Here is a 72,089-nt window from a genome sequence, read left to right on the forward strand (position 1 = left end):
GTTACCACTGCACTTGACTACTAACACCTTACTGTACCATCAACAGAACAGTATATGCACTATGACACTAAATAATACTCAAGTGGTGTGTGTACACAATACATGTATAGCAAGAAAAATATAACGTTTCCGGTAAAAGTCACATTTGTTAGAGAAAACTCCATTTGTTTCTTATTGGTAGAAAACGCGTCTTTTCTCACGTAAACTGTTATATTACTGTAAAATAATGTTTACCTAATGGCCATCCTACCTAAAGTGACCACGTCAGAGGAATGAGGCTAGTGGACTGTGTAAGTAATTTCTCCCCTTCATTTCGATTTGGTATTTAAATTTTATAACTTTACAAATAACTTATATATATATATATATATATATATATATATATATATATATATATATATATATATATATATATATATATATATATATATATATATATATATATATATATATATATATATATATATATATATATATATATATATATATATATATATTTTTTTTTTTTATTTTTTTTTTTTTTTTTTTTTTCCAATAAACTACTGTTGTATATAAATATGTCACCCAGCATAAAAAACCAGCCAACGTAAGTAGACACTTCGCGCACAAAGCCACCAAGGGTAAAAAAAAGACACCCAGTATAAAAACCCAGTGTATAAAGGTATGTAGTTTATAAAGCCACTGTGTAAAAAAGCCACTTAGCATATAAAGCCACCCATTGTATAAAGCCGTCTAGCATAAAAGCCACCTAGCCTATCACATACTAACCATCTAACTCACACGTGCCATCGGAGATGATCACGTGCGGAGGGACGTCATCAACCAACTACACGTACCTGGTTAGCCCCAACTATCCCAGCACGTACAGCGACGCCAGCACGTGCACCATGAGCATCACCCGTATGGTCGACACCTGCCAACTCCGACTCGACTTCGAGGCCTTTGAGACCTTCCCGCCTGACCAGTTCGGTGAGTTGGAGTTGTGTGGATCTGAAGTTCAACAGGTGGGTTTGAATTCAACAGGTAAATGTGAAGTTCAACAGGTGGGTTTGAATTCAACAGGTAATTCTGAAGTTCAACAGGTGGGTTTGAGTTCAACAGGTAAATGCGAAGTTCAACAGGTGGGTTATAATTCAACAAGTAATTGTGAAGTTCAACTGGTGGGTTCGAGTTCAACAGGTAAATGTGAAGTTCAACAGGTGGGTTCGAGTTCAACAGGTAAATGTGAAGTTCAAAAGGTGGGTTTGAATTCAACAGGTAAATGTGAAGTTCAGCAGGTAATTGTGAAGTTCAACAGGTGGGTTCGAGTTCAACAGGTAAATGTGAAGTTCAACAGGTGGGTTATAATTCAACAAGTAATTGTGAAGTTCAACTGGTGGGTTTTAATTCAACAAGTAATTGTAAAGTTCAACAGGTGGGTTCGAGTTCAACAGGTAAATGTGAAGTTCAACAGGTGGGTTCGAGTTCAACAGGTAAATGTGAAGTTCAAAAGGTGGGTTTGAATTCAACAGGTAAATGTGAAGTTCAACAGGTAATTGTGAAGTTCAACAGGTGGGTTCGAGTTCAACAGGTAAATGTGAAGTTCAACAGGTGGGTTCGAGTTCAACAGGTAAATGTGAAGTTCAACAGGTAAATGTGAAGTTCAACAGGTGGGTTTGAGTTCAACAGGTAAATGCGAAGTTCAACAGGTGGGTTCGAGTTCAACAGGTAAATGTGAAGTTCAACAGGTGGGTTATAATTCAACAAGTAATTGTGAAGTTCAACTGGTGGGTTTTAATTCAACAAGTAATTGTAAAGTTCAACAGGTGGGTTCGAGTTCAACAGGTAAATGTGAAGTTCAACAGGTGGGTTCGAGTTCAACAGGTAAATGTGAAGTTCAAAAGGTGGGTTTGAATTCAACAGGTAAATGTGAAGTTCAACAGGTAATTGTGAAGTTCAACAGGTGGGTTCGAGTTCAACAGGTAAATGTGAAGTTCAACAGGTGGGTTCGAGTTCAACAGGTAAATGTGAAGTTCAACAGGTGGGTTTGAATTCAACAAGTAATTGTGAAGTTCAACAGGTGGGTTCGAGTTCAACAGGTAAATGTGAAGTTCAACAGGTGGGATTGAGTTCAACAGGTAAATGTAAAGTTCAACAGGTAAATGTAAAGTTCAACAGGTGGGTTTGAATTCAACAAGTAATTGTGAAGTTCAACAGGTGGGTTTTAATTCAACAGGTAATTCTGAAGTTCAGGGGGGTAGGTTTGAGTTCAACAGGTGGCTTTTGATATCATTTGAAGGGAGAAATTATCCTCCTCTTGTGAATTACGTCCACCAAGTGTCTTAATGACCTTTCTACTAATGATTTTCGTCCTCCAGGTGTGTGTAGCGAGGACCAGTTCACTGTGAACGGAGAGCGGAAATTCACCTATCTGTGAGGTACTGCACCGACCAACTGGCACTTTAAGGTACACCCCTAAATAAACTCCTGTAGTTCAATAACACTGATAATTTCATGAGATTACTTACGGAGCAACTCGATTACTTGTAAATTGTAGATTAATACTTCCATAGCTGTAAACGAATATTTTTTTTTAGAACTTTTAATGGAAGTCATTTGCATTTTCTAAGTGAACATATTCAGAGTAATTGCCAGCTGCAAGTTTTAAGTCAAAATACTGTACATATATTTACCAGCCCTTGACAAAACATCTTGTTTATTTGATAGTGAGTCCGTAACAGTTCCGAAGCAGAGTATCTCGATTTAATTTTCAAAGTACGAAACAATCATGTATACATGGCGTGCACTATACAACGCTACTTCCCTGTAACGTCCTTCTTAAACGTCACCTTTACGTGAATATGCGAGGTTTACACTTGCTTCTACTCTTTATAAAATAGCCATTATTATCCGTTGTTTTATGTTTCCTGTCATTTGTCTTGATATACATAATAATTAGTGAAAAGAGTAGTAGTGGCGAGCGTTCTCCAAAAGCCTGGATTGTGTTTGACTTGGGTAGTCTTTATTCCAAACGTTTTTTTTTTTCACTCACATCTTGAAAGTTAATGTTTTCAAGCAATTATACCTTTACTTACATTAAATTCGGCATTAAAGTGAGCCAGAATTGGGTATCCTTCAGTTTTATATGGATTTTTTTGCGATATATCAACATAAATCGAATATTATTATTGAGCCAGTGAGCTACAAGGGGGCGCGGCTTGTACCGTCAGCTAAACAAAAAAAAAAGACTACAGTTTGTCTCAGTACACTTAACTGCTCAGATTACATTTATATTATAATATAACTAGTCTACCTTTTTCCAGTTTAATAAATGCTAAAAAGTACAACAAATAATGGCCCTGACGCATTGTGTGGCGAACAATTTTTGCGCTTAACATGTGGCTGGTCGACATTACTGTATACTGTGATCCAGTAATTGTTCATTCTCACCGCCAGGAGCACTGTTACCAACAACTTCCCCTAGCGTCACTTGGGAGTTTCACGTCCTTCCGCTCTTGTTTCTTTAGTTCTGTATCTCATAATTTATAATTGGTGATGGATGAGTGTAATTACCAAACTTGTCACGCGCCTTGAGAACTTGGTGCAATAATAATTATAAAGCCAACGGCATTAGTGCAATACTGTATTGTATACATGTGTAATACGGCAGTCCAGTCTAGAGCGATTGAAGTAACAGCTTTCCTCAGTCCACAAAAACTAAAACTCTACAACGGTGTATAAAACTCCTGCCATATTGCTGCAGTTACGTGGAGAAAAATCATCCCACTTAAGGAACATTTATGGGATATTCTAAAAAAACTAGAGTTAATTGGCCAGTTAAATTCCACATTACCCCGCCATTACGGTGTTAGACCGGGAATCCATCCGTACGCGATCCATGATCCGTATCCGTGTCAGTGAAAAATCAAATATTTGGGAAAAGGTTGAGAAGCATTCCTTGATCAGTTCCGGGTCCGTGAGGAATCTCGCAGTGTGATTTTTCACGGACACAGACGGCCACGGAAGCTGTTGTGGGGGCTACATAACCTACGGAAACTCAAGAGTATATTCTCAAACTATATTATTTTAACCTATTTCTTAGGTGTTTTTCCACAGCATCCACCATGCCCAAACGCAAGGACTCCAGCAGACTGACCAGCCAAGAAGTTTGTGAGGCTTTGGTGGAACTGGTCAAAGAAAACCCAGCCATTTATGATGTCAGGTCACCTCAACATCGGGACTCCATAGTCGTTGCCAACATATGGATGTCTATAGCCATGGCGTTGAAAATTCCTGGTATAACTGGACTGTATGTATCGTAGTAAATCAATAAATCATATGGCACAGTCTTATGTAACTGGAAAGTTTTTGCTCTTCCTGTATTTAGTATGCCTCCATCCCAGTGTGTGGTTACATACCTCAAGCATATGGCTAGCCGTTGCCTCAGGCATACTGCCTCCCTTGTCTGGCTCACTTTCACCACAGATTCTTCCACCAGGTGGAGTACTTGCCTAAACTGCTCTCTAGTCAGTCTGCAGTAACGTTGAAACTGTTCCTCAATCAGTCCCAATTCCTTCTCTAGGTGGTAGTATGCACCATGCTTATGCCAATTTTGAAGGATTTCATGGACCCACTACCTATGTTTTCTTTCGGGGCATTTTGATGTCTTCTGTGGAGGATACCAGCCATGAAAAGGAACTGCCTATGCTTATGTAATTTTTGACGCAGATGTCGGGACAACTTAAGGTGCGGTGACTTTCTGGAGGGAAAAGCAGACCTTACACTACATAATTTTCATTGATATATGGATGTTCACCTCACGGATAAGGACGCGGACAAGGATCACGTACGAATGGATGCCCGGCCTTGAAGCAACGTTTAGTGAGTCTGCACAAAAGAATTTCAACCGCTTCTCACTGCAAAATTGTAGACACTCGCCAACAAAAGTCCTGTTGTTTCACCTACCTCTTCATGAATCTCTAAGTTCATGAAGAGGCAGGTGAAGCAACAGGACTTTTGTTGGCGAGTGTACAGAAAAAAACAGTTAGTTGACTTTTACATGATATCAGTGAGTTGTTTATGTATTGGATGGTGGCATTGGTGGCAACAGTGTTTAGTGGTGAATTAAATGTACAATGAGCGACAAACTATCTTCCCAGTTTTGTCTGATGATTTATTTAAAGCTGGCAACACATGATCAAGATTTACCTCGACTACATAATATGAACAGTTGGTATGCCTGACTGGGTAGCATGATTCAAGGATTATAACTAGTATTTTATCAAAACACCACAAAATGGTCAATGTGGTAAATGATATACAATACTGTATTTCAGTCATGATGAGTGGAGAACAGGAATACCCTGAAAACTCAGGCTCTGTCCTCTCCAGGCCCGCCAAATAATCAAGTTTCCCCAAAAGCGTGTCGGAAGGCTCAAGGAGTCAAGTACTCTAACACGTTCATCCCAAACTGGGAAGATAGTTTGGTCGCTCACTGTTGTCTACAAGGTGGATATAAAACCCATCACACCTGCCTTTACTGGCCAGGTACACAAACTGAGTTCCCATTTTCTTACTACAATCTGATGACAATGAGAGTAAACATTGAAAGACACTTGAGATAATCTCCCTCATGCACAAACATTAAATAGTCATCCAGCTGTCATTAATAACTCACAAAAGGGAATTTAAAAACCTGTAACATCAAGAACTGTAACTCGTCACAAGTGTACCACGACCCTCACCACCCTGGGCACATCCGTCATCAACTGCCCTGACCTGTACAGACGGATCAGTCAGTATCATCCCTAACCTACCTACCTGCCTGTCACCAGCCTCTACTGTCAGGTCAACGCCATTCCTACTTCTAACAGTGGAGTCTCAGTGCCGGTAAGGTTTGTTTTTGTGGCTAGTCGTGTGTCCCAACCTAACCCGATGCAACCATTGGAAATAAATCTCAAAGTCTTAATGGGCCCCACTCATAAGGGGTTCCAATCCCTCATGTTAGGTAAAGTTATACGTTGGGGGTCTATTAGGACTGGGACCCATTTGACTTGGTTTTGCCCGATGATTAAATATAACTCTTGAAACATTATGAGAGCCCCCTAGCACAAGGCAGAGTGCACCAAAAGTTTAGCCCTTTGGCATATGTTTTCACCAAATTTCAAGACACGACTTTTGTCTTTCATTGTACATGCATGCCAAGTTGTTTAGGCGACCAAAAGTAAACGAAGGAATAATGCGTCTTTGTTGAAATTATTATGAAGAAAAAAAAGCGCAAAATAACAAATCATAATGATAACAACACTAAAGTAGCCGTCTGCGTTCCATCGTCAACAACCCGTCCTCATATTAAGTACCCACCACGCATGTCCCCCGCACCAGTTGGCGCTGTCACTACAGTGCCTGCTGTTTGTGCTCAGGGAGAAAGACAAAGCATTTTGTAGTCTAAATAGTGTGGGAGTGTTATTACGTGATAACATCTTGTGGTGGGGTGTTGGGTTGTTTAATTACCTGCTGGGGAAGCCTGTTGCCTTTTCTTTCTTTCTTTTTTCATAAGCTTCCATTTAGTTTTCATGTCACCATAACTATCTATCTTACCGTCTGACAAGCATAACCCCCTCCCCCTAACCTTATAAATCCCTGACTTTTAATTGTCAGTATCTGGCAGTGGTCGAGCATAAGCAGCACTATACCTTGGAGACCGATTTTTTTAAATGTTTTATTTGAGGAGTTATGCGAGGATATACCAGTCGTGAAGATGAATATAAAAATCACCTTGTGTATTGGTGGTTGGAAGCAAGGATTCTATACTCTAGGACAGGGGTCACCAAACTTTTTTCACAATGGGCCGGATAACTGAAAGAATGACGAGCGCGGGCCGCATAATCATTCTGTTCAATACTTGCAAGCCAGAACGAAAGCTCTGGTAACGTCAGAGCGTAGGCGAAGCTACCACGAGCCGGGGAAGGACTTGGGATCCGGCCCGCGGGCCGTAGTTTGGTTACCCCTGCTCTAGGAGAATGGTTCACGGAATGTTAGTTTTTTATCCTCCCTCGACGGTGGCGCCACTAAGCGACTGCTAAGTATAGTAAATTAATTGCGCCGTATACCTGGTATTGTGCTATAACACCATATTATTCAACAAAAACAATTTATGTATAGTCTGTAGATTTTTTATATCTGATTTTTAATATCTAGAAATAATTTCTCAAAGCAACACAGTGATATTTTGCAGAAAGGGATATTTTATCCTCCGCCACTGAACAGACTGTTAGCTACTTGGACGGTCGGTCATGTCTCTGTTACGCACTGTTGAGAAGTCCTGGGCATGCACTGGTTCCAGAATGTATCTGAACCTGCTCCACTGAAGAGTCGGACTTGGCGCTGTTTGGGGGCCGTGCTATTTAATTATGAGTTGAGGCCCAATCCACCACACTAGTACTGATAGTTGAGGCCCATTCCACCCTACTAAGCACTGATAGCTGGGTCCAAGGCCGTATCTAGAAATTATGTTGGGGGGGGGGGTGTCCAGAGGACCAAAGTGCGGCTCGAGACATTTACTCTCAAAACATAAAACAAATAATCATTTAATTATGTGCATTTTATTGTGGCATTAAAGGTGGATAAATTTTTGCATATAACAATGGTCTACAGCCAAAATGCTTCGGGAAACGATAATCAATCTTTACTAATTTGGGGGAGCGGAGTACAAAAATCATGCTTAAAATTGTCAATTGGCTCTAGTTATGAAGATATGGGAGCAGACCCGTAGCCAGTATCCTTGACTAGAGAAGGGGGATGGAGGCGAATAAACTTCTTTTTGGGGGGACAGGCTTGTACTGAATGGATCAATTTTGTGGCTTAAATTGATTTTGGCACTGTATGCTTTTCTGACAACCTTGAGGACAGGAAGTGGATGATGCAATCAGAACTCAGGTATTACATCACCCTACTTACTGGATTGCAATATTTCATTTCTGGATGTCATACAGTGCATGAGTGTCATACTCCTTTCATAATGTCTCTTTTCAGTGTTTGCTTTTGACACTGATGATTTTTTAGCCAAATTTGAACAATGGTGCCTCGTAATTGCGTGAGCAGTGCAGATAACTTTTGCTATGTTTGTGGAGAATTGACATTTGCATCACAAGTGTGCTGTAACTGCCTTGATTAGGAAAGCCTATCATCTTTATTTTGGCTGTAAGATTGGAGATCAGAGCAAGAGCTGGGGGGCCCCCTCACTTATGCTGCAATAATTGTGCAACGAACCTTCGCCAGTGGTCGAATCGGAAAAGGAAAGCTATGCCTTTTGCAGTGCCAATGGTGTGGAGGGAACCAACAGATCACGCAAGCAATTGTTACTACTGCATGGTGCCTCCAGTTAGGAAAGGTATTTGCAAGAAAAAGTGAACTTTACAATATCCGAATATAACATCTGCTATACGCCCGGTACCTCACGGCGAAGGACTACCCATTCCTGAGCCCCCAGACTCATTCCCCCTGGAGTCAGAGGACGAAGAGGATGACGGAACCTGTGAGCCTTCAACTTCACAAGACCCGGATTTTGTTCATAACTTGACATCTTCTGAACCACACAAGATAACTCAGAATGAACTAAACGACCTTGTCAGAGATCTGGATTTCCCAAAGAGTAAGGCAGAACTGTTGGGCTCCAGACTGCAGCGGTGGAATCTCCTTGCTGAAAATGTTAGTGTGTGCAAGTTTCGTGACCGTCAAAAAAATTTCGCCCCATTCTTCATCACGGAAGCTGACCTTGTAGCTTGCAATGACATCGATGGTCTGACGGCAGCCCTCAGCATTATTCATTATCCTGATGAGTGGAGACTGTTCATTGATTCATCGAAGTTGAGTCTAAAAGCTGTTTTGTTGCATGTTGGCAATGTGTTGCCATCAATTCCAGTTGGTCATGTTGTCCACATGAAGGAAACATATGACAACATGAAGCAACTTTTGAACTGAATAAACTATAACAAACATCAGTGGCAGCTTTGTGGCAACCTGAAGGTTGTTGCTATCTTACTTGGACTGTAGCCGGGTAACACTAAGTATTGCTGTTTTATGTGTGAATGGGATAGTCGGGCAAGGACTTCTCATTACATCAAGAGGGATTGGCCGCTCCGACACTCATTGGAACCTGGAACAAAAATGTTCAGTATCCTCCACTTGTAAAATCGAGCAAGATTGTTACCACCCTTACACATCAAACTGAGCCTCGTGAAGAATTTTGTTTAGGCTTTGGATAAAATGGGGACAGCCTTTAAAGACCTCGGTGGTAAATTCCCAAAGCTCAGTGAAGCAAAAATCAAGGAGGGAGTTTTCGTTGGTCCACAGATCCTTGAGCTCCTCAGAGATGGGGAATTTGACTGTATCCTGAATGGTGAAGAGAAGACAGCGTGGAATGCTTTCCAGTTAGTGGTACCCAATTTTCTCGGAAATACCAAAGCTGAAAATTTCAGGAGCTGGTGGAAAACCTGATGTTGCCCTATCAAAGATTGGGCTGCAATATGTCTTTGAAGATACATTTCCTCAATTCTCATCTGATTTTTTTCCGGCCACTGCGGAGCAGTCATCGACGAACATGGTGAACGTTTCCACCAGGACATCTTGGCGATGGAGAAACGTTACCAGGGAAAATGGAGCCCATCAATGGTAGCAGACTACTGCTGGACAGTAGCAAGAGATGCCACAGAACTTGAATATAAGAGACAAGCAAAGAAGCGTCGGGTTTAATCAAGATAAGTGACCATTATATGTTACTAATATATTGTATACATGTATATAAGATGTGAAAATTTTAATTTTCTTTGAAACTGTAGCCAACCAATTGTTTTTGTGGTTATATTCGTTTTCAGGACCGCAAAATCCATAAAGAGAAAACCATTTTATCTCCGAAGCACAAAATTTTTCAAAATTTGTAGTTTTAAACACAAACATTACAACTCCTATAGAAATCCTATACATTATCAAAAATCAGAAACTAAAATAGCTAATGTACACAGCACACAGCAACAAATAAAAATTTAAATTAAAAATTCTGTTATGCAAATCTAATGAAATTATTCATGAGGCAACATCCTCATGGTGAGTTTCCTATAACTGCTAGCCAATTGGTACATAAAGTTCCTTGAAACGAAGGACAGAATCACGTCTTTCAATCCAGCGTGTATCACACATACGAAGTAAATCATTATGAAGAGAAGAAGGGAGGTAATTGGATATTTTTTCTTTCAGATTCTGCATTCTTTGAGGAGAGGACCTGATTAAAAGTACAAACAGCCCCAAGTGTCCTATACAGTTGCGCACCATAGGTATGGCACACGACTTTTCTACAGCAAGATTTAGAGAACCTTTGGATACTGCGATATTATATGGGCACAAACTCCATTCATATGGCCACTCATGGATGGTACCGCATCATATCCTCGTCCAACCATTTTTTTCTGGATCAAGGTTCAATTTCTCTATTTGGCTCATAATTACTTGGGCAAGACCATGGCCAGTAACATCATACACAGGTAATTACAGCTGATTGGCGGTTTCAAACCTGTCCGATTTCGTCCTGAAGTAATGATGTATTTCTAAATGAGTTTATTCATAATCGTTGGGATGACCGTTTCCGGCGAGAAAGATATTTAGCTAAATTATATAAAGATACAATCATTCATTCTTTCAAACATAAATACGTAGGAAGTTTATCAGAAGTATTATACATGAATTAACTTTTATACTGTGGTAGCAAATTCACGCTTTCGGAGGATGCATTTATTATATACTTATTTTTACCAACTATGAGGCATACTAAGACAAATTACATATCAGTAATTCTACATTATACAAAAACTAACATTTTAAAAGAATAGAATCACATTGAAATATTTACACGGCGTGAAGAGGCTGGAAATATGAAATTGTTGGCAGTCGCATTTCCCGCCTCTGCTGACGGTCGTATAAACATTTCAATGTGATTCTAATCTTTTAAAATGTTAGTTTTTGTATAATGTAGTATTACTGATACGCAATTTGTCTCAGTATGCCTTATTGTTGGCAAAAATTTAAAAATCAGGGTAATATCTGAATTTTTTCAAAGATTTTTTTTAATGAGAGGAAGGGGTCCCATAACGATTGCCTGTGGGGGGGGGGGAGGGGCTATATGACAGCCATGGCACTTGAGGCTTCTTCCCACCTTAAATTGTGACTTCTTGTAGGGCGGGCATCCGCCAATTCCAGGTATGAACACTCGACTGAGTAATGTCCTCTGAGGTGTTTATAAACTTACAGTATATTAAGTCACCCCTTGCCCGCCTATAATATATATTAAGTAACTGCAAACGTTTCAATTTCTCTGGGTACCTGAAGTGCCGTAGTGCAAGCAGCACAAGTCTGGTTACGAGAGGCGGACCATCAAGGTAACTAAATACTTCTCGTAAGACTCACCAGCTTAGTTGCTTGATTCACATTCTTCTCACAGTGGCTCGAACACTTCAGTGGCTAATCTTCAGGTGAAATAAACTGGGGTGTCTAATCTTCAGTGAAATAAGCTGTGGTGTCTAATCTACAGTGAAATAAGCTGGGGTGTCTAATCTTCAGTGAAATAAGCTGTGGTGTCTAATCTACAGTGAAATAAGCTGGGGTGTCTAATCTACAGTGAAATAAGCTGGGGTGTCTAATCTACAGTGAAATAAGCTGGGCTGTCTAATCTACAGTGAAATAAGCTGGGGTGTCTAATCTACAGTGAAATAAGCTGGGGTGTCTAATCTACAGTGAAATAAGCTGGGATGTCTAATCTACAGTGAAATAAAGGTGTCTAATTACAGTGTCTAAACAGTGAAATAAGCTGGGGTGTCTAATCTACAGTGAAATAAGCTGGGCTGTCTAATCTACAGTGAAATAAGCTGGGGTGTCTAATCTACAGTGAAATAAGCTGGGGTGTCTAATCTACAGTGAAATAAGCCGGGATGTCTAATCTACAGTGAAATATGCTGGGATGTCTAATCTACAGTGAAATAAGCTGGGGTGTCTAATCTACAGTGAAATAAGCTGGGGTGTCTAATCTACAGTAAAATAAGCTGGGGTGTCTAATCTACAGTGAAATAAACTGGGGTGTCTAATCTACAGTGAAATAAGCTGGGCTGTCTAATCTACAGTGAAATAAGCTGGGGTGTCTAATCTACAGTGAAATAAGCTGGGCTGTCTAATCTACAGTGAAATAAAAACTGGGGTGTCTAATCTACAGTGAAATAACTGGGTGTCTAATCTACAGTGAAATAAACTGGGGTGTCTAATCTACAGTGAAATAAGCTGGGCTGTCTAATCTACAGTGAAATAAGCTGGGGTGTCTAATCTACAGTGAAATAAACTGTGGTGTCTAATCTACAGTGAAATAAACTGGGGTGTCTAATCTACAGTGAAATAAGCTGGGGTGTCTAATCTACAGTGAAATAAACTGGGGTGTCTAATCTACAGTGAAATAAGCTGGGATGTGTAACTCTCAGGTGACCCAGTACACAACAGGTATGGCGTTTCAGACAGGTGAAGATACAGACGAAGTTGATTCAGGTTAAGTGATCAGCTTTGGTGATGTTAATGTCAGGGTGGCAGGAAGTAGTAGTTGAGCCCACTATACACACACCACAGTGAGGACTGAACCAAACATATAACGGGAATTGTGGTGTGTGTTGCCTTGTCTTGCCGGAGGGAGGAACAGAAGAATAAGTGAGGGGAGGGGAAGAAGGCATAGAGGAAGGGTAAATGAGTGTGTGGAAAAGGGAGAAGGAAGTAAACGTTGAGGGTAAAGGAAACAACGGGAAGAAGGTTAGTAGGGTGGAGTAATAGAGGAGGTGAACATGAGAGAAGAAGACTGGAAATTGTAAAGAGAAAAAATGGTACGTTTTAGGAAATGTTAGGAGGATGTAGGGAGGAGATAAACACATGGGGGGGGGGGTGAGTGGCGTGAAGGAGGGAGGGACACCTATGACCAGCTCAGTTACACACGTGCAACAGACTCTCCGTCGCCCCCGTCCTCGACACAACAAGGACCTCTCTCTTCCGTCGCAACTCTTGGCCGTCGGTTAGTGACTCTTGAGGTAAGATATCAGTGACTGGACAGACTTTGATAACGGAATGACTTGGTGACTGAAATTTAATGTTATTAACTGAACGACTGTTTCGTTAACTGTTTACCGTTCTTGGTAACATCGCCCTGTCAGACAGCTGCTTGGTGGAAGAGACACCCTCACTACTCTTCGTGACTGAATGAAGATCGTTTCCAGTACTGTAAGTTATAACACATGAGATATTAGCTTTTATCTTTGCATCCCTGTTACATCTTGTTCTATTGTCCTCATTATTAGTTACTAATTAGTATAGTTCAGTAATTTTCACATCTCGACGAAAATCACGTATACTGTATACATCACCATCATTGTTGACAAGTGATAGTATCTCGCCGGTTTTGAAAGCAATTGCCTTTGCGTTAACAAGCGACCGAATCTCGCATACCTGATCAACAGCACGTTGATTTTAATGCCCCTTGAGCATTGGAGGGGGGATATAAAGATTTCCCCCTGTCCGCCCATCCGTCCCCACCCGTGTTTGTCAGTTGGATTAAGATAAAAGTATCCATTATATTTTCAACCACCATGCTTGACTATAATACCAGTGAGGATACAAGTCTCAGATACACGCCTCCTTGTTATCACCTGATAGCGACGGCGACGCAGGCGAAGGTGAGACGCCAAACTGCGATGAATGAATGTGAACTCTCGATAGGGGCTGGAAAGGGCAGCTCTGGATAGCTCGTGAGAATTCGAAGAGGTAAGAAAATCTCATGAGTAAATGTTTGGGATTTATCCTTGTTTCACCATCTTTCCTACCTCGCCATTTTTTACCTACTTCACCATCACTCCCACTACACCTCAGCTACACTTAACCACAATAATACACTTATTTATTGTTGTAAATTATCAAAAGTAGTGTCCCTGTAGTGAAAGAGTTAATGGAGACCGTGCATTAACGCCCTTAGTGTATTGAATTAGCACACTGAGTAACTTATTTTATCGCCTGAGTACGATGTCTTAATCCCTTAAACAAAGTGTTACATTTCCTCTTATTTCTATTGGGTTCACGAATAAAATAACTATTTACCATAAAACATTTTCCTAGACGGGTCTAAAATCTGGGTAAAACACAAGTTTTTACAATAGATTTTAGAAGCAATAATGACTAACTAAATAGGAGGTGTGTTCAGTATGAAAATTTACCAAACACAACATATTATTATTAAGCCTACAATTAAGTCAACTGCAATATACATTACTTAACGTAATGGAACAGGAACACTAAGTGAAAACAGTTCACGCAATACAAATAACAAAGTACTCATCACTATGGAGAAGGTGAGACCCACAGCTGGCAACCATATTGTCCACAAGTAGGCTGAATTTTCCAGATGGTTAACCCAACACCAAACCTCGAACGAATGAGTCGAAGCATTAACTAAAACTTCGACAGCACATCCACTGGGCAATAAGATGGCCCAATGTAGCGACTCTCGGGATTCTCAATCACCCTTTGTCCTTAACCACGAGATGCCAACAACTACCATACAACATTGTGAATGGCTGGTTTATCACAAAGGTAAATGAATACACAAAATCTACACTAGTAAAATTATTACATGATTCCCCGAAACAAATTACAAATAAGAGAATATAGGCCTACATATGAAATTCAATTACCAAAGTTCGTCGCAATAGCTGTGAATGTTTTAGGTTACGAAAGATTCATTGCAGTGAATGTCCCAAAACTATAAATGTTCCCAAGATACGCACCCAACTACTACCGGTGATTCTAATTGCGTTTGTTCCTTTGCAAATTATTAATAAGCGGTACCACTCACTACCACCTCCATCACAGTGTTTCTCAGATGTCACCATAAATCATCACCACCTCAACATACCCTCACCACCATCTGCTCACCATCCCCCAAAACCCTCCAGAGAGGAGCATGAAGCTGGGTCACCTGCTGACAGTACAGTGGTGGGTGACGGTGATGGCCATGGCTCGCCTTGTAGACCGACCTACACTCCACACAGATCAAGGTAAGTCACTTTTGAATCTACCCTCATAATAATAATAATAATGCAATAATAATCGTAATAATAATATCCCACTCCACCCATGAATTGCAGTACGAGTTGCGTTATTATTTATGTGTGTTAAGTCTAACGTGCGAATAACCGGGATCCGATGTCATTCACCGAAATGTGTTATGATTGTACAGTCAACGCTTGAATCATCAAGTACGTTATGTAGATACAGTAAACACATGAATAATATATCGTGATATGCATTACTATGGAAAATCCCCTCAAAAAGTCCGTGTCCTCGGCAATCAGAATGAACCGGTAGAGCGAACCCTGCTGGTCCTCTCATTCAGTTTTGATTTTCAACCACAGAACAAGTGGAGCTTCTTATAGCACGCATTAAACAGGTGAACGGAAATAAAGTCACATGACTCGTACACATTGACAACACAATTTTTTTATCAGAGTACCACATAGAAGGGTACAACCTTTTTCACAAGGACAGGAAAGGTAGGAAGGGGTCGCACTCATCGTCAAGGATACATTAAAATGTTGTATTAATAATTCAATAAAGGGTGAAATAGGAACCGAGTCTGTATGGGTAGAAATTACGGAAGGAAGAGAAAAACTAATTATGGGAGTGATTTACAGGCCCCCAAGTCTTGGGAAAGAAGCAGCTCAGCCCATATGGCAGGAAATGAGAAGGGCAGCAAAATATAACAACCTGTGCATTATGGGGGATTTCAACTTCAGAGATATTGACTGAGACAACATTGTAGGTGACTATGAATTTGAAGACTTCCTAGACGCAGTAAAGAACAATTTTTTTAAACAACTAATTACAGAACCTACTAGAGGTGACAATATATTAGACCAAATATTAACAAATAAAGAAAATATTATCAGAGATATCACAGTAGGGGAAGAACTAGGTAACAGTGGTCACGGAGAAATCAGGTTCACCCTAAATTGGGAAACAAAAAACAATGACAATATGGTCAGTCCCAAACTTTCGGTTGGCGTATTATCAGGGGTTAAGAAGGTACCTAGGTGAGGTCACCTGGGAACAGTCAGATCAGTCCCCAGCAGGAAAGGGTGAGGTCACATGTGACACCACAATTGATCATGACTATAATATATTCACTAGTATACTATGTAAAGCACAAGAAGAAAATATACCATACAGAAATATGAGGTCAAATAAGAATGAGCCAAGGTGGATGACCAGAAAACCTAAACATGACATAGGAAAAAAGAAAGGAATTTATAAGAAATTAAAGGGAGGGGAGGAGCAGCTCAGAAATAGGTATAATGAACTATCTAGGAATGTTAAGAAAAATGTAAGGAAAGCAGAGAGACTATGAAATCAGAATAGCAAGAGAATCCAAGGCGAATCCCAAGGGATTTTTCCAGGTATATAAAACAAAGGTCAAGGACCAAGTTGGGCCTTTAAAGTCAGGGAAGGGAGAAGTGATCGATGGCAGTGAAGAAATAAGCAAAGCAGTGAACAGCTACTTTTTATCAGTTTTCACAGAAGAAATTCGCGAGGAAATTCCACAGGTGGAACTGATATTTAGGGGAAAGGAAGAAGAGAAATTAAAGAATATCACTATCAGAAAAGAGGATATTCTTAAGAGGATAAATAAATTAAAGAAGACAAAATCCCCAGGGCCGGATGGAATTTTCCCTCGGGTCTTGAAAGAGTGTAGGAAACAGATTAGCGGACCCCTCGTAAATTTATTTACAAAATCATTAGACACAGGAGTTGTGCCAGACTTGTGGAAACAGGCAAATGTAGTACCCATATTAAAAAAGGGAGACAGAGCATCAGCGTCAAATTACCGGCCGATCAGTTTGACGTCAGTAGTGGGGAAATTTCTTGAATCAATTATAGCAAATAGAATCCAATCTCATTTAGAGAAAAGCAAATTAATCTACGACTCTCAACATGGGTTTAACGAAGGGAAAATCTTGTCTAACAAATCTGCTGACGTTTTTTTAGGAAAGTCTTCGAGGTAGTAGATAATGACGAAAATTACGATGTTATTTACTTAGACTTTAGCAAAGCATTTGACAGAGTACCGCATTAGAGGCTTCTGAGAAAAGTTAAGGCTCGTGGTATCGAGGGGAAAGTTTTAAATTGGATAAAATCATGGCTCACTGATAGAACGCAGAGGGTCAGCATAGATGGTGTTAAATCTGAGTGGAGCTGTGTAACCAGTGGGGTTCCCCAGAGGTCAGTGCTAGGCCCACTCTTGTTCATAATCTACCATAAACGATCTAGATACTGGGATCAGCAGCGACATAAGCAAGTTTGCGGATGACACCAAAATAGGGCGGCAGATTAATTCAGGGCAGGATGCAAATGCACTACAGGAAGATTTAAATAAACTGCAGGGGTGGTCTGAAAAATGGCAAATGAAATTCAACACCAGCGAGTGCAGCGTACTTAATATTGGAAGAACAAATACTGTCAATGTATACAGCCTTAACATTAACCTAGATAAGTCGACTTGTGAGAGAGACTTAGGGGAACTTGTAAGCCCGGACCTACGGCCTAGAAAACAGTGCGTTAATGTTCGAAATAAGGCAAACAGAGTATTAGGTTTTATATCTAAGAAGTGTAAGTAATAAGAGTGCAGAGGTCTTATTGCAACTATACCTTGCGCTAGTCAGGCCGTACCTCGATTATGCGGTTCAGTTCTGGTGCCCTTATTATAGAATGGATATCAATTCACTGGAGTCGGTGCAGCGAAGAATGACGAAAATGATTCCGGAACTTAGAAACCTTCCATATCAAGATAGGTTAAAGAAACTAAACTTGCATTCCCTAGAAGGACGAAGAGTGCGGGGAGATATGATAGAAGTATTTAAGTGGGTGAAAGGAATCAATAAAGGGGATATAGATAAAGTTTTTATAATATCCGATCAGGATAGGACTTGTAGCAACGGATTTAAGTTGGATAAGTTTAGGTTTAGGAGGGAGATAGGAAGGAACTGGTTCACAAATAGGGTGGTGGACGAGTGGAACAAGCTTAGCAACTTTATAGTAAGTGCTGGAACGCTGGAAAGTTTTAAAAGGAGGCTAGATAGATTCATGGATGATAGAGTGGTAGTAACTCTCGACCGGAGCTGCCATGCACAGGCCAACCGGCCTATTGCAGACTCCTTATTTTCTTATGTTCTTTCTTATGTTCTATAAAAATACCTCACTATAGTCACGAGGTAAACCCAGGACCTCCACGTGAGAATAGGGGGTAAAATTTCAAATAGGGAACGCTGTGGTACCACAAGAACTTAAGAGACTTCGTTGGCTTACAAACCTGCTCCTTCGTCTTACTAAGTAACGTTTTTATATCTCATGAACTGGACAATTGGTGTGAAAGAAAAATTTAATAAAATTCACATATGTAAAAATCACTTTCATATCACAATTACAACAAACAGTAAAGATTCGGAAAAGGTGGACCACAGACACAACTAACAAATAAGGTTTTCCTATTGTGTATTGTGGGGTTTCAAGATAATCTGACCCGTTATGGAGGTATGACCCCCATTACCAACAATATTGGCTGCACAAAGTGGGCAGAGGGCTTTGAGGTAGAGGGAAATTGTAGAGTAAAAACACGCAAAACATCCTGACGAAACGAAACCTCCTAACCAGAGAAACCAGGGCCTGACCTAACCTCCTAACCTAACCTGGGGGGGACCCTCATTGTGTAAAAAACTTACCTTAATTAACAGATGTTAGAGGATAATGTGGTGCTACTTGTCTGAGGAAGTGGTGTAGTAGTCTTCTGATCGTTGTATTCAGCTTGGAATATGTACAGACCAAACTATTGTCAGTAATGTTCCTTCTTATTGCCGGCATGAAGCACCCAACTCTTGTTATCCTTCCACAATCGTTCTATATTTTACGTATGAACAACTGTAACACTTGCAGCACTTCACAGAGGTAACAGAATACCGTCAACCTTAAAAATGTCAATGGCAGCGGCTTCATTTTCAAATACACGATAAATAGTTTGCCAAGCTGAGATAAACACACCAGTACAGAGCGACGCCATTTTGCTACTGGCTTCATCAAGTTCAAATGCGCATCGACAGCAACGCTGATTGGCTAGACATAATCACGTGACACCGAGAGCAACACTGATTGGCCAGGGCTGCCGTAATTCCAACTGTGTTTTACCAAACGCTCTGATTGGTTATCTTCCTCGCGTTGTGACTGGCTACGAGACCATGACGTCATAAAAACGTTTTCTTTGTTAGATGTGTTCATGCTTGTATATAGGATATCAGTAACAATAAATATCCTTTTTACTATATATATATATATATATATATATATATATATATATATATATATATATATATATATATATATATATATATATATATATATATATATATATATAAATAAATCACTGTAGGTGCGTGATCCAGGTATATGCTGATAACCACAAGGAAAGAAAACACGAAGTTCCCAAGCGCTTTCGTGTAATTCACATCTTCAGGGTGAGTACAGTCATATATATATATATATATTTTTTTTTTTTTTTTTCATGTAGATCCACAATGAAAACGTGGATAAGATAAATCTTGATAAAATAACATGTCATTTAGTTTCAATACTGACTCGTTGGGAAGGTGACACGAGTTTTGAGGTGATTGAGCTGTACAGTACCAAAGAGCTTTATTTACATATACTATACGCATGAATTAGAATACAGGTTAAATAAGCGAAAGATAAGTACAGGTAAACGCACTCATTAGTCCCAGTGTGTGTGTGGACGGAGGTGGAGGAGGTGTCTGCTGCGGTCTCCCCTTACAAGTCACGGAGAAAACGGAAGGTGGGTTTACTTATACTCGTCATGGGGAAGAAAAATAACTGATGATTATACGTTGTGTGGTAGTGTTGCCTGGTTGATGCTCCCACACGCCCATCACTTGTATTTTTAACGCCTGCACGTCCATTTGACACACACACACACACGCCCGTCACTATAACTTATATATCCAAACGCCCAAAACTGTAGCTTGACGCCCGCATGCTATATAACTCCTCACGCCAAGCATTATGCTCATTTAAACCCACGCCAATTATTGTAGTATGACGCCCACACGCCCATATAACTCCCATGCTATCACAGTAGTTTAAACCTGCCCGCTCTCAAACGCAGAAAAGCTATATGCCAGTGCAAACCACATTTCCATATAACCCACACGTCAATGCAACTCACACGTCTACATAACCCACACACTCATTCAACCCACACGTCCACATAATCCACACACCCATACAACCCATACACACAAAGATCACTCAAACACACATAAAACACACACTTAAAAGGTAATTACTGTATGCATTCTTTTAGTTATTGTTGTCACCTGAACGTGCAACAGGAATATTACAAAAAAAAAAGTATAATCGTTGTAACCTGGCGGCTGGAGCGACTATTTCTCAACGATTATGTGTATTTTAGGACCGTGTGTGTGTGTTTGTTCGTATATAGTATATTATACTAGTGGTCTATATAATCACTTTTATCCAAATTAAAATCACTTCCACGCGTCAATACAAATCCCAAATTGCAATATTATTGTTTATTAAATAGATCGACTTTCACCTGGTTTTTATTACATAAGAACATAAGAACATAAGAATGGAGGAAACTGCAGCTGGCCTATTGGCCCATACTGGGCAGTCCCATTTACACCCAACCCCTATTTCTCATATATCTTTCCAACCTATGTTTGAAGATATCCATCGCATTTGAGTCAATAATGATGTTTGGTAACTTGTTCTATTCATCCACTATATTTCCAAAGCAATGTTTACCTATTTCACGCCTAAATCTAAATTTGTCTAATTTATAACCATTGTTACGAGTTCGCTCCTGGTTGGATAGTATGAGTACCATTGTTATGTCCCCTTTGTTTAGCCCTGACTTCCATGTTTAACCCTGACTTAAGAAAGATAGATGTGTTAAGCTTGTCAGCATAAATAGAGATGTGTGGTACAATGTAAATATTTAATATGGCCGTTTATTATTATCATTATTTTTACAGATATTATTTAGTAGTAGCAGTAGTAGTAGACGTCAGTGCTCGAGGATTCTGAACGCGTGGACAGCGAGCCTTCTTCGACATCAGGATTTTTTATCCCATGGCCGCATGTCACCGTAACTTAGCTCTCGATGCTGCATACAGGAGGAATGAGAACGACAAGATAAGGGCATACGGGGAGAGAATTCAGAACGTTGATCAAGGCAGCTTCAATCCTTTAGTGTTCACAACCTCTGGAGGGATGGGGCCAAGTGCAAGATGCTTCTACGCCAGACTTGCAGAGGTGATATCCGAACAGAAGCAGCAGCCCAGAAGTTATGTTACAGCCTGGATGAGATGTCGACTGTCCTTCTCTCTCCTTAGGTCTGCTTTGCTCTGACTCAGGGGAACGAGAGCATCGGCCCCAAAGCCGACAACAGTTGCAGTTATTGACTATGAGGTAACAGTCACTGAATGCCGCATAGATCTGCGGCTCAACTAACTCAACACAGCTAGGATAGCTACTTATGTATTAGGTTATTTAATATTAAGGTAATAAAATGGTGGCGAAGGTATGGCTATTGGGGAAGGCTGGAGGCCATTTAAATACAAAAAATAGAAGTAGTAGAAGTAGTAGTAGTAGTAGTAGTAGTAGTAGTAATAGTAGTAGTAGTAGTAGTATTTCCTTAATATTACAAATCTTCACTTCTGTATCACTGAAAACCTACACGTCTCTTTTTTTTTCTTTTTTTTGGGGGTTATGTGAACTGTTGAGATGCACTACTACCACTACTACTGTTGATACTACTATTACTATTTTTTCTAACGTGGCCTCCAGCCTCCTCCACCTCCATTTTATTACCTTAAAACTAAATATCCTAATACAAAAGAATTCTCTCCCCATATGCCCTGATCTTGACACTCTCGTTCCTCCTGTGTGCAGCAGCATCGAGAGCTTGGTTACAGTGACATGCGGCAGTGGGATAGAAAATCCTTATGTCAAAGAAGGCTCGCTGTCTCCGCGTCCAGAATCCTCGAGCACTGACGTCCACACGGGCTTCGTTGGATGTGTTTGAAGTCCTGTGATGGAAGTTTTCACCGTCCAATGGAAGGAGGGTCGGTTCTACCCTGACATCATGGCAGATTTCCTTCAACATAATTGCTGTGAGATCCCTTACTTCGTCATGCCTCACGCATATGATGCCCCCTTTCTTGCACACTATGGTGTGGTCGATGTCATAAGATGAGCCACACACGACAACAACTACAACTACTTTTTTTTAAAGCGTGGCCTCCAGCCTCCCCTAATTTCCACACCTGCGCCGCCATTTTATTACCTTAAAATTAAATATCCTAATACAAAAGTAGCTACCCTAGCTGTGTTGAGTTAGTTGAGCCGCAGATCTATGCAGCATTCAGTGAATGTTGCCTCATAGTACTTTTTTTTTAATGGTATCCATCCTCCCCCTATAGCCATACCTTCACCACCATTTTATTACCTTAAAATTAAATATCCTCATATTACTACTACTACAGTACATTACTATTATCACTACTACTACTACTACCACCACCATTACTATTACCACCACCACTACTACTACTACTACTTTTCTATGTGGCCTCTAGCCTCCCTCAATAGCCACACCTTCGCCATTACTATTATCACTACTATTACCATTCCTATTAATGCTAATATTAGTACTACTAATACTTTTTTTTTACAATGTGGCCTCGAATCTCCCCCTTTAGACATACTTTCACCACCATTTTATTACCTAACTATCCTAATACAAAAGTAGCTACTCCAGCTGAGTTAGTTAAGTTGCAGATATATGGGGCAGATATATGCCTGCGACTGTTCTTGGCTTAGGGACGAATAATCTCGGTCACCTGAGTCAAGGCAATGCAGACCTGAATAGAGAGAAGGACAGGAGACATCTCCGCAGGCTGCAACATATCTTCTGGGCTGATGCTTCTTTTCAGATAACACCTTTGCCAATCTGGCATAGAAGCATCTTGCACTTGGTCCCACCCCTGCCAGATATTGTGAACACCAGAGGAGTGAAGCTGCCTTGATCCACGTTCTGAATTATCTCTTTATACGCCCTACTACTATTTCTGCAAATACTTTTTTTTTAAACGTGGCCTCCATCGTCCCCCAATAGCCACACCTTCGCAGCCATTTTATTACCTTAATACAGCTATCCTAGCTGTGTTGAATTAGTTGAGCAACAGATCTATGACGCATTCAGTGACTGTTGCCTCACAGTCAATATCTGCAACTGTTGTCGGCCTTGGGGCCGATGCTCTCGTTCCCCTGAGGCAGAGCAAAGCAGACTTAAGGAGAGAGAAGGACAGTTGACATCTCATCCAGGCGGTAATATAACTTCTGGGCTGCTGCTTCTGTTCGGATAGCACCTCCACGAGTCTGGCGTAAAAGCATCTTGCACTTGGTCCCATCCCACCAGAGGTTGTGAACACCAGAGGAGTGAAGCTACCTTGATCAACGTTCTGAATTCTCTCCCCGTATGCCCTTATCTTGTCGTTCTCGTCCTTCTGTGTGCAGCATCACGAGTTAATTTACGGTGACATGCGGTCATGGGATAAAAAATGCCGATGTCGAAGAAGACTCGCTGTCCCCGCGTCCAGAATCCTCGAGCACTGACGTCAACACGGGTTTCGTTGGATGTGTTTGAATGCCTATGTCGGAAATTCTCACCGTCCAATGGAAGGAGGGTCGGTTCTACACTGACATCACGACAGATTTCCTTCAATATATTTGCTGTGAGATCCCCTGCTTCGTCATGCCTCATGCATATGAAGCTCCCTTTCTTGCACACCATGGCGTGATCGACGTCATAGGAAGAGCCACACATGCATTGGGAGGTCAAACTTTCTACTGGCCTACTGTAACTTAGAGCAATGGCATCTATAAATTCTTGTTTATTAAGACTGAAACCATTTGCCCTTAACGGTAACGTAGTTAACCAATTCGAGGCACCTACCTCCTGCGCTAGAGCTGCTTTTTTTTTCAAATTCTCTGGTACTTGCAGCATCAGTTGCTGCAACGTATCACTTTGGCCGTGCTGTCGTTCTGTCGTAATGGACCTTCGAATCTTGTTTACTTCGCTGATATCCACCTCACCTGTTGCATTCTGAGCTATTATGTGGTCAGTGAGGCCTGCCGTGAGTTTAACTGAGTTTTGATGTTCGGTGGCAGCAATCTCCTCTGGATTGGTCAATCCCATTCCTCTCAGTCTCGGTGGTAGTGCAAGGAGTGATCTTTCTGCTGGGGTTAAATGAAGGTGTTTCACTATTTCGGGAATGAAATTGACGCTGATAGCTTCTTCCAGAGGGTGGAGAAGGGGTCAGATATCAATTATAGTGCGTATCAGGTAGTTCCAGCGATGCTTGACTCCATGGGTGAATGCAGCAAAAGCCGCCTGTGGTTCTGTGTTAGCAATATCAGAGCTTGGATCTCCCTAACCCACTCATTCACTTTTCCCGTTACGTACTCGGTCTTGAAGTCTGTCGTGCCGATTATTGCGCCTAGGTGTCTTTGGCCATCCTTAGTTATTTTTACCTCACCGCCACTGAACACCTCCATTGCCCGTTCATAATGTTCTGGCTTCACAATGAGGAAGGACTTGCTGGCATTTAGGTGGTACCCTATTTGTGGACCATATGATGTCATCAAGTCCCACCACTTTTTGATGTCCTCCACTTTTCCTGCTCCTGTAAGGTCGTCAGCATACGCCACTTGCTTGACCTCGGTTGTTTCAAATTTTATTGTGTGTTGGAGCACAGATAGGCCTATTGCATACATTGCCATTGCAACAGGGTCCTCTTGCGTTGTTCCCTTAGTTGACTGTATGATGGTATCACCTCTTAGAGCCTTGGTGTTTACTATATAGAGGTCTGATGGATTTCTATAGGTGTTTTCAAGATACACTGCAAAGCTTGGACACTTGATCTTGATGTTGTGCAGTGCGTTCTTGCGGTTAAGTATGTTGAATGCATTGGAAGCGTCAGCCAGGAGACCAGCCTCACAATAACGCTGCTCAAATAGCGTTCTCATGGCGTGAATGGCAGCTTCCCCTCCAGCCTGGTGGCCAGCACAAACTTGCAGGCTCCCTGCCGCTGCCATGACATCATCCTTTACCACCTCCATTATGCATTTTCCTTTGATCCGCCTCAGCACTTCCCCCACCCCTATAGGCCTACATCCTGGATTCTTATCCAGGGGAATGAGGCGGCAGGCCGTCAGAGCATGGAGGTGTCGGCCAAACTTGCTAGTGCTGAGGATGACTCCCCAACCGTTTGTATCCAGGCCTGAAGGGCCAGCCCCTCCCTGAGTTTTCAGTGCTTTATTCCACACCATCCCTCCTGTTATTTTCTCGATCAGGACAGCATTTGGTGGGATATAGTCACCCTGGAACCTGATACCGTGCTCTTCACTTGCAGGAGGATTTTTTTCCTTCAGTTGTTTTAATGTCTCTCTGTTTATTGGCAGAACACCACCGGAGGATTCCTCTGTGAGAGATCTTACCGCCAAGGACACTTTTCCCACACGCATTTTGTTTCCAAACTTTCTTGCAACTTCATTGGTGTTTTGCTTTCCGTCTCCTATAAATTTTAGTGTCTCCTGCAGTGTTCTTGCTTTACATAGGAGATCATCAAGGGCCCCATTCTGCCACATTGTCAATCTTCTCTTCATTGCTGCCACATTTTCTTTGTGCTTCGTCCTTGTGTGTGTCCTCTGACAGAATAGATGTGGTATTATTGCCAGTATTTGAAGAGCTAAAGGGGCAAGGAAGCAGTCCTGAGTGTACTCGATTATGAGGCGAGTCATCTCCCGAATCATTTCTTTGGTGGCCGCACACTTGGGTGGTTCAAATAGGTTAGCAGGCGACCACCTGACAATTTCTGAGTAAGTTTCTTTAACCCATACTACTACCACCACTACTACATCTACTAGTACTACTAATATAGATAACAATATAAAATAAAAAGTACACCTCTTTCAACTTAATCGTAACATGCAATCTTAGTTGATATTTTCTTGTCAGGTACCAAGACAAAACCTTTAATTAGTATTCTCTAACCCGGTCAGCAGCAGGTGTTGCATACGAGGGAAGGATTCATTACCTCAGTCACCACAACACACCACTGACTCACCACCACCACAACAACACATCACTGACACATCATCACCACAACGCATCACTGACTCACCACCACCACCACAACGCATCACTGACTCACCACCACCATAACACATCACTGACACATCATCACCACAACACACCACTGACACATTACCACCACAACACATCACTGACACATCACCACCACAATGCATCACTGACTCACCATCACCACAACGCATCACTGACTCATCACCACCACAACACATCACTGACACATCACCATCACAACACACCACTGACACATTACCACCACAACACATCACTGACACATCACCACCACAACACATCACTGACACATCATCACCACAACACACCACTGACACATTACCACCACAACACATCACTGACACATCACCACCACAACACATCACTGACACATCACCACCACAACACATCACTGACACATCATCACCACAACACATCACTGACACATCACCACCACAACACATCACTGACACATCACCACCACAACACATCACTGACACATCACCACAATCTGGACAACAACGGGACAGTCAACAGCGAGAACCTCCATCGAGATGACAAGATCCGTGAGTATATGTGAATAGAATGCTCTCTCTCTCTCTCTCTGGCTGTGGGTGTGTGTGTGTGTGTAGCTGTTTGTATGTCAGTCTGTACGGCTGTTTGGGTGCCTGTTTTGTATGGTTGAATGTTTGTTTTTTATGGTTGATTGGTCTTTTGCATGATTGATTGCTTGTTTTGCATGGTTGATTGCTTGTTTTGTATGGTTGATTGCTTATTTTTGTATGGTCGAGCGCTTGACGCTAATACACCCACAATACCGTGGTAGTGGCAGGCGCTTTTGTCCCCATGACTATATTAATTCCAGGTGTATTATGTGTAAACAAATACGTACTGTATCAGTCACCCATAAAAGTTCGTAGGGGTCCTGTGTGTGTGTGTGCCAGTCCAGTCCCCACCTTTTTCTGGACGGTGAGTCTGTGTATAGCCATGTGACAACGCACATACGGTCACACACGGTAGAACTGTCTTTTATGTAATCAGGTCTGACAGGATTATGTTTGTCAATCAGATATTATCGTTAGTCATAATCAAGTTACACATTCAGTGTTGTATGATAAGATACGAAGGTTAGAGCCCCTTCGATTTCTAAGCATTAATTAAGCAGCAGAGACGACGGTAGTGCAGGTCGAGGTACATGCCAATCCGTTCGAAAATTTGCTTCGTATCCACATGAATAATATTGTAAACCGTTAAGAGTTCAACTCAGACAGTATCTACCATTAACGTAGTATAATATGTCTTCTTCATATATTCCTCTATATATCCAACACAAACCCATTCTGAATAATAGGTAATAAAACATTCGAAGTAGACGAAGACTCGAAACAATGAGCAGTGAAGCGGTTGGCCAACGTCGTAATGGAACAGTCCCGAGTCTAAGGCAACAGTCTACTATAGATCAAACACACCAAGCCATTTATAGAGAGTAATCGGTTGAATTAAAAGAACGGAACTGTGAAAGTTTCGTATGTTTAACTGATCTAACATATCATTACCATCTTTATTAATAAAAGGATTTTACCTCAATTAAAATAGCAGAGCGGCAGCTACAGTAAACACTTGACCCCTCTCGTCTCTGGCAACACCTCCTCTTTACCCCCCTCCTCCTCCACTCACCCTCTAGTATTGCTTCGTCTTCACATATTGAAGCGTTTCATGGTTCAGGCAACAGAGGTCTGTGGTCATATGGTCCATGACAATTTTAACCCTTATATGCTGTCTCACAAATGCTAATGTGTAAACATTATATGACATAACACAATATTTGCATGGACGCTCTGCCTTCTTCTGTGTTTCCATACTTATACAATCTGTCTCACTTTAAAAAGATGGTTTTCCGGCATCTTCGTGGTGTAGATTAACACAGTATAACTGTTTTCTTCTCTATATTCAATTTATTTCTGTTCTTATTTTTTCGCCCCCTCCCCCCCAGGCCCTGTTGTGGGTCGTTTGACCTGTGCCCGGGTAGACTAATTCCCGCAAAAAAAAAAAAAAAAAAAAAAAAGTTCCAACAGTTTCACCGTGTATGTTCGTGTGTGCGTTGTCTCGTGCCGAGAGACCTGTCGTCCAGAAAGGGGTGGAAATATGATTCACCCACACACACGGAGACCCCCACGAACTTTTATGAGTGACTGCATCTGCATACACGGTTCCTCGACCATACAAAGCAGGCACTCAGACAATCACACCAGAAGAAATTAACCATACACACGGGTACCAAACCATACAAAACAGGTACTCAAACAACCATACAGACGAACATACAAACAGCTGCACACACACACACACACACACACACACACACACTCATTAATCCCGTAGATGGGGAACGTTGGGAAAAAAATCTCATTTCTCGCTTCCCCACCCTAAAGGCATCAAAGTGGTCTCCTTAGCCATAACTATGTTGAGAAAGAGTCGGAGAGTCGGATGTAAACACGGTGGTCTATAACTAGTTATGGCTGCCCCTAACCTCTCTAACTCGTCACTGCATTGTGTACCTTGGACCTTCTGCTCAATCCCTCGGTCCAATAAGTCAGTATGAGGGATCACAAAGTTTCAGAGTGCAGGAAAGTCTGCCTTATCTAGTTTAACACAAAAGTATCTTAAGATCCAGAAGTAGAAACTCTACCACATCTATCTTAACACATATGCAAAACCTATTAGATCGCCTGAAGGTTAGCTCTCCCTGCTAATTTCATCTCCTAATTAAACACCTTAACACTACCTGGAGGGGTTAGGTTAGGTTAATTTGGGTTAGGTCTGCTTTAGGGTGGTTAATATTAAGGTAAATTGAGCTTGGAGGGGGGGAATTAATATTTAGGTGATCCAATCTATCATACTATATATACGTTAATATAAACACCCGTCATATCTACTTCCTCCCAGCAAGACCTTCACTATCTATCACAGTTACTCGTCTCTCCCCCTCCCCTCTAGTTCCTATCTTCACGGTGGTGAGGTTCGTCAACGGGCCGTGTACTCTTGGGGACAGAAGCGGCACCTGTTACAGCGAGGGCGAGTGCAGTAGGCTGGGCGGCACCGAGCTGGGTCCTTGTGCTAAGGGCTTCGGGGTATGCTGCTACAGTGAGTATATCTCGAAAGTATGTTATGTGGTCTCTGGTGAGTCTAGTGAATTACTATCATTATATTCTAGTCTTGTTACGTTGTTTTTTATAGGAAGTCTATTACAGAATGTGGAGTATGCTAGTGTGTGTGTGGGGGGGGGGGTTACCTACTGAATAACCTGTATATAAGGGACCCCTGTAATGAGTATGCTAGTGTGTAGTGTCTGCTGGGGACAGTGAGGGGAGTATGTCTGTATGTTAACCCTTCTGGACCTCAAGTAGAGAAGACTCCTTTAAATACCAATAACCAGCAGGACCCTCACCTACAAGTACCTCACCTGGCCCTTGACGCACGTGCCAACAGAGGAGATCACGTGCGGAGGGATGTCATCAACCAACTACACGTACCTGGTGAGCCCCAACTATCCCAGCACGTACAGCGACGCCAGCACGTGCACCATGAGCATCACCCGTATGGTCGACACCTGCCAACTCCGACTCGACTTCGAGGGCTTTGAGAGCTTCCCGCCTGACCAGTTCGGTGAGTTGGAGTTGTGCGGATCTGAAGTTAAACAGGTGGATATGAGTTCAACAGGGAAATGTGAAGTTCAGCAGGTGCATATGAGTTCAACAGGTAAATGTGAAGTTAAACAGGTGCATATGAGTTCAACAGGTAAATGTGAAGTTAAACAGGTGCATATGCGTTCAACAGGTAAATGTGAAGTTCAACAGGTGTAGAGTACAGTACAGTATCTTATATACAATATCGAGCCCAAGGTGTGGTAGGATATCCGGTATCTGGTTATCCGACGCATTCTTATATGAAAACCAGTTTACTGTGTGTTATAAGAGTTACATATAGGATGCCATATTCCTCCAGGTCTGAAAAATTAGAATCATATTACTGTCTGCTGTAAATAATGACCAACTGTCTTCTTTGCTCATTATACTGCGTCTACTGCATACATTATACACAGGCTTCTTTTCCATCCTCCAGGGAAATGCAACGAGGACCAGTTTACAGTGACGGGTGAGAGGAAGTTTGTGTACCTGTGTGGCACTGCTCCATCAAACTGGCACTGTAGGTGACGCTCTACTCACTGTTAGCACATACTCTGGGTAAAAAGACGCAGACGGGATAACGTAACATGTTAAAAAAAATAGTTATAAGGGAGAGTACACAAGGTTTGACAGCTAACTGATATGGTAGAGTAAGAGAAATTACACTGAGTAGGTAGGATTTTCTCTATAATATGGGTTGTAAACATCACTGGAACCAAATTCCCAAACACTTGCACAGTAAAATTTTGCCTCAAGTAAAAATTTTGGTGCCATTTCTGGTCGCTCTCTTAATGTAGTAACTTCAGTTCTTCAGTTAGATTCGTCCCCACTTCTCAAGTTGGGGAAAAATAACAGAAACCCTTGAGAATCTAGGCACTAACCAAGTGTCACATGGGACTGTAACGAGAAGTGGCACTAAGAAAAGTAATAAGTTGTGTATCTGTGAGGGGTAGTAGTTAGTGATTTATATTCGAGTTCATAATAACTTATTAGTCAATTAAGTTGATGTATGTAAATGCTCAACCAAACTTCCTAACCCTGTAGTTCTTGGCCACATATAAGTAAATCTCTCACCATGAACAGTCTACCTGGATGTAAAGGGTCAGGTAAACCCCACCGTGTTCAACTTCGTCACCTCCGCCGTCAGCTACAACAGAAGGTTCAAGATAAAAGTCTCCATGATCGAGTGTGCTCAGAGAGGTCAGTGAGTTAAGGTTTTGTATGTTATTAGTCTTGTTTTCCATTGCTCCAAAATAAAAATTGTCCACTCAATATAACCACTTACAAGATTACGTTATAAAAAGAGCCACCAGCGTAATGTTAAGGTTATTTGGGAATATTACCAACTATTAGGTTCATATTTACATGCAATATAAACAAGAACACTTTGGTTAATTAGTATTATGTCGAATATTCTCATGTACGATAGTGTTAAAGGGCACAAAGTTTTCATAATCCGTAAGGTAAACATTTTTTACTAGAAAGATTAATATAAGTTGGAATTCAATATATTACCACTTGGATAATCCTTAAGAATTGCTGGAGAATTGCCTACTGGTCACGTCCAGCATCTGAAACCCATCACAAAGGAACGTGTTTAAACGAGATTTGATTGGCATTTCAAACTGATCAGAAATGAGGTAACTTCCTCAATGAACGAAAGGGAACTTGGATTGGATTGTTTGGTGATCACACAAGAAGATTATGTTTCACCTTTAGAACATATCAGTTAGCAGATTAACTCAAGGAACGCGACTAGACACACCACCTTAAAGAGGTTCTTGTTACAGTACCAGGCGGGTGTGGTCAGTACTTCACTGGTAACTCAGGCGTCATCCAGAGCTTCAACTATGGTGGGTTCTATCTCTACGGTGTCGACTACGGCATCTGCTTCAGGAAGGAGAAGGTGAGGAAGAAAGTGGATCTAAGAGGGTGAAGGAGAACGTGGAACCAGGGGAATCGGGGAGGGAGAACTTATCTTACAGAGGGTGAAACTAAATGAGTGCCAGTGGTACAGGCAGCCTCTCAATACTGTGCCAGGAGTTCGGTTCCCAGCCTGGGTCATATGTGAGAAGGGTTTCATCCAATGTGAAACTACCAAACATCTCAGGTTTTGGTTTCCTCCTGAACCAACATTGGACAATAAAGGTAATAAGTGACAGAACAAATCGGAAAAGAAAGCAACACTGTAGCTTCAAACGGTAGAATTCAATATAGTTTTGGGGAAGAGAACTTGACATTGACTGTAGTTTTAGGAAGGAGAGTACGAGACACGTTATAGGTTCAAGATAGAAATGGTAAGCTCCTCTATCTGCAGGACGGTAGAGGTAAAATTTACCTGTATTACACTCAAAAGAGAGGTTAAAGGAACAGATACCTGTGGGGGAGGAACATCACATGACGGAGGCCTGGTGATGAAAAAGGTATAGTCCAAGACCAGCCTATGAGAAAAATCGAGTTCTTGTGTAGACAGTAATTAATAGGTTTTTGTCTGGAAGCTCTTTCACGCGATTATTCTTCTGAAAAGTTTAGTTTCTTTAGTCAACAACACCAAAGACTTGAGTAGGGGCTTAATGACTCCTCACATGCACTTCCTACCACACAGCACATTAACATGCCATGCCAATCACACACACGGAATTTGTGATCAATTATGTCTGGGCAACGCAGTGTGTCTCTGCCAAAGAAGTAAGTTAACCGTCTTAATAATAATGAATTGGTGAGATGAGTTTGTGTCACTACTGTCACCTACTTTTTAACAACGCCTATGATTTACTGTTTAATGTCAATATTACACAAAAGAATCTCCAGTATACACGTGTACTACCTCTATGCGTGCATACATGGCCGGCAGAACAAATGCACCACGACGCTGACATTGGGGGGGCCGTCCTTCGTGAGGTGTCCCGGCGACCTGTACCGTCTGCCCGTGGGCGAGAGGGGCAACCCCATCGCCAACCCGCTAGGTGTCCAGGCCCTCTACTGCCAGCTTGATACAGCTCTCGCACTCTTCGCCTCATTGGCAACCATTCAAGTAAGTAAAGAAATTATATATATATATATATATATATATATATATATATATATATATATATATATATATATATATATATATATATATATATATATATATAAAATCAACACCTCAACCGCCAGGAGTCCATGTGTTTATTGGGCTAATGATATATATATATATATATATATATAATCAATTGTCCTATATTCTTAGTTTGTTTTAATTATTCCAAAAATACCATTAAATAAACGTCCTGTGTTCTTGTAGATGTACGAGGTAAATAGACTAACGTATACTTTTATATCCAATGTGATGAAATATAATTTTCTTTCTCCTTTCAGTCGCCGTTAACGACGGTGAGTAACGGGCCGCTCGTCATCTGGCACAAGACGACCGACGACAGCTTTGCCAACTATTACAGCAACGGCAACTGTCCCACCTGTTCCGGCTTTTACCAGAACTTCAACCACAACGCCTGCTGACTGCCCCTCACACAACATAATTATTGTTAATGCGTCTTCTATTATATTTATCTAGTGGTTTATCGTCATTTGCATGATGTGTAGACAAACTATCCTTTAAAATATACCAGGTCGTAAAAATGTATGCAAGAGTCGCTACTGAGTTGCCACTCTCTGCTTGGTTGACAAAAATACTGTGTTGCCTAATTGTGGAACAGTGGACAGTAAAGAAGTAAGTACAAGTATTATTACTGTACTAAAGTACGTAGGTTACTGTGCGGTCCAAATCAAAGTGTTTTAATTTATGATGATGATCATGGATAAACAATTTTTAATAGTTTAATAACAGCTAACACATAACTATTTATGTTCAATGATACTTCAAGAATATTTTAAATGTATATTTGCTTTAAATACATTGCAACAAATAACTCGTACTTGTGTTTACAACTAATATATAATTATTTCAACCCAACCCAAAGACGTAGAGGCGTTTCAAAAATTTTCAATAAATGTGTCAAACACTATACTTCCATGTAGAGGTGAGACACAGTTGTAGCTGAATAATGTGAAGATTTAAATTTGCATAGTAAACAAAGTGCTTATCGCGACTCCATGAGCAACACGACTCGAGCGGCGTCTGGTGACAGTTGAACCCTGAAAGTACAGTGCAGTAATCAAGATGCATCATGTTGTCCGAAGTTCAAGGTTTCGCGCACCAGTTATCTCAGTTGTTTTAGAGAAAAAAAAGTTATTTATTACAGATCCATGTAATGTGTTTTGGTCATTGTATTGTAACTCCTGGGAAGGCAAAACAAAACACCCCCCAAACAATGTACACAAATATTTCTAAGAAAGTATTTTACAAATTTACCATTTGAAAATCGTCACTTTGTCTAAATTTGTGATTCATCTGCCTAGCACGGTTATCGATAGAATTACCATTACTGTATACTTGTTCCTTTAGTGTAAGTATAGTAAGCAATAGGTAAGCAATTAGGTTTCTGCTTAATTTACAGAAGGATGTCTGTAATGCTGTACTGTAAGTGATAGCATCTATCATAAAAGAGTTCAATGCTACTTATGTTATGACAAGCATCTAATGAAGGAAAAAAGCGTTTCTTAGTGATACTGACGAGTCTTACATGCACACGAGAAACATCAGTATACTGTGAGCCATTTATAAAGCTATTGCTTTATGTCCATGATCTATACAATTGACAGTGTTTTTTTTTATTCTTAATCCCAAAAACTAACTGCACCTCTTGCTAACCAAATCGTCTAACAGTACATATTGTACCAATATATTTGTGAATCCATTATGTTCCTGGTTCTACCTGTTGGTGACGCGTTGTGGTTGCCCAGGGGTTTTGGTGCAGTTTGTAGACCCGCCACGTTAAGGATGACACCAAGATGCTGCGGCCTTTGGTTACTCTGTCTCTCCACCTCCGCACCTGACACTGCCTGAAGACCTCCGTGACGGTGTGCTCTACTCTCGTAACTGAAGACGGAGTTGCCTGACGATGCGATGGCACGGGGGCTGTCGGATGACCTGTTGATGCTGCCTGACGAACTGCTGATGTTGAGACTGCCAGATGACCTGCTGACGTTGAGGCTGCCAGACGACCTGTTGACAATGAGGTTGCCAGATGACCTGCTGACTCTGAGGCCGCCAGATGATTTGCTGAAGATGGGGCTGCCAGACGACCTGCTGAGGTTGCCAGATGATTTGCTGGCGCTGAGGCTGCCAGATGACCTACTGACAATGGGGCTGCCACACGACCTACTAACGATGGGGCTGCCACACGCCCCACTAACGATGGGGCTGCCACACGACCTACTAACGATGGGGCTGCCGCACGACCTACTAACGATGGTGCTGCCACACGCCCCACTAACGATGGGGCTGCCACACGACCTACTGACGATGGGGCTACCACACGACATACTGACGATGGGGCCGCCACACGACATACTGACGATGGGGCTGCCACACGACATACTGACGACGGGGCTGCCACATGGCCAGCTGACGATGGGGCTATCAGACGACCTGCTAAGAGACTTCCCCAAAGTGGGGCTACTAGGTGACTTGAATATGGACGCCTTACTAGAGTGCTGGGTCAGAGTGGGGCTGCTCCCCAGCTTACCAAGGGCAGGGCTACTTGGGGACCTGCTAAAGGCGGAGCCCGAAAGTGAACTAAGAACAGGGGTACTCTTAATTGACCCGACAGATACGTGGTTATCCATTGACCTGATAACAGTGGGGCTGTCAAATGAATTTATGAAAATGGGGCTAATGGGGGACCTGATGACGATAGGGCTACTGGACGAGCTGATGATCACGGGGCTACCAAAGGACGTGATAACGGAGGGGTTAGTAGAGGACCTGACGTTGGATGGGCTGTGAGTCGACGCAATATACCATCTACGCAGGGTCGGGGTGCCTCTTGGCATCTTGCAAGTAGTAGCTCCATGTTTGGTACGCGGTGTCTCTGGCAGATAGAAGCCAGCCCCCATGGTGGTAGGAGCGACGGTGGGGAAGTACAGATCTTCCGTTACCACCGTGTAGTAGGCTGGGGGAGGTACTTCTGCCTTGAGTACATCCGCGTACGAAGGTGGATCGTCAGCTGCCTTAACGTCCTCCTTCCTCTGAAAGAAAATACATATTATAAACAATTGGACAACATGAATTGAGGATCGAATTAATTTTCGATATAGAAAACACATTACCGACAAATAAAGAGTTGGTATGCATACATAGTCGTCTACTCAATCAAGCTACCTGTCAGTTCAGAAATACCTTTAAGTTTCACCTTTACTCACAGCGTAAATATCTACGCTCTGATACACAGGTGATCCCTGGAGGGAAACTGTAAAAGTTGATATACAAAGTTGGCACCACAGTGTCTGTTGGTTGAAGGTCCTATGCGCCCGGCCTTTTGGCAGAGGCATAAAAAATGATATTTTATATTTTAGAGAACAACAGTTTGCAGTGCAACACAGTACAGAATCACTCATAGTGCCCTGTAACCTTCCCACAGTATATAATAGGCTCCGACCTCGTTGTTAGCGAACGCTACATTATATGTTTTGGATATCCACTTCCTCTTCCGGGTAAGGATCGCTTAGGCAGAACTAGGATTCGTCAGGAAGAATTTGGATAGATTAGGTTCGATAATGTTTGTTCACAAGTTTTGGTTTTAATTAAGATAAGTTAGGTAAAGAAAATTGGGTTACTGTACATTAGCTTAGACAGGGTTTAGTTGGGATAGGATATATAGGTTAGATTAGATTTTGTTTGGGTTGATTTAAATCAAGTAGTGTCGGTTAAATTTGCTTAACCAGGTTTAGGTTTAATTTGGGAAAGTTTGGCTGTGTTAGGTAAGTTAGATTAGGATAGGAAGGGATATGTTGGGCAGTGATATATTAAATACAGAACTGCGACTTAAAAAGCAAAGGCTCTTCTATTGAACAGAAAATTAAATTAAGAATCCTAAAATATACGGGTTACCACTAGGAACACAGCACCGTCATTTAAATGATGTGACGCGACACTTACGGCTTTACCAAGAAATTAGTTGTGATGTATTATTTAAAATAATTGTTGTTGGACAGAATCTTGTCTCACGCACTCTGTTAATGGTATTTCGCGTATGAGATATATTTTAGGTAATAAGCATTGGGAACAAGGTCGAACCATCAGACGGCTAGTTTACCAGTGCTATTTAGTAAAGCAGCGTACGCATTTCTCTATGCTGTGTTTCAAAGTGCCAATTTTAATTTGAACATATTAGTGTTTTTTTTATAAGCCAAAATTCACCATATAGAAAAAAATATGCCGCAAAATACACCACATAGTTCCACATAAGTAAACATCAAATCCCACAAGTGTATCCTTGCCACATAGGCAGCCAAGTGACTGCCGCGTTGTGGTTCATCAGTAAACTGTGCGATTCCGGAACGTGTGCTGACTGAGATAAACATCCTAATGTATTCGATTTTACGGCCACATTCTGCAGGAGATTAACAGGCAAAATATCCTTGATACTGTTCTGTAGCCATGAGGACCACGTAATGGTATCTGCACAGAATAACATGGTAAAAATATGAATAACAATAAAAGTTTTACATCAACAGTGCCTTGTGCGTTGCATGTATCACGTGATCAGGCGCCTCTCACCCTCAAAAGTGTTACGGAAGTGAGTTATAGGCTGGCAACCATAATTTAAACAAGCGTTGAAATATTACTACTGTATTACATTAACATCAATATAAATAACCTTATTATGATACATTTACACCCAATACACTTGTGATTAATATTTGGTAAAAATCGAAGTTATGAATTTATAATTGAATATACTAGCCTACAGTTTGTACTCTTCGTATGCTCAGGGTATGTTTTCATTTCTCTTATTGTTAATCTCAAATTGGGTTTCGTCATGTTGGACACTTGGGGACATAAGAGGGTTCAAGTATCTCACTCTGCAAGTTTTCCCGTTGTGTTGTGTTGTGGTGTTCCCTAAAAGTGCCAAATTTTACATTCGGAAGGCATTGTTTTATTATTTCCAAATTCGTAATGAATTATCCAGTTATTTCTCTATTTTCTTAACTGTGCTTGTCTACATGGCAACAACAAATTAGAATAATTGCTAGTCGGTAGTTGTCAACAAAAGGAATCCTCCATGATTATTTTTTGTTCATAAAATATTTTTTCATGCTCCGTTCGTTATATTGATGAAATAAGTTAAATTACCTTGTTTTAATTATGTATGTCGTACTTTAAGCAGTCTTTCAAATTATATAGTTCAGTTTGGAAAAAGGAGAGAAATTATACATATTAAAAGAATTGCACATCGAATTTAAAAATGACGAATTAAAGACAATAGTTACACAAATTACATTGAATGATTAAGACAGTTTATTACAGCATATCTATAAAATTATGTTCTAGGTCACCTTTTTATAGAGATGTCCCATAACACCTTCACGATTCAATAATTATTAAAATCTATAATTTAATATTGGAAGCATAAAGTGTTGTCTCATGGTAGACCCTGCTGCTATATGGCATCAAGAAATTGTGATCAAGTCCCAGGTTGCTGATCTGACTTTCTGCCTCATTTACACAATGGACGAGTTGAAGTTCTGAGTAAACACAAGAAATACACTCTGCCACGTTCGTAGAGTGATACGGTACATATAATTTATAATAAAAGTTTAAAGTCCTGCTATAATAGTCGAGATAAGTTTATTTCTCTAGAAACAGGGCTGCCATTTGCAATGATGTCACTAGTTTAAAACACATCGCTGCAGTCGGAGTAGAAAGGATGGCCTCTTCAGACCCCAAATGCTACGTTCAAGTAAGTTTTAGGCTGCATTTACACCAAGCCAGTCAAGTCAAGTCAAGTCACGTCAAGTCATGACTCATCGTGAATCGCCACTCTAATGCACATTTACTCCAATGTATATTCTCAGAAACCATTCCCACCAGATGAGTTAAGTCAAGTCAAGTCACGTCGCATCGTGTCACGTCAAGTCACAGATGGGGTTGGGTTTTCTTCATCAGTCACGCCGAGTCCGCAGTGGTGTGTACAGCATGCAGATTGACGTCCCTGTAGTTAGTAGTCATTTTCCTTATGGAAGACCCAGTCAAATCCACCAGCTTTTTGAAGTTTTCAACTGTCATCCTAAAGAAATTGTATAATTTGTCTTGATGGTTCACCAAGTCTGGGAATAAATGACTGAGGCTTCCAAAATTGGGTCTTTTGGTGTTGAGTTTATGCGTCCATCCTCCTCGAAATCAGTCTGGGTACTGAGTCCTGATTGACTCAGGTTGACTCAGTCGGTGTGAATGGCAATGAGTCAAGTCAAGTCAAGTCAAATGACTTGATTGACTTGACTTGACTGGCTTGGTGTAAATGCAGCCTTAAGGGTGTTTTTTTATGGTCTAAGTTATGGACATTTCATAAATGAAGAAATGTGCCGTGAAGAGCAGCTCCAAACATAGGTTGGGTGGATATATGAGCGATAGGGGTTGGGTGTAAATGGGACTGCCCAGTATTGGCCAATAGGCCAGCTGCAGTTCCTCCATTCTTATGTTCTTTTGGACATAAAAAACTCCCATGTTCACACCAGCTCAGCTGTCATGTATTATTACCTGGTAGACTTTCTCTTTTTTTCAGTGCATTTACAGAGTATATCTATACTAGATGGAGTTGGTAGTATTAGGTTAGGGAAATCCAAGCTCTGTCGGAGATTGCTAACACAGAGCCACATGCAGCTTCTGCGGCATTCACCCATGGAGTCAAGCATCGCTGAATTACCTGATGTGCACTATCCCTGATATTGGTCCCCTCCTCCACCCTCTGCGTCAATTTAATTCCCAAATTAGTGAAACACCCTCACTTAACTCCAGCAGAAAGATCACTCCTTGCACTCCCACCGAGAACGGGAGGTATGGGATTGACCAATCCCAAGGAGATTGCTGCCACCGAACATCAAAACTCAGTTAAGCTCACGGCAGCCCTTACGGACCACATAACAGCTCAGAACGCAACAGGGGAGATGGATACCAGCGAAGTAAACAAGATTAAAAGGTCCATTACGACAGAACGACAGCACAGCCAAAGGGATAAGTTGCAGCAACTGTTGTTGCAAGTACCAGAGAATTTGAAAAAAAAGTAGCTATAGCGCATGAGGTGGGCGCCTCGAACTGGTTAACTACGTTATCGATAAGGGCAAATGGTTTCAGTCTCAATAAACAAGAATTTACAGATGCCAATGCTCTAAGGTACGGTAGGCCAGTGGAAGGTTTGCCCTCCCAATGCGTGTGTGATTCTTCCTATGACGCCGATCATGCCATGGTGTGCAAGAAAGGGGGCTTCATATGCATGAGGCATGACGAAGTAAGGGATCTCACAGCAAATATGTTGAAGGAAATCTGCCGTGATGTCAGGGTAAAACCGATTCTCCTTCCATTAGACGATGCGATTTTCCAACATAGGGCTTCAAACACATCCAATGAAGCCCGTGTTGACGTCAGTGCTCGAGGATTCTGGACGCGGGGGGACAGCGAGCCTTCTTCGACATCAGGATATTTGATCCCATGGCCGCATATCTTCGTAACTTAGCTCTCGATGCTGCACACAGGAGGAACGAGAACGACAAGATACGGGCATTCAGGGAGAGAATTCAGAACATTGATCAAGGCAGCTTCACTTCTCTAGTGTTCACAACCTCTGGTGGTATGGGACCAAGTGCAAGATGTTTCTACGCCAGACTCGCGGAGGTGATCTCCTAACAGAAGCAGCAGCCCAGAAGTTATGTTACAGCCTGGATGAGATGTCGACTGTCCTTCTCTCTCCTTTGGTCGGCTTTGCTCTGCCTCAGGGGAACAAGAGCTTCGGCTCCAAAGCCGACAACAGCTGCAGATATTGACTATGAGGCTAGTCACTGAATGCTGCATAGATCTGCAGCTCAACTAATTCAACACAGCTAGGATAGCTACTCGTGTATTAGGATATTTAATATTAAGGTAATAAAATGGCAGCGAAGGTGTAGCTATTGGGTATTAGGTAGCTACCAAACAGGGAGGTACTACCGCCTGGAAAGATATTGGAAGCATAATGTGTTGTCTATGGTAGACCCTGCTGTCACATGGCATCACAAAAATTGTGACCAAGTCTCAGGTTGCTGATCTGACTTTCTGCCTCATTTACACACAATTGCAGGGTCTCAATTGTTCTCACTTCTGATCTTTTTGTTTTCATTGTTGTATTTCTTTATGGTTCCTTATTATTATTATTATTATTATTATTATTATTATTAATATTATTATCAATATTATTATTACATTTTCGCCCCCCAGGCCCTGATGTGGGTCAGTGACCTGTGCCCGGGTGAGCTAATCCCCGTAAAAAAAAAAAAAAGATACGAGTAAATTTAGAAGTAATGACATTGTCCGGACTTTGTTTTGAGAATGCCTGATGCTAGGTAAACATGACAACATAGTGCTGTTATTGTTTTGATGATTCACTAATGAACCACTGGGATATATCATCATTTATATTACTTAATGGGTAAAATTTTACTTTAACTTCCATAAGTATTTGTATGTTTACTGTAGATTCAAGATAGGCTACATTGGGTAAATTTTAAGTTTTGGTCATCCCTGTGCTTAGACATGCAGACTATGTTTTTTCTGGTGGTTTGCCATGTGTTATGGACGGTTTGGACCTTCATTTCTATCGGAAATCACTACTTTTGAGTTCGGCTAACCTTATCACTCATCATACCCTAATCTAACCTGACCTATGATCTGTATTTTCTTATGCGATTGAAAAATGTTTTTCGACAGAAATCCTGTAGATATAATGTGTCTTATTGTTTAAAGTACTTAATCCCATAGTTAGAATCTTAAGGTTCCCCAGATGTCCAAAACCAAAATAATATCAATATTGTTTGGAATGTTTATACTATGAAATTTGTTGTATGGGCAGCTAATATCCATTGAATTAGTTTATGTGCTTAGTAATATTTATATATTCAAAATAGAATTACTGTTTTGCACAATAAAGCACAATTAATTAGTTAATAATATTTATTTATTGAGCCGATTAGCCGAGGTTGGACAACTACAGTTGGCTGACTCCCGTCTGTCCCCAGATCGAGGGTGGGCTTAATTGAAACCCCACCGGTCGCCCGGAGCCGGTGGATACCTAGCAATGGTCAATATATATGTAATCCAGTTGCCTCTGAAGATGTCTTGAATAAAGACGAAAGCTAAGGTGCTCCGTTGTTTCCCTTTTCCCCGTGTGATTTTATCAAGATTTATCTTATCCACGTTTTCATTGTGGATCTACATGAAATATATATATATATATATATATATATATATATATATATATATATATATATATATATATATATATATATATATATATATATATATATATATTATTTAAACGCCCAAATTATTGTAAACACAAAATAACCTCCCCTAAGCCAGATTTAGTCACTAAGGCGTCGTCTTGAAAAACAATGAAACTAAATTAAACAGGACGATTTGAACTGATAGAGGTCATATACATGATGTAAGAACACCTCTCTAAGGTAGGGCATTCCACAGAATACTGGTCCGAGGATAATAAATGAAATATAGTCGGCAGGGGTTCTGCAAATTCGATTTTCGACTAGTCATGGGCCCTCCCAGACTACAGTACTTCGCAGGCCAATTGATAATGTGTGGTGGTAGTGCTGAGTGTAGCTCGCCATAACACTGAAGGTGCAAATATCTACAAAATAACAGTCAATTGTGTAGTGGACAAAAGTCCAGTTGTATTTTCAGGAGCGGTGAGACGGGTATGATGGCGAGGATAACCTAATGATCTTCCGTCCCACCAAAATAGGTTAAGTTAGACCTCGCTCGAGTCTCGCCTGACTCATCATTATGGTAAGTACTGCTCGACCACTTTCTCTCTGGTTACTCTTCTGCATTATTTTGCCAAGTATGTTGTGCAAGTCTTTGAACATTTAAACAGTGATTGAAAATATGAAGTGAGAATCGTCTCGTCGGTTGCGTAAACTTTATCTGGGAAAATGAAAAAAAAAAGTTATCTTGAAATAATCAAATGAATAAATAAATGCGTTTGATTAAATTAGTAACAACATAACCTAAGCAATGACGTCTAATCCAAAAAAAAATAACTTGGTCTTAAATTCAATCTCAAAAACTTCCATCATAATTAATACCAGTGATAGTAATAAAATATGTTCCACTCCTATATTAATATTACCTAGTTCTCTCATATAGCCTATAGTGTCTAGTACAGGATGTCAAAAACAGCAATAAACATTAGTTCTGCACACTGAGCAAAAAATAGTACGATGTTGTGTAGCTTGTTTCATTATCAATGTTGAGGGTTGATTACCAGACCAGAGCGAGATTTCATTGTTGCATGAAAGAGGAAAATTATTTATGTATGAAAGGGAGATTATATCAATTGTTGTTCTCCAGGTAGAGCGACAGACACTCGCTAACATTAGTCAAAGGTGTGGTGTGGCCAGTGTGTCAGGGAATTCATACGTCATGGGTGCAGGTGCCTCGGAACGTGCCCTGCATCCCACCGCACTCCGACTAGGCTTGCTGCTGCCCCCATGGTCGAAATTACCTTCCCCATAACGGTTGTGTCCGCACGCCTCAAGAAATGGAGTTATTGGTTGGTGTTACAATGTTAAGGAACTATGCTTATTGGTGGTGTGGGTGAAGGTGGAGATGGTGTTGATAGAGGGGGAGGATTGAAGTGGTGGTGTGGGTCACGTGGATGTGTTGACAGGGTGGAGGGAGGACGATATGGTATAAGAGGCGTATCCCGGAAGAGTAAGGCACTAAAACATGGTACAAATAAAAATATACAAACGCAACGATTACTTCCCCAATGTACTTGATGAGGTATAATTCTAAAATATAACGTTATAACTAAAAAAATGTTTCGTTTTTTATTTATTAATCACAGCAATACATTTAGGTGAACGTTAAATGAGCCTGACACATTGAGATCCAATATCCAAGGAAAGAATCATGATTGGTCTGATGTCTGAAATAGTGTCGGGTCACAAGGGTCACAGATCCACAACCTGCAGCCAACAGGTGCTACGCTTGAGGCACTTATTTATAATAATGTGGTGTGGAGTTCCTTTTCCTAACTACCCTCCTTAGGTTTACTATGAAATTACATTTTCATTGGTTGTCTTTCCCATTCTCGGCTTTTATTGAGTCGTGATTTACATGGAGCCACTGCAGGTTACCACCCGTCTTAAGGAGGACACGAGGCCTTAAGCTCAAGTTAACTCGTTTTTAATTCTACTGTCAGACATACTTACTCCCGCCTGCATTCATCAAACATGGGAGTGAACTAGTTTGTGTGTGTGTGTGTTTGCTTTTTATTTCTTTTATTCCATCCAGTATGTTATGGCCCAATGACCGGGTTGTGGGGATCAAATGGAAGAAATGTTTACCTTCCGTCCTGAGGTCGCTGTATCGCGCCCGGGGCACCTCCACCCAGTTGTGAATGGGTACCTAACTTGACAATTGATAAGTAAAGGTGGTCGAGACCAGTGCCGGCTTAGTATACGGTCCATTGACAATGTAATAGCGTATAACATAGTTTTGTCTGGATATGACGGAATATATACAGTATATATTTTTTCATTTATTGGGCACCCACTACATCCTTGTGTTAGGTGAAGCGCAGAAGCGTTTACAGCGCCCAACAGGGAAACATGCTAAGTTCATGCTTGCCTTATGTCTCATGAGTTAAGGGCGTAGAAGCCTGAAGAGTCAATGGTTTATGTCTAAGCAAGTTATTGGAAGTTCCAACAACTTGTCCCTGAATACGAATTCGCAACTTTCGACTTACAGCAGGTACCTACTTTGCTGCTAGGTGAACAGGGACCAAGGGGACAAGGAAGAGTGTCCAAACAACTTTCGTCGGCCCGGGAATCGAACCCGTGACATCTTGCTTGCGAGGCAAGAACGGTACTGCATGTCAATTTCATGATACTAATTTTACATCTCCCATTTCTAAAGATCAGCAAAAAGTCATAGCACGAAATATGATAAACCAGCGATTGGTTGGCGGACGGTCAAGGGTCATGTATTTCGATCCAGTCTGCCGACGGTATTTTCATGGCCGCGGATGAATGTTAATTTAAGTTTTATATTGATACCGCAGGTAGTGGTCGATATGTTTAGACACCATCGACATATGAGTACTTCAAACATACGCATTCATATTTCAAATATATTTTTAATACAGTAACACTAAATTAATACGTTGTTTAGAAATTACTTTGTCCATGGATATCTCTAAGAAACTTTATAAACGTTGAGAATAACCAAACATTAAATGCGGGAAATTTGTCTCCCTGTGAGAGCAACAAAACCCACTCGAAAGTACTTCAGGACCCAACGACTACCTTCGGAAACCTTAATGTGAATGTTTCAGTGTACACATACACACACGTTTGTGTGTGTACAATTGGCCGAAATAACTAATATTTTCTGTTGATTGCTGTAAGGAGCTTTAACCTTCGCCGTTGTCAATTGAAGTAAAGTATGTACAAAGGCGGAACCAGGAATAGGGAGTGGGGTGTGGAGGAAGAGTGTGGGGTGTGGAGGAAGAGTGTGGGGTGTGGAGAACAGATCAAAGGGGGTCTAAGTAGTGGGTGGGGAACATTGCGAGCACAGTGAGGCCACCCAACTAGGGGTTGGGGGGGGGTGTAAGAAGCCCCCTCCCCCAGATTTTTTTTTTAAATAGGACCAATATCATGGGCATCTAAAGGCCATTTTGAAGCCATGTACAATTCAGCCAAAGATGCACCGACCCCACCCTGAATCTCGTGCTCGCAATTTTACCTGACAATACTTGGTAAAGTAAGGCTGTATGTAAAGGTGATTGTGATTGGTGGATCTATTTTCGGCTGTATCACTGCCAGGATAAATATTAAACAATCAAATGGTAGAATTATTATAATAATAAACAATTCATTGTTATTTAAGGTCATAAGAAGTTTCCAAATGTTCGTATATTTGCTTAAATAATGAAGAAAATTTGATCTGAGAATCTTGTGGCAGTCCTCGTTCTTCGTTGTAGTTGAGTTGCCAATTCATTAATATAATTTCTTCATTATTTAAGCAAATATAAGAACATTTGGAAACTTCTTTTGATCTTAAATAACAATAAATAGTTTATTATTATAATAATTCTACCTTTTGATTGTTTAATATTTATCCTGGCAGTGATACAGCCGAAAATAGATCCACCAATCACAATCACCTTTACATACAGCCTTACTTTACCAAGTATTGTCAGGTAAAATTGCGAGCACGAGATTCAGGGTGGGGTCGGTGCATCTTTGGCTGACTGTACACTTGATATTAGAAAATATTCTGAGGTCAATAGTAATTCCTTTTTATTATACATAAAACGTGTCTGTACAACACGGTACTGCATTAAGGCAAAAGTATTGGAATTTTCTTATTAAAGGAAGGGGGGGGGGGTGTTCCGGCCCCAGGAGCATCCCTGGATCCGCCCTTGATGTAGACTAGAGAAAACCAATAACATGAGCCTTACACCTCGTTCGTGGGTACTTTGTAAGTGTAGAAGTTCCCATCCGCATTCGATCTGTATCAGTAAGAAATTTATAAGTTAATAAATATGTGGACTATTCAGTATCTCCTTGTCAGGTAACTCTTTCCAGGATCTCTGCTGAAATTAAGAGTTTTAGTTTTTAATGATTATAATGGTGTTGAATTTTAATTATATATTGCTGAGAAAGTGAGAACAACCAAGACACATTAAACATAACTGGGATGTCGTATAAGTAGTACAGTAATAATAGCTCAAAGTTAACTATATGCATTCAACAATATAAAGGGACCAAATATAATTATACAATATAATGACAAAGTAGGAAAAGCCTCTTAGCTAATGTCAGTTAACAAGAAAGCCTCATCAAATATAAAAAAAAAACCTAAATTCATTATTTCATATTTATACGGTGCCTAAAAAAATTTCACTTGGGGGAATTATAAAATAGAACTCTAAAAGAATATTGTGTTCGTGTTCTTGATGATAGTCAAGGGTAAATAGTCTCGGAATGCAAATATTCAACCAGATTAGTGATTGAGCGGGATTTGAATTCTGGTCTATGTTATTCTAAATGTAAGAGTAAATCATTACAGTAATGTGTTTACAGGAATTATTCAGGATCAGATAAAACCGAAAAAAAAATGCATGCAAAATGAAAAAAAGGTGTGGTGGTAGTACCTGTGATAAACACGAAGTATCTAGAGGTTTAACGTAACAGATGATGATAAGAGCGACGGAGGTGATAGCCACAATGGTAAGGATGAGAATACGGTTGGCTTGTGAAGTGTAGAGACCTATCAATGTCACCACAGCTACTAATATCATCACAGCCACTCCTACCGCCAAGCCTCCCAGTGCTATGTAGCAAGTGTCTATTCTTGATTCACGCATTGCCCGTCGTTGTAGTTCTTCTGTATTCAACACATCACTCGTAACTGCCACTGTTATCGGTGAAATGGAAAACATTGTGGTGCTTAATTGAATAATTTACTTCAATTCCAGTGGTGGCACAGCCGAGGTCCACTGTCGCCGAGGTCCACTGTCGCCAAAGTCAGGGTGAGTTCTGTGGGTGGTAGGCTGCGCAGGCTCGAGACACAAGACCTTCGTTACCTTCTTGTCTCATGCTGTACACGTAGTGTTGCTTCAGAATATTTAGTGCTGTTCCTTCCCTCTCTTCACTTTACCATTGTATTAATCTCGTTTTGTCTCTTCCTCGCTTTCAAGCTGTTTTACTGCTCGCAAGTTGATGTTTTAAATGCTTTCCGTACGAATAATCTGTTGCAGAGTTAACATGAAAGCAATTCTCTGTTTAAAGTATGTTGATACGATGTCGAAATGGCCTCTGCTATTCTGACAAGTAGCTCCATTTTTTTTACTGGCAATCTCTTACAAATCGGCTGCTATAGATACCACACCCTGGCCTCTGGAACTAGCCATTTAAGTATACTGGCACTATGTGTAGCTAGGTTAGGTTAGGATAAAATACGCTATATACTTCATTACCAATGGGTTTTTATCCGGTTACTTTATTTCCTGGTGTCGTCTTACAGGTGAAATAAAGCTAAGTATTTCTTAGTTTCAACGATTTAAAAGGAATCGACATCATGCTAGACAGCATTTTGAATAAGCAGTTTTCATTTAATGTCAGAACACTTCATATATTCGCGAGTGACTTCGTATGTCAATATATATAGTAATAACAATTACAAGATGCAGTTATGGACAAAATCCCCTGTATCATAAGTAAAATATGATATCATTCCAGGTCTTGTAAATAATATTTTCAACATAGCAGCAGTGCTCCCTCTTTTTGGGGAAATGTCCCTAGATTTGAAAATTTGGATTTGTCTAGGCCAGGGGTCACCAAACTACGGCCCGCGGGCCGGATCCCAAGTCCTTCCCCGGCTCGTGGTAGCTCCGCCTACGCTCTGACGTTACCAGAGCTTTCGTTCTGGCTTGCAAGTATTGAATAGAATGATTATGCGGCCCGCGCTCGTCATTCTTTCAGTTATCCGGCCCACTGTGAAAAAAGTTTGGTGACCCCTGGTCTAGGCCAATGACAAGTCAAAGACGGGACAAATTTCCCGCCTAAATACCAGCTGTTTAGTCGACACAGTCGGCCCTCTTGAACAAGGGCAACCAATAACAATCCAGAATGAATTTCAACTGTCACTTACTGAAGTACTAGTAATAATAATAATAATAATAATAATAATAATAATAATAATAATAATAATAATAATAATAATAATAATAATTATTATTATTCACACGATAGTGTATTTGCATACTTTTATAAATGATTGTCATTCAACAAACAAGATTTCCCACAAAGGCTGCCTTGACAAAATGTGAAAGCAATGTGTAGAAACGGAGATAAGTCATAATTAATGAGTAATTGAAATCTTAAAAACAAAACAAAATATGCTGTACTGTGTGCCCAGAGCAAGAAATGTTTCTAATTTTATGCAGTTATGCATTTAAGAAGTCTATTTCTGCCATGATGCAAATTTCAATAGTGCTTTTTATTTTGTACCATTATTTTGATGATTATCTGGAAATATAACAAGTTGTGCTATGATTTACAAAGTAAATAATTAAATATACATTTATGAAAAGTAAACATAAGAAGTATTGTTTCGTTTATTTGACATGAATAAATACACATAAATTATCACTTATTTTGTATCGTTTACTTTATAAAATTACTGTATTAAATGTTTGATTGTTAAATCAAGGGATTACATGTTTTAGACAGTGAATTATTTTGTGATTGATTTTACCTGGAATAGTTTAATAAGACTGATGTTTATTTCAGGGGTTCTAATGTTTGTTGTAATTTGTGTACTTGATTGGGGATATCAGAGTCATGCCTTGTGGATTTAATGAAGAATTATCTATTCATGAAAAGATAAACATTTGAATACGAGAGGAACCTTCATTTGTGGAACTGTAATACACGAAGATAAGTTGTAGTAAGGGAAGCTCACTAGTGTCAGAGGTTCATTTATAGATATAACACCAGCTGTAACAAAAGGGACAAATATTTAACGAATCTAACAAAATTAGGAAGCCTTACATCTCAGCGGCGGATCAAGGAATATCAAAGGGGTGAAGGGGAGGGAGCATGGCGAGCACAGTGAACCCACCCAGCTGGGTGTAGCCCCCCATGTTTTTTTTTTTAAATCTGACTAACATTATGGGCATTTTGAGGCCATTTTGAAGCCATGTGCACTTGATATTAGAAGATATTCTGAGGTCAATCGTAAATATTTTTTATTATACAAAAACGCCTGAGTACTGCATTAAAGAAAAGGTATTGGAATTTTCTGGTGAAAAGGGGAGTCCAGACCCTCCAGGATCCCCTCCTTGTCCCGTCTCTATGCCTTAGCACCGCCCACCGTGATGAATTACCTATGATTACCTTACCTGGCTAAACCTCGTTGGCCTGCCCTCCCTTCTCCTACCTTCCTCTCCACTAACCTACTCTATCGTGCTCTCCCTTTCCCTACCCTACTTTCCCCTCCCCTAACCTATCCTACCTTCCTTTCCCTTAACCTACCCTACCTTGTCCTCCCCAAACCTACTCTACCTTGCTCTCCCCTAACTTACCTTACCTATCTCTCCCCTAACCTTGCTCTCATCAAACCTACCTACTGTGCTCTCCCCTAAACAACCCTCCTTGTTCTCCCCCAACCTATCCTACCTTGCCCTTCCCTAACCTACCCCACCTTGCCCTCCCCTAACTTACCCTACCTAACCTCTACCGTGCTCTCCCTTATTTTACCCTCCCCTCCCCTACCATTCTTTTCCCTGTCTTCCCCTCCCCACCCCTGTGCTTCCCGACCCTACCCTAACCTAACCTGATCTCCCTTCTCTCTACTCTCCCAAACCTTTCCCTCCCCTAAGCTGCTCTTTCTTTCACGACCCAACCCTATCCTACATTACCCCACCCTACGCTGCTCTACACTCACTTCCTTATGCTGCTCTACTTGTACCCAACCACTCTTTCTCTCTTACTCCATACCCCTTTTCCTTCATTTATTCTCTCATTCATTTATTCACTGTTTAGTCCCTCTCTCTCCTCTCCCCATTCTTTTTCTTTCCTTTCATTCTCTTCATTCATACTAACATCAGTCCGGTTTTCTATAACAGGAGTGGAAGGCAGTGTATTGGGCCCACTGTTGTTTGTTTCATAAATGACATGCCTGACGTTGTACACTCCTCCATACAAATGTTTGCCGATGACGCCAAGCTATTTCAGGAAATCAAGAACCAAGCGGACTGTGAAGAGCTGCAGGAAGAGCTGCAGAAGGACCTCTGTGGGCTCCAAGAATGGTCGAAGAAATGGCTGCTGAGATTCAATGTCACGAAGTGTAAGAGGATGCACCCGGGGCGTACCAACGGTAAGGAGGCGAATCCTATGTCCCAACGGGATGAAGAAACTGCACTATTTGAGACTGAATGTGAGAAGGACCTAGGTGTGTATGTTGACAATGAGCTGAAGTTCTCGGGCCATTGCGAGAAGAAGGTAAATCAGGCAAATAAATTATTGGGTCTTATAAGAAGGTCGTTTAGATATCTAAACGGTCCGTCCCTCATAACGATCTTCAGGAGTGAAGTGCTTCCCCATCTGGAGTACTGTCACCCCGTCTGGTTCCCGAGATATGCTAGGGACTGTCAGTTGGTTGAAAATGTTCAAAGGAGGGCCACCAGACTGGTGCCTGCACTTCGGCACCTCAACTACTCTGAGAGATTGGAGTGCCTGAACTTGCCTAGCTTATACTACAGACGGGCAAGGGGTGACCTAATTGAGGTGCATAAGCATCTCAAGGGGCACTACTCAGTCGAGTGTCCTTACTTGGAGCTGGCGGACGCTCACCCCACAAGGGGTCACAGCTCAAGATTGAAGAAGCTGCAAGTCCGGAAAACTGTGAGGGCAAACTTTTTCGGAGTGAGAGTTGTAAACTCTTGGAACAATCTACCAGAAAGTGTTGTGACGGCACTGAGTGTGAGCTCTTTCAAGACAAGACTTGACCAACACTGGACCAGGTTCAGGTACATTCAGGAGCCGGTGCATGCCCAGTACTTGCCAACAGTGCGTAACAGAGACGTGACCGATCGCCCAAGCGGCTAATGAGTCGATTATTTGGTGAAAAGGATAAAAGAAAGGAAAAAGTAACAGAAACGTGACCGATCGCCCAAGCTGCTAACAAGCCGATCAGTGGTGAAGAGGATAAATGTAAAAGTAAGTAAAAGTTACTGCTAAAGTTCCACTGTGACTATAATCATTATTCTGGTCCAGTGATTTGGTAGGCTTGTGCTTGCTTTACTTCCTCTTCTAGACAAGTTAACTTACTCATAATCTTGGTGTAATGTGTCAGTCCCTTCACGAGTGTGTCTGAGTAAGTTCCAGAGGCTGATTGCAAGCAAGGTCAAGTCAAACGCGAGTAGGTGTATCGGACCTGAGGCTTGAAGTTAGAAGTAATGCAGATTTTGACCAGGACAAGGCGAAGGCATTGAATAAATTTTTTCTTCAGTGTTCACAAGAGAGGATACGAACAATCTTCCTACGTTTGAGGACAGACTGTTTGACACAGAGCTGACCCACATTGTGTTCTCAGACGAGGTTATAAGAAATAAACTGTCAAAGCTAGATTCACAAGAACCCCAGCCCAGATATGGTGCATCCCAGTGTGTTAAGAGAGTTGTGCAACGAGCTTGCTGAGCCCCTGAAGATCCTGTTCTGCAAATGCCTGGATGAACAAAAGGTCCCGAGTGATTGGAAAGTGGCTTATGTGAGTCCTATCTTCAAGAAGGGCGATCTTCACTCCACGAATAATTATAGACTAGTGAGCCTGACCTGCATAGTATGTAAAATATTTGAGAGCATTATAAGAAATGTCATGAAGGAACATTTACTACAAAACAACCTTGCAAAGGATTGCCAACACTGTTTTATGCCGGGGCATTCCTGATTAACACAATTTCTCAAGGTACTGGATGCTTGGACCCATATTCTGGAACAGGGTGGCAATATTGACAATATGTATCTAGATTTTGCCAAGGCTTTCGACAGCGTACCCCATGAAAGGCTAAAAATTAAACTGGAAGGGTACAGGACTCAGAGAAGTGTTCTGGCGTGGATCGTAGACTTTGTCTGTGATCGCAAGCAGTGTATGGTGATTAATGGCATGTAATCGTCATGTGTACCCATCACAAGCAGGGTACCACAGGGCAGTGCATTGGGCCCGCTGTTGTTTGTTTGCTTCATAAATGACATGCCAGAAACTGGACACTCCTCCATACAAATGTTTGTGGAAAATGCCAAGTTACTTAGGGAAATTAAGAGCCAAGCAGACTGTGAAGAGTTGCAGAAAGATCTCTATGAGCTTCAAGAAATGGCTGCATTAATTGAGACAATGCTTAAAGGACCTAGATGTGTATGTTGACAATATACAGTACTGAAGTTCGCAGGCCATTGTGAGAAGAACGTCAGTCAAGCAACTAAATTATTAGGCCTTATAAGGTCGTTCACATATCTAGACGGTCTGTCACTCGTAATGATTTTCAAGAGCGAGTTGCTTCCTTGCCTGAAGTACTGTCACCCCGTCTGGTCCCCGAGATATGCTCGGGACTGTCAGTTGATTGAAAATTTCCAGAGGACCACCAGACTGGTGCCAGCACGTCGGCACCTCAGCTACCCAGAGAGATTAGAGCGCCTGCAATTGCCTAGCTTTATTACAGACAGGCAAGGGGAGACCTAAATGAGGCATTTAAACATCTAAAAGGGCATTACTCAGTCGAGTGTCCTTATCTGGAGCTGGCAGACACTTGCCCCACAAGGGGTCACAGCTCAAGGATGAAGAAGCCACAAGTCCAGAAAACTGTGAGGGTAAACTTTTTCAGAGTGTGAGTTGTGAACTCTTGGAAAAATCTGCCAGTGTGTGTTGTGACGGCACCGAGTGTGAGCTTTTTCAAGACCAAACTTGACCAACACTGGAGCAGGTTTAGATACATTCAAGAGCCAGTGCATGCCCAGTACTTGCCAACAGTGCTTAACAAAGACGTAACCGATCGCCCAAGTGGCTAACGAGCTAATCAGTGGTGAAGAGGATATAAGTAAAGGTAAAGTAGGGGTAGGCAAAGACAGCAACATAAGTAAATTTCCTTATGACACTAAAATAGGGCGCATAATTAAATTTGACAATGTAAGATGGTAACTTTTTAATGTTTGGGGTTGACACTTTATTTTTTATTTCTATAACCTACTTGTTTAAATTTTTTTTATTCTTGCTTTCAAGATTTTCTTTTCTTTAACTCCAATTAATTTTCTCAAAGTACAGTATTTACTGTATTTCTTTTGGTGTCTTTTATTTATTTATTTCCTCTTACTTTTATTCTCAAATTTACTTATACGTACTCTGTTTTGTGGGTTAACCTGGGATTTCTGTACTTACATCTTAGAGCTGCCACCAGAGGTTAGGCATGTGATTTATCAAGTGTATTTTCAGGGATGGCTATTGTTAGAAGGAATGAGTGGTGATACACACATTATACTGAATCAAATCTGAACACTGTGACAATTGGAACCTTTCCTCACAACAACTAAACTTATGTTCAATTAATGGTTACTTTACTGTAACACTTACTCAAAATATAACTGACCACTAGGTCTTACATTATAAGTGATAAAAATAGATCTTCAGTTATCATTTACAATATTCAATAATTATACCTCCTTGAAGGTCTGGTAGCACAACAGTGACAATAGTGATGGTCACTCTAATACTTGTCAATATCACACAGAGATGTTACTACAGTATTTGTAGCATCATGTCATTACTTGATGAACAAACATGGAAACATACAATAGCACATATCAACTATGAGTACAGCTGATTCACTCACATATAACAAATTCTAATTCTGGTGATAGTAATACTAAACCAGGGACAATTGCATTCCCAAATAACCCATCCACAATAATGTACACAATAATCATTAGCACATACAGTCAGGATGAGTACACCTGGCTTACACCGCTGGTATTCAAAACAAATGCTGCTCGGCTACACTCTGGAGCCGCGGGAGGCTCAGTGCTCGAGAGTCCACTCTCCCTTGACTGGTTGCCCAGGCTCGTGACTCACTTGGATTTTAAACTCGAACTAAAGACATCCTGCATCAGACATCTTGGGAACTTCGTGTTTTCTTCTTTCCTTGTGGTTATCAGCATATACCTGGATCACGCGCACCCACAGTGATTTACTTGCATATATATATATATATATATATATATATATATATATATATATATATATATATATATATATATATATATATATATATATATATATATATATATATATATATATATATATATATATATATACCGTATATACTCGTCTATAACCCCCCTTCGTATATAGGTCGACCCCGATTTTATGACCAAGAAATCGTTAATTTATGATATTCCTCGTTTATAGGTCGACCCAAGTTTTTGAGGGTAAAGGAACAACAAAACCTTCAGAGAAACACTACGTCCTATAAACTTGTTTACCATTTATTATTACGACACTTTACACTGAAACGCGGGTAGTTTCAACAAAAATATTGTATATTTCCATTCAAGTATTTATTCAAGTCAATTAGGAGGGAATATTATTGTAATACAACAGTTTTTTAACTAAACCATTCGAAAAGTGATTACGGTAACATCTTTTGAACGAAAGAAAGCCAAAGTCGTTGTTTTCATCACAATTTTATCCCACTTTCCACTGTAATACGTATGTCATTTCAGCAAAAAATATTACATTTCCGTGAAGGTATTATATCAACCACAGTATGAATAGAATATCACTAATATAACAGTATTTTAACCGAAAACTATTAAAAATACGAGTAACATATCTTGAACATCGGAAGGTTAGGTAAAGTCTTTTGTTTTCTGCATGTAGTTTATCCTAATTTACATTGAAATACATCACGTTTCAGCAAAACTACTATTTATTTCTGAGAATATGGAAATGTAATATTTTTGCTGAAATGACGTACGTATTCAGTGGAAAGTGGGATAAAATCGTGACAAAAACAATGACTCGCTTTCTTTCGTTCAAAAGATGTTACCGTAATCGCCTTTTGAATGGTTTTCAGTTAAAAACTGTTATATTACAATAATATTCTATCCTAATTCACTTGTGATGTAAAAGTTTTTTAACTGAAAACGATTCGAAAAACACGTGTACCGTCTAGCTGATACGGCAGAGCCCTGGTCGTGGAGGCTTTGTGTTTGCATCGGCCCTTCTTAAGCAGCTTTTAATTTTAGCGTACGTTGAAATTGTGTTTACCGGTGTATTCTTATTTTCTTGCTTCTTATTTTCCAGAAATATGACAAGTTTTTATATAATACAATGTTACGGTACTTTTAATTTACAAGTATTCATTTTTAAAAATACAGAAGACACCAAACAAATACTAGTACGGATATTTGCGTGACTCTCCCGCCAAAAAAGACCAAACAGCTGGTACTCTCTCCCTCAGCCCTACCAAAAATAGCCCAACATCTTTCTTGTTTATTCTCTTCCAATTTCTCACTTTAACTGGTATTTTTTACTTCATATTGCCTACATCAGATAAACTACAGTAATTGAGGTTAGATATTGTTATAAATTTGATTACCGGGTCCTGGCAGATACCGTTAGAACCACCTGACCCTACCAACAGTGTTGCAAGTCAGACAGCATTTTTTTTTTTTACATTTTTGGTGTCTCCATTTGTTAATTTTTTTTCTGTGGGGTTTGCACAATAGTATACTGTTTTACCTACAGTATTGTAAAACGATTTGGGAAAAGAAATACTCGGTAACTTAAAATTTTAAAAGGAAAATTTTGAAACTGGCAACTGTGTGTAGATGACCTGACTCACATCATATTGATGTTTCAAATTTAATTAACAAAAATTTATGTATCTATAAATAAACTTTTAAAAATGAATACTTTATGTTTTACATACTCCTGTGCATACCATACCATGCATTTGGCTACTTTGGGCTTGCTATGATGACGCAAGAGATCTGCCCTGGCAACTGTACCGACACTCACAGCGGGTGGTGCGTTGGTGCGTCGTTTCCATTGTTTACTGGTAGTTACTGGTAAATATTTTTCAACCTAACGAAACTATTACCCGTATAGAGGTCGACCCCCAACTTTTTGCCCAAAAATTTGGTCTTAAGAACTCGTGCTATACACGGGTATATACGGTATATATATATATATATATATATATATATATATATATATATATATATATATATATATATATATATATATATATATATATATATATATATATATATATATATATATATATATATATATATATATATATATATATATATATATATATATATATATATATATATATATATATATATATATATATATATATAGTGACCCCTCGTTTAACGAACACCTCGGTTAACGAAATTTCGGTTAACGAACTACCTTCCATAGGGATCTTCAATTCGGTAAACGAAAAAAAATTCGGTTAACGAATTTCTTACGAACCAACCTCAACATGTTTTCGCTTGCACTGACCGGGCAACCAGCTTTAGTATCAGTCAGCCAATACATTAATCGGTTCTAGGGCTTAAATTCCTTACTATTTTAGTAAATATGAAGAAGTTTATACTATTCAATAATTTTAAAAGTTTAATATTAAATTTTTTAGTCATTTTAACAATTATTGAACATAATTGAAAGTAAAGTGACTAGTTTAATGCGCGGCATCCAGCCTCTTAACACAGCAAACAGGCATTAGTCTCTCTCTGTTTTCACTGGATGTAACATCTTGCTTGAGACTCTCTTCAACTAAACGCTTTTTTTCTGTGTTTCCAAGCAAATTATTGGTCATTTTGAAATTTATTTTACATATTGACAATATATAATGCAGTGCAGTGTTGATTTAAAGAAAATAATCTTGGATTACACCAAGAGAACTAAAATTTTATGGGTGAAATGGCGCCATGGGGTGACTTCTCTTCCACCCCAATACCTTCTCTTCTCCCTTCTCCTCCACCACCATTCTAATTCCCATCATCATCATCATTATCCAGGAGCCTTCTACATACACACCTCAAAGTAAGTGAACTTTTCTACCATTTTTGTTGAATTTAGGAAATTTTCGGTGAGCTAGAACCAATTACCCAAAAACCCATTGAAACAAAGGTTTCGGTAAACGAACTTTTCGGTTAACGAACGACCTTATATATATATACATATATACATTTCATGTAAATCCACAATGAAAACGTGGACAAGATAAATCTTGATAAAATCACACGGGAAAATGGAAACAACGGAGTACCTTAGCTTTCGTCTTTATTCAAGACATCTTCAGTTGCCTCTGAAGATGTTGTGATTTATCAAGATATATATATATATATATATATATATATATATATATATATATATATATATATATATATATATATATATATATATATATATATATATATATCTGCGGGAAAATGGATACAACATTAGCTTTTTATTATATATATATATATATATATATATATATATATATATATATATATATATATATATATATATATATATATATATATATATATATATATATATATATATATATATATATATATATATATATATATACTGCCAGATTCTGGGGTCACTAAGTCTAAGGGGATAACTTAACTCTAATCTTAATTTCTAAGGGTCGCTGCCACCAGACCCCCTCTGGACAGCATGTAGCTCGTTAGGTAGTGTGCAGAGTGGACTAGGCATTGGGTTAGGTTTTCCATTGACCAGATCGATAAGGGTAAAGAAGGGCGAAACCATAGCATGTCTTAATTGATTTATTCCTTATACAACATACTGGTAAAAAACATATACATGAATTGGCCTTCCTCAGAAGAACAACGAAAATGTGGTTACCCAGATGGGCCCCAGACTCTTACATTGATGGCGTGTCATCCACATACTTATTGCATAACAATCTGTGACCACCTTACCTCGGTCATTCCTTCTTACACTATCCCTTAACACATCAGACTGCTCCACCTGTATGGAATATAGCACCGTCGGTTATCATACATAGTAGCACCATCTCAACACACATGTTACACTCCAGACCTGCAGGTATGGGACTCCTTGTGACTTTTAGGTATACACAACAGGCACCTCGTTCGCACACCGCCCTCGGTGTGTAAAGACGAGGGCTTCACCTAGAGGCATACCAGCACTATTTCTACGCCTGGTATTATAGGTCGCTCCAAGTGACGACCGCAGAGTTTCTCACGGTCTCCTTATTTGTGACTATTCATTTGGAGTGGTGTGCTGGAAATCCACAGGTTCACAGTGGATTGGCATAGCGGGGAGTAGTCACCACCTGTTGTGACGCTCAAAGGGATAATGGCGGCCGGGCGGCAAGGCACTCCGACCGCATAGAACCTGAGGTGACAGTGGAATGGGGAATACTGAGAAATAATGCCTGACGGGCGGTTATCCCACCCCCTAACACATTCCTATTACACTTATATATCCGGCAAAGCTTTAAACTGTAATAACTTCTATATATAAACCTTAATTATAGGGCGGGATATAGCCTGCTAGGACACTGGCCTGAGGTGACGGTAGAATGGGGAATACTGAGGGCATTGCCCCGCCGCTCCTCATCACGTAGGCCTACAGTTTCCAATCTTTAATTTTCACTTTTGTTTCTTATGGTTCTCACCTGAACACTTTTCGGTATATTGTCTTGGTTTGCTAGTTCATGGGTAAATCCATGGGGTTATAATATCAACGTGGCACCCGAGGCGGGTACATGACGCGCCTTGAAACAAAGGCTGAATGTTCATGGCGGGGGTGTATCAACTTCGCTTAAAATTGTAATGAGGGATCCTCCTCTCACACATTGCACTATTTGAACACAGATATAAGATTCTCTGATCACTGTACCTGTCGTGGGTATATGTCACGTGAGGATACGAGGTGTATTAAGTTCATACCGACGCATACAAGATATTTCCTTTCAAGTATAGTTTCTGGATCACTTCCAACCCCTCACATAGTTCTGATACATTTATCCTTTTTCCAGATCATTGTTTTCATGTATTTTCATATGATATCTGTGGAAGTTATGTTCGCTACACGCTCACAGACGTAAATAGTATGACCTTCAAACCCTGATCCACACTTAGTCTTACAGTACACTAGTCCGGCTCAACTGGACTTTAACATTCATCTTATGCATACCCTGGGTTCTCCTTAATGCTATGAATACATACACTTAATATGATATAACTGTGCCTGGGTACAATACAACACATGGTCTAGGAACATTGAGTCGGTGAGTTGTCCTTTATCAATGTTTCCCGTTTTCTGAGGTTCTACAAGCGGTGGATTTGAATGTTATATAGCGTAATATGAATTAAATGGGATTTTTAGGAATGACAATGATGTGCGCAGTACAATATATATATATATATATATATATATATATATATATATATATATATATATATATATATATATATATATATATATATATATATATATATATATATATATATATATATATATATATATATACTGTATATATATATATATCGTAGATCGGGAGAAGCTTTATAACATGGGGTTCAATGGAATACATTCCCAGCCAGTCTCCAAACACACATGCATCACCGACAAAAAATTTCCTACACTTATAAAATCAATAGAAAACAATTAAACAACACTCACCTCATCCTGAAGAATAAGCCTGATCATCGTCACATGTCCCTTTTGAGGCTAAGGGGACTCTTGTAGGTGGAGTGGAGACATCACTCTGACTCTCACACAGTCACTAGGGAGTCTCTTGCTGCTTCACAATGTCAAGCTTCACCTCAGAGACACAATTGTCTTGGATGCCTTGGCCTTTCCAGACATTTTCAAAGTTACACTGTTCACTTCAGTCACAAGAACAGAACAAAAGATGATAAAAAAAAACATTAGACAGAGGCTGTTTCGGCTCACATTTCCAAAACATCAGAGGCAAAACACTTTACATTCACAAACAACAGGAGCTGTCATGTGCAGGCCAACCGGCCTATTGCAGACTCCTTATTTTCTTATGTTCTTATGTAACAGAAAATATCACTTCACAATCACCATAACACAGTTCAATCTCAGAGCTATGTGATGGCGGGGAGTTATGATCGGCAAAGAAACAAGCGCAAGACTGTAGTGGGCAGGTTGGTCATGTGGTGGTGCAGCGGCGTGTGGGTAGATGCTACTGCGGCTGACAAGTGCAACCAGAGAAGCTTTAACTTTGGTGGTGTGTATAGGGTTAAATATTGTTTCCTTATAAAATGTCACTGACTTTACATTGCTGGAATTGTTTCAAGATAATGAATAATTTGAGTATATACAACCTATAGTTTGCACTAGATAAAAAAAAAATCCAATCAATGGATATCGTTAAAGCAATTTTTTTTATAATATATAGCGAGATGGTCTTAATTCATAACCATTATTAATGCGGAATATCGCTGAACGAGACATCGTTTATCCCAGGGAGGGGTAAAGTTCTTCATCAGAAGAAATTAAGTATGAGAGTCCTATGTAAGAAGGCAGCAGAGTGGGGCTTTAAAGTGACCATGATGCTAAAGCCTTGCTACGAAGACACAGAGTAGAAGCAATTAGCATTATTATTAAACCGACGATTAGAATTCTGTCACATTATAAACTGGGCTTAAGGTTGAGAAGATTCGACAAAAGTCTGCACACCCCCCTCCACCCCAACAGTGACAGGCCATGAGGCGTAAGGAATCAGGGGCTAAAACCCCAGCATTGCCAGGAAGTCTGTTGACATGTATTTTCTGCAGAGCGACGTTGGATGTACATTGTGCGGGTCTGGGGTATGCAGAGTTCAGGACGATACACAATGCGGTAAATCATGAAGGCTGTTGCTAATATTGCTCTGACTGCAAATTCAAAGTAAATGAGGAGATTGCAAACCATAGGGGAATGAGATTCCGAGGGACGAAAATAGACGAAGCTGGATCCTTGCTGGTTGCCAAGCTAGAGCAAGTTGGGAAAGAGATCCTCGCTATGACTTCAGAAGTAGCTGATAGAATGGAGGGAGTAGTGAAGAAGAGTTATGCTCAAGCCTTAGCAGGGCCACAGAAGGTGACCCTCTAGAAATTTCCCTGGGGCAGCAGTGGTGGGAAAATAGCAGCGCGGAGCGAGGGAGATAAGGGGACAGTGTTGTTTTGACGGTCACGTACGCATTTCGCGGCCATTTTCTGCTTGCCTTTGTGTCCGGGATGGCCAGTAATGCATATATTTACTGATCATAATACTTTTTTCCTATAAATAATTAATTTTATTTGCATTATTTTACATAAAAAGTGCTCGGCAACACACATGCAGTCTGTTGCCAGGCTCTTTGTGTTTGGTAGAGCAGGTAATGCATATAAATAATTATCGGAATAATAATTCCACACACAAATTCATTTATAACATAATCATACCATTATTTTTCAGCAATACTACACTACAATACAACTACATTACTTTTAGCAATACTACATTAATACAACATGATAAAATGGACAATGAAAATGAAAAAAAAAGTACTTACATTCCAGAAGCTTCTCTGTGGCCGATCGTGTAGTGTGACACACAAATAGTCACACTAGAACCTGTGAACCCGTGCTGGGCATTCAAACAATGCCACAAAAAGGCGCACGTTCCGGAACGTCAACCGGGGCATAGGGGTTAAGAGAGAGGAGGAAAAATGGGAACGTTTTGAGAGCAGGAACAATGTAATAGTTTTTGGGAGTCCCTGAGAGCCAGTTTGAAGAAGCTAAGAGTCGGAAAACACACGATAAGTTCCAGTTTGAGAATATTGTATTTGTACAGAGACTGAATATATCAGCCCCCTCCCCTTCAGGATTAGAGCAGGCTAGGACAAAAGCAGGAGGACAAGCCCCACCCCCTCAGGATCAAACTACTATAGTGAGTGAGGATAAGAAATGAGAAGTTATTCAGCATGCTAAGAACTTAGCGAGGAGCGATACATTTTGGGGTATATTCATAAACCCAGATCGCACGGTAATGCAGAGGGAACAGCACAAAAAGCTCCTACAAGGCTTGAAGCAGAAGAGGGAAGAGTCAAGGAGGAACAGAGATGGGTGTACATGGGTAACATCCAGGGGGAGGGTAGTGGAACCAAGAGCGCCAGCACAGAGTTGGGGGACAGTGGGACAGCCCCCACCTGCTCCACCTCCCACCCAGGAGGAGGCGAGCGCCATGTAAACAATGACATTTCTGACCACACCCCACAAAATACAATGTATTTAGCAAATGCTGTAGCTGCTGAGAATGGAGGGAGACCGGAGTCACTACCAAGAGCAGAGACATTACTGAGCACAAATTCTGGCTTGAAAGTTATGTACACTAATACTGACATGTAACTTGATAAGAGAGAGGAGTTTGAAACACTACCTTAGGTACATCAACCTGATATAGTAGGTGTTGTAGAACTGTTGTACAAGAACAGGAGAATCGGCCCAGAGGAACGCAAGTTCAGTATTGATGGATATGACTCGTTTACAAATCTTTCTCAAGCAATTTGCATGAGGGGTGTGGTTGTCAATGTTAGGCAAGACCTTAGAGCCAGCCAGGAGAGGGTACAGGGGGAGGATGTTTTTAAAAGAATCATAGTGGTGTAAAATTAAATTAAAGGAGAGAGACTTACTTACTGTATTGTCGGCTGTATCTACACATCCCCAAACTGTAGCTTGTTAAACCAAAGGAACTTAAGAGCCTTAATGAACAACGCAAAGGTGCTCAACCCTAGCCACCTCTTTGCCATGGGGGACTTTAACTATGGCGACATCGACTGGAGAAATAAGACCACGCCACGTGACTTAAATAACCCCACTACTATTTTTGTAGAAACTATAAGGCAATTTTATGTTCCAACATGTTAAAGACCAGATGCATTACAGAGGGGAGCAAACACCCAAACCGTTGGACCTCATCAAAGCTAACGAGGAGGGTATGGTGGCCAAGCTGGAACACCTAGCCAGGTCAAGGTTCAAATATTATAGTGGAAATTATGATGGGATGAGGGAGGAGACGAGATGAGGGGTATCCACTGGCCGGACTCACTAAGGTATAAGAACGCAGACACTACACTGAATATCATAGCCAGTAAAGTGAAACATTTGATCAAGAAATATATACCGAAGACCAAACCCAGTGCTTCCAGGAATATAAGGAGACCACTACACATGAACCATGCAGTGGTCAACAAAGTAAAGAAGAAAACCCAGAAATTCAAGGCAAAGGATAGGACAAACAATGAGCAGGACAAGAAGATGTATGCAAGATCCAGGAACCTAGCAAAGTCAGAGTGTAGAAGGGCTGAAAACAGTTCCAGAGGCTGATTGCAAGCGAGGTCAAGTCTAACCCAAAGGCGGTATACCACTACGTAAAGTCAAAATTAAAATTGCGAGTAGGTGTATCGGAAATGAGGCTTGAAGATGGTGGTAGTACAGATTTTGACCAGGACCAGGACAAGGTGAAGGCGTTAAACAGATTATTTTCCTCGGTGTTCACAAGAGAGGATGTGAACAATCTTCCTGCATTTGAGGACAGACGGTTTGACACAGTGCTGATTCACATTGTGTTCTCAGAAGATGGTATAAGAAATAAATTGTTAAAGCTAAAGATTCATAAGAGTCCCAGCCCTGACATGGTGCATCCCAAAGTGCTAAGAGAGTTGTGCAACGAGCTTGCTGAGTACCTGAAGATCCTGTTCTGTAAATGCCTGGATGAGCAAAAGGTCCCAAGTGATTGGAAAGTGGCTTATGTGAGCACTATTTTCAAGAAGGGCGATCATCACTCCACGAATAAATATAGACACTACGTATATACATGTAAAAAAATTACTGTCTCTAGAACAAATGTCTCCCTGTCTTGGCCGAGAAAATGCCAGCAACTTTAAAAACTACCCTTAGACATTCTTGGGTACATCCTGGGGTGTCATTGGCGAATAATCGAAGTCTGTGAATTAAAAATCCATGAATTTTAAGGGCAGGCTGTAATAATAATACGTAATAATAATAATAATAATAATAATAATAATAATAATAATAATTAATAATAATAATTAATGAAATAAAAAACATAACTATAAAAAAATAAATAAATAAAATAAATACAAATAAGACAAAATCAATAATGAGAAACTCAATATGTATGTTATGTGGTCAAAGAAAGAGAAACAATTGAGACCTTGCAATTGTGTGTAAATGTGGTAGAAAGTTAGAGCGTTACTTTTTGAATGACCCTCGTATTCTTTGTCGTCTACATCAAAAAGTCTCGTTCCTTATTTAATGACCCTCATATTTCTTTATTTCTAAGCCACATTAGAGAATTGTAATGATTTCTCCACAACTTTTATAGCATTACTGTGACTTTTAGTGCCAGAATTAAGGTTGGGGAGGTCCAGAAATGGTTGTGCAATACATCCCCATTTTCCTCATAAGATAAGGAACACTTTATGCAATTTTGAGTTATGTGATGTTTTTGCAGAACATAACCCTTGCATAAAGTGAGGGTTAGGTGTGTGCCTAAAAACATGACACTGCACACCTACCCTTTAGTATTATGATAAATACCAAAAATCAATAGCCTCCTGTACCTGTACTGTAATTTTCATTTGAGAAATCATCTAAGCAAGATTTTCCGAGCCAATGGAACTGCATCAAGGTAAAATGTCAAATAAGTATGTAATCAGAAGGCCATGTACAGTTGCCAGCAAAAGTCCTCCCACAACTTGTTACACAGGGCTGTGGGAGAACCTTTGCATGCAACTGTACCTACACCACAAGATTATCACAAATGCCTAAAATGAATGCATGTTGTGTAAATTTTGAGAAATCAGTTGGACAATATTTTCAGAGTGGAGCTCTAAAAGGCAACAGGCCACAAAATACAACATTGCCCACCTACCACTTGAAATGTGTCTCTATTTGTATTTTATTCCCACCACCGAACAAATGCCACAGTGGTAGAACAGCAGTAGCATGCATACCTCTCACTACTGCATCTCAGGTTCAATCCTTGGGTCAGCTGTGAAACACGGGATATCCAGTGTGACCCTACCAAATGTTGCATATTTTTTCTGGGTACTCTGGTTTCCTTCTGCATTAAAACTGGAAAATGAAGGAAAACCCATCAGGGATAATGGGGGATTAAAAGAACCACTGGCCTCCTTTCCCCATTGAAGAGTTGATTAAAACACACACACACACACATGAAAGGAAGGGTAAGAGAGTATAACTTTGCATAACACTTTATTTACAAAAAGGTTATGATCATATGTATGAACATTGCTCACTCACAGTTCCAGGTAAGCTGCACAGGTGGGAAACTTTGCATAATTACAGAGGAGATATTGGTCAACTCTGGAATTATCAATGATCCAAATCTTGACAAACTATGTTTTGTTGTCTAGTTAACCTAAAGCACTGCTACCATGATGTCCAAAATTGAGAGAAAAAATCTATAGGATTCAGTAGATACTTTCTTTACAGGAAGTCAGTGAAAAAAAAAGAATTAAACTACTTAAAATTAAAAAAATATCCATAGTTATTTAACTGATAAAAATTTGCTCACTCACAATTTCACATACAAACTACACAACTTTGGATGTTCACATGATAATGATCAATATAAAATCCTTACAAAACATATTTAAGAAGTCTTAACACTACATCATTATAACTATATTTCATGAAATATTTACATCTTCATATGTACGAATTTGGACAGTTAGAATATAAACTATAGATTGTATATCCACAATATGGGAACACATTTTGTAGCTTGCATTTACATTCACTGAACAATAAAAAGTGCTTGACAATGCTTTAGAGCTACAGGCTAAAGCTTTGCAAACTTTTAATGTTTAAAAATAGATGGTATTAACAATTATGCCTGTTCAATCATTACCATTTATAAATGCATCTACACTCCATCTGCTGAAATGTTAGCACACACATTTTCCAAGCAGCATCACATGGTAACTGATTTAAGGCCAATATATTTAAAAGAAATAAGAACGTTTGCAATAACAATAAGGTAAATGCTTGGTCATAATGGTTAAAGCTATAGTTAAACTTCATTTTGAATCACATGGCAATTTAAATAATGATAACAGTAATAATAAATACTTCATACTCTTGACCATCAGATTAGACTGGGTAATTTCATCATCAATGCAATTCTATCAGCAAAATACTGACAGTCAGGAACCATATCATTGAGGTTCATTATTATGATGCTCTTAAAGAAATATGCTTTGATATGTATTTTCCCTCAAGTTTAATTCTCTAGTCAAGTCTCAACTATATCTACCATGACTGCACACATACCCCTGCTGGAAGTTGACCCATATATCTCCAAAGCTTTGTTACGTCTTGCTAGTTCTGAAACAACCAATCACATGATTCACTCAACATTTACAAAGTATATAAAAATCTGTGGCTCTAGTCAAGTATATCTCTGAATTCAACATCTGCTATTGGCATTTTCATCTGGAGAGGTTGGTGTCTGAGGTAGAGGAGTGCAAACTTCATGATCTGAGTTGTCTGTAGATATGGCAATGCCACCATCATGTGGCTGGTCATCTGTCAAGTTTTCAACAGTGTCTACATTACAATCAATGGATTCATGCTCTTTAACATTCCCTCTGCTATCATCCACTTTTTCTCCACTTATGAACTGGTCCATATTTATTGTTCCACTTTCCTCTTCTTCCTTAATCTCTATACTAGGTCCAGTTGTGATACTGGTGATCATCTCTTTTGAATTCAAATTAGCATTCTCAGCATCAGTCAGAGAGAGTGTCATTAAGGTCTCCCGGCATGTCTCCACCTGTGAGGAAAATATACTGATTAATTGTTTATCATTTAAGTTATAATAAACTCATTTCATTAGTGCAAACAAAGTTAAGAGTCTGATATATCAGGTAAAAGCTGATTTAAGAAGACAGTATTATCTTTATTAATAAATCATGATTACCATACTTCACCTAAAATAAGACATGAGAAATTGTAGTCTTGAAAATCATTTCAGGTATTTAATTTTCTTTTCTCCAGTACATCAAAAGGAAGGATTGAGTTTCAGAGGGTAATACTTCAAGTCTAAATTAGATGTTAAAAATGTTGTAAGCACTCGATATATGGTAATGGGCTTATGCAAAACCAAGATAGAGGAAAAAGATCTACTGTACCAATGGACTACCTTAAACAAGCCATCTTATACCCCTTGACTATACACAATTATATCTACACTGAAACTATAATTTTAAGAATCAGATCAAATGTACTGTACATAGAAAATTCAAATTTACACAACTATAGCGGAAGCGGCGTTACAGTTTTATTGTTACTCTAAATTATATTTTAAATTTTTTTTTACTGGTGTCTGAAATATCTATAAGTATATAACACATTGACATGCAGCAAATAACTTATGATAATATAATAATATACATATTTTATATTATCATAAACAAAAAACCTCAGCTGGTGATAAATAGATCACAGTATTCCAACTGCACTCCAACGATCATATGTGCAGAACATGTTTTGAAATTAAAACACTAAGAAATGACACTACACAACAAACTTATGATATTTTGTGTTTTATTTAAACATGTTTTTCATGTTTTTGGTGTGAATTATGAAGAAGACACCAGCTGAATAAAAGAAGACATAATGGATAAAAGTGCATGAAAGAATTTGAGCACTAGAAGAACTAGAGAGCAGAGAACCTTGCAATTGCCCTGCAGCAAAACACATGCAGTATTTAATGTGTACAAAAAAGTGACATTTTATCTTTGTACATTTGAGACATAGTAAATGATAAAAAATTTAATGTCATTATAAAAATCCTTAAATTTTGTCTGCATCAAATGTTGACACAAATAAAACTACAGTATAATATCTATGAATTTTAAAATTCACTAAACATTATAAATGAACACTTGATGAGTAATGTGCATGCAATGCTATGCACACATATATGTGTATAGTAAATGTAATTCACACAGATTTACCCCATTCAGTCCTACACTGTGAATCAATCATAATTATCAGATTTCTTGGTAATGTATTATTTCCAATCATTATATTTATGGTCATTATAATTCATACATAATTGTAACAATAACGATTGCGTCTATTCTTTATTTTTAGTTATGGATTTCAAGTTATTTCTAGGCATTTACTAACATTATAAAAATCACGGTATAAGATAATTGTATAATATAATATTCATTTCACATCACAAAAATATGGCATCTTCTCAATTATTTAGTTTAACATACGGCTGTAATAATTTGTTATGGCTTTGTTATGCCTAGCCACAAGTATAATAATTAATGAACAAGAAACTGCCATTTACATATGTGGGCAGGAAAAGGACAAAAGAATTTAAGAGGAAGAAGGGAAGGAGGATTAAGAGGTTACTATGGTTAAGTAAAGTGGGCAGGAGTGAGGTTGCAGGTGATGTTATATTAGGATCGGGTGCAAGCTTGGTGAAGGTGGGGATTAGATCACTTATTACGTTGAAACTCATATTTACTGTTGTCACTTCAGTATCTTCATTATATTCTTCAACTATTAAGATATTTAATAATATTCAATTTCCACAGGGCTGGGAATAAAATTTATTTCATCTTTTATAAGAATGATATACTTTATTGAAAAAGTGGGGGAAGTGCATAGGACATGTTTCAATGTACTGTACAATATAGTAACGACAGAAGTTTGTTTTGTCTGTAACTTCAAATTCAATATAAAATGCAGATTGTAAATGGCACTGATCTGTTTATTAAAAGAATATTTGTAAATTCTGATTCTGAAGTGACAAAAAAAAAATTATCACATTGCTAGTGGCCTTGATATTAAAATGCGCAGCTTCCCAATAAGCATGCCCTTTACTATCCATGACTTCGGGACAGTGCCACAGATGTGTCATGTTGCTGAAGGTGCTGGTGATGGCAGAGTAGTTGGCGAGGCGAGGCTGAGTCTCCAGCAGCCTGTGAGTTTTGAAAGTGTAGTGGAGTACACAGGTACTAAATACAGCATCACATCTCTAACTCTTACAGAATCACCAAGACTGGCCATCTGATAGTACTTCCATGAAGCTCAATTTCCAAGCAGTGCAATGAAGAAAACGAGGCTCACTAGTACTGAATTTATGGAACCTAGGTCCTGTTAGAGCCATAGTTGGAGGGTGCCGACAAGCAGCTACTGAGGGTGATGGGGTGTCCAACCATCATCACAGTCTACTCTGCAGGTGAGAGAGAAACACCTGCTTCTACTCTTGCTAACAGTGGAGGAAACCACCTTGGGCAATGGCGGGCACAGGCTCAAGAAAACATTTAAAAAGAGTGTTGGCAGCACTTCGCCAAGTAACAGTCATTCCCAAGCACGTAATTTTCAGCTCTAAAGGTTAGGGGAGTATTTTTCCTGATATTCACTGCTCAGTCACATACTGAAAACCAACTCTGAACAAGAATATATGTAAAAATTTTACATGTACATGTTGCCAATGAATCCCTGTTCTGTACTGTACTTGTAAATATATTTTTCTTTAATGTACCGAATCATGTTACTCAATGAAAGTGAATTTAGTTATAAGAATTAATAAAAAAAAAAAGTAGATGTATTGCTGATATTTGTTCTGAAAACAACAACAACAACAACAACAATGCTGATATATAAATCTGCAATTTTGTCAATTTTACCTTATTCACATCAAAATATGAAATATAGTGACATAAACAACTTGTTAATATTTGGTCTTGTCATGAGTTCTCACAGCCCAAACACTAGTAAGACTAGATTTTATGTATGAACATTAACACTTAAATCAGCACTGAAGAACATCCTGACCAAAACCAAAAGTAATTCTTCTCCCCTAACCCCTAATTGAGCTAGATTATCATCAGTCTGTAGTGGTCACCTCACGCTCAATGATGCGTTCAATAGTCTCCGTGGTCTGCATGGTCACATTTCCCGTATCAGGGTCCAAAACAGGTGTGGTTGTGCGCTTCACTTTCTCAGACAGGACACGGTCCCGCTCGGCAACAATCTTCTCACTTGGCTCGGTGACAATAATCAATTTGGACCACTTGCGGTTCTGATTCTGGCCCAAGGTAATACAGCTGAACAAAATACTGCACAATCTTTCAACGTAATGTCACTCATTAGGAATCTAAGATACTAAGGCATTTTTTAAATCCATTAAAACACATAAATATATATCCTGTATTAACTTGAGAAGAACTTGACATGATTTGAATTTAAGAGGACTATGTCAACAATGTAAAATGTACAATATGCAGTATTAAAATACAAAAATATACTCATCAAGTAGCAAACTTTCTGTAATCTACAGATGTACCAGTATCATTAAAAATGTGAAGGTTTGCACTAACATACTGGACTATGACTACATTATCTTAAAGAACACAGTGCTCCCAAGCTTACAGATGCAATATTTTTCTGTACACAAACACAACTATATTTACTGTACTAGTAACACAACTACTGATGATACTATTACTACTAACCCTACTACTGATGATACTATTACTACTAACCCTACTACTGATGATACTATTACTATTAATTCTGGTGAAAATATTACTACCTGTACTAACACTGATGATACAATTACTATTAATACTGATGAAAATATTACTATTAACACTGATGATACTACTGTATTACTACAAACACTGATGATACTATTACTACTAACACTGATGACACTATTAATACTAATACATATGCCACCATTACTAATAATACTGATGACACTCTTGCTACTATTACTGATGACGCTATTACTACTAATACATATGCCACCATTACTAATAATACTGATGACACTATTACTACTAATACTAATGACACTATTACTACTATTACTACCAATACTGATGACACTCTTGCTACTATTACTGATGACGCTATTACTACTATTACTGATGAAACTATTACTATACTAACTTTACACTAGCTTGGCCCAGAAGCCACGCCCTCATTTCTATAAGCAAGCTGATTGGTTCATATCAAATGTTCGTTTCACTGTCTATTTATTTATACTGATGTGTTCACTATTTATTATCCGACTTGTTCTTCTCTATAATAATGTAAAAATTACCAAAATACAAATGCAAATGATTGTAAGGCACTAGCACATCAAAGAGGATGTTAAAAATTAAAAAATATGTATAACGAACGGTCGAAGTCAGAGACAAAAGTTGTGTTCGGATGAGGCCTATCTATTATTTCTTTGTTTTGTAGCAAACAAAGTAAACAAACAAATAACACCA

General features: G+C 39.8%; 3 protein-coding genes and 1 long non-coding RNA gene across 13 annotated transcripts in view; 2 read left to right on the top strand and 2 right to left on the bottom strand.

Annotated features, from left to right (window-relative positions):
* Positions 1–13,006: 13,006 nt before the first annotated feature.
* LOC121862544 lies at positions 13,007–26,361 on the top strand. The gene is made up of 3 exons (XR_006088253.1): positions 13,007–13,085; positions 15,000–15,101; positions 26,257–26,361. It is a non-coding gene; the product is annotated as an uncharacterized LOC121862544 (long non-coding RNA).
* Positions 26,362–26,786: 425 nt separating this feature from the next.
* Positions 26,787–33,918, top strand: LOC121862326. Its single transcript, XM_042360501.1, has 8 exons — positions 26,787–26,901; positions 29,333–29,479; positions 29,825–30,001; positions 30,458–30,541; positions 31,105–31,221; positions 31,812–31,927; positions 32,876–33,055; positions 33,379–33,918. Exons 3-8 carry the CDS (start codon positions 29,845–29,847, stop codon positions 33,517–33,519), a joined length of 795 nt encoding a protein of 264 aa, XP_042216435.1. The 5' UTR covers positions 26,787–26,901; positions 29,333–29,479; positions 29,825–29,844; the 3' UTR covers positions 33,520–33,918.
* LOC121862325 (uncharacterized serine-rich protein C215.13-like) lies at positions 33,885–47,730 on the bottom strand. Its single transcript, XM_042360500.1, has 2 exons — positions 47,334–47,730; positions 33,885–36,150 (listed from the first exon to the last, which is right to left on the bottom strand). Exons 1-2 carry the CDS (start codon positions 47,619–47,621, stop codon positions 34,780–34,782), a joined length of 1,659 nt encoding a protein of 552 aa, XP_042216434.1. The 5' UTR covers positions 47,622–47,730; the 3' UTR covers positions 33,885–34,779.
* Positions 47,731–66,017: 18,287 nt separating this feature from the next.
* LOC121862328 (protein scribble homolog) overlaps positions 66,018–72,089 on the bottom strand; it is a 118,325-nt gene continuing 112,253 nt past the window's right edge. For 8 of the 10 annotated variants that reach the window (XM_042360518.1, XM_042360520.1, XM_042360517.1 and 5 more), the window contains 2 exons: positions 70,712–70,894; positions 66,018–67,612 (listed from right to left, as the gene is read on the bottom strand). In XM_042360518.1, coding sequence (XP_042216452.1) covers positions 67,247–67,612; positions 70,712–70,894 — 549 coding nt within the window. In that variant the 3' untranslated portion in view covers positions 66,018–67,246. The remainder of the gene's footprint in view (positions 67,613–70,711; positions 70,895–72,089) is intronic. The other 2 variants (XM_042360513.1, XM_042360516.1) reach the window with 2 other exon arrangements.

This window comes from Homarus americanus, unplaced genomic scaffold (genome assembly GCF_018991925.1).
Source record: "Homarus americanus isolate GMGI-L3 unplaced genomic scaffold, GMGI_Hamer_2.0 scaffold31037, whole genome shotgun sequence".
Taxonomy (NCBI): domain Eukaryota; kingdom Metazoa; phylum Arthropoda; class Malacostraca; order Decapoda; family Nephropidae; genus Homarus; species Homarus americanus.

Bases quoted from the DNA above. Each gene is read 5' to 3' on its own strand.
- LOC121862325 (XM_042360500.1), bottom strand. From the start codon at position 47,621: ATGTTTTCCATTTCACCGATAACAGTGGCAGTTACGAGTGATGTGTTG. The intron at 36,151-47,333 runs GTACTACCACCA...ATTTTCTTTCAG, and splicing joins ATACTTCGTGTTTATCACAG to AGGAAGGAGGACGTTAAGGC.
- LOC121862326 (XM_042360501.1), top strand. From the start codon at position 29,845: ATGTCATCAACCAACTACACGTACCTGGTGAGCCCCAACTATCCCAGC. The intron at 31,928-32,875 runs GTGAGGAAGAAA...CATGGCCGGCAG, and splicing joins TCTGCTTCAGGAAGGAGAAG to AACAAATGCACCACGACGCT. The intron at 33,056-33,378 runs GTAAGTAAAGAA...TTCTCCTTTCAG, and splicing joins CCTCATTGGCAACCATTCAA to TCGCCGTTAACGACGGTGAG.